This window comes from Solea senegalensis, linkage group LG14, assembly GCF_019176455.1.
Source record: "Solea senegalensis isolate Sse05_10M linkage group LG14, IFAPA_SoseM_1, whole genome shotgun sequence".
Classification (NCBI taxonomy): Eukaryota; Metazoa; Chordata; class Actinopteri; order Pleuronectiformes; family Soleidae; genus Solea; species Solea senegalensis.
This window is the reverse complement of record NC_058034.1, coordinates 22,616,873-22,688,961: the sequence shown is the minus strand read 5'-3', so window position 1 is coordinate 22,688,961 and position 72,089 is coordinate 22,616,873. Positions and strand designations below refer to the sequence as shown.

The window sequence follows — 72,089 nt, the reverse complement described above, 5'->3', positions numbered from 1 at the left end:
TCACTACCCCACTTTTCCATAAGCAGGGTCAAAAAGGACACCAAGCATTTCCTGTAGAATCTCCTAGGACTGTCAGTATAAAGGGTTTTCCTAAGTAGAAATCACTCTTTTGTTAACCAAAGTTAAAGAAATTTCTTAAGTTTATTGCAAAAACGCATTGATTCTATTGGGGTCATTTTTGACCCCACTCATGGAAGAGTGTAGGTATTGGGAGGTCATGCATCCAAGGGTTACAATGTTGTGTTGCATTAATCCATTTGTCTTTCTTGCTTATCAGGTTGTCGACATTTAATTCACACTTCCACACGTCACATTTTACAGTTAAGTTAGGAAGAAATAAAAAAAGGATTTCACTTACCCATCATGGGTCCGATGCTCTTTGGCCGGGCCCGTTTTTCTGCACCACAGTGCCTGAAACAAGAGACAAGCATCAGCTCACTGCCCTCAGTCTCAACACTGTCCTGCAGCTCATCCTCAGCAGACAGACACACTGACTGGTCCTCCACTGAAACCTGTACCTCCAGCTTCCAATTCTCCACCCACTGTATCCTATACCTGTCGGTCTGTCCTGTGTGCGTTATATGCAACTGAAGCTGTGGTTAATCCAGCATGAGCAGAGCTGACAGAGGAGCAGGAGAAGAGAGTATATTCCCACTGACATGTCAGAAACAGCAGGCACACTCACACACTGGTGGTGGAAACTGAGTCAGCGCATGCTTTAAGTCACACAGTCATCACTCACCACTGCAGAAACAGTAAACAAAGACAGAGACAGAGAGTGGAGGAATCCCTGAGGTCTGTCCACCAACTGCCTTTAGTAAGAAAAGAATATAACAAAGAGCCTTTCTCAGAGAATTGATCAACTACTAGTATATAATTACTACTTTTTTATTTATACCATTATGATATATACATTCATATCATTCGATATATATCACAATAGAAATCAAATCAATATTTCTGTAAGGCTGGATGATATGGCTTATAAATAATATCTGGATGTCCCGACATACGAGACATATGTGGATATAAAGCTGCACACGGGTTGTTTCTCTGGACTCATGAAATGTTTGTGCTTCTCAATGAGAGAGTGAAAATATCTAGTGTTTATGATCTGTATTACACACACTTACCATTCATTTCAGATCATATACCTGCTTTATTTTATTTCTTTGTCTTTTTAATGTTAAATGAAGGATATTTACGTGTGCTAGAAACAATGACATTGACTATAAATATGGTCAAACTCTGCTATAACACAAATAATTAGACTTAAATGTCATTAAGTGACATTTTTAAATGTAATTTAAATATAAAATTGTGGATTTCATGTATTTTAATCAATATATACATATATATAATATTATGTTTATAAAATTCTGTGTATTTTGCTAATTCAGTCGACATCGATGCAACGCAGTCATCACATAATAGTCCTTAAAAAAAACCTAAGACAATCCCTTGCCTCCTGTCATGATATGAAAAAAAAACCCTCATTATTTCCATTATCCTCATGATTTTCTCCTTATTAGTAAAACCTCTGAATCTTTCATGAATGATCAATAGAGGAGCGTAAGCTACTAACGATATGCTATAAAGGTCGTACAAGTGACGGTCAAGCAGATGAAGGCACTTGTCATGTTGGTGAGAATGTAATGAGCCAGGAATCAAAGGCTTTCACTACAATCAGTGTATTTGCCTTTATTTAAAGCATCCTGACCACCAAGGTGTGAGTGTTTCACAGAGACCTCCATGCATGAGTCTCGGTGAGGACAGCTGGTGACGGTGTGTGACAGTGGAGGCTGAGCAGACAACAGGACAGTAAAGGTCTCTTCAGCAGCTGTGGACATCAGCAGACCACCCGAGCACTCAGCGACAAATTCACAACATTTGTGCGTCTTCATGTGCTGGCAGTCGTCATCAGTTCACTGCTAAGTGAAGGCCCTTTTAGGCAGACTGTGACAACAGCACTGGTTCCAGGTTTGTTATGACAGTCTTGTAGCTTGTTCTACTGAAGTAGGTTAATTAGCAAGGACATATAGTCCTTAATGACAGTTAAAATATCCCTCACCAAAAAAGGTCATGGATTGGGAAAACACAATATTAACAACAGATAAAATATATAACATTTATGGTACATAACACATAAGGCAATCCTATTTTTAAATTTCAAGATATTGTGTATCTATCTGTTGTTTTGGTTTATATTTAGGGTTCGAGCAACTCTGTTGCAAGAACCCTATTGTAATCGTAAAGATTATTCTTCTTCCGGTTCTTCTTCCTCCTCTTCACCAAAGTAAATTGCGTTTTTTTGAGGCCCTGAACATGCAACCAAAACTCACCAATTTTTGCAACCGCATCAGACCTGGTGTAAAATTACATTGGGTGTTTTTGTGGAAGTGTTTCTGATATTGTGGATTATTCGATTCATTGAACAGGTTATAAATCAAAATAAGCCCTGACCTTCAGCCTGTTTCATTTTCAGTCACGGATTTTGAGAAATGTTTTAACCCTTTTTTTTTCTTTTTTTTTTAAGAACAAAACAAACAAAACAATTTGAAAAAAAATGTATTGATTCATTATATACTGTATGTTCTCTTTGATCAATGGAAGGCACAGTCTGTCTAGTTGCTTTCTCTGTATGTTGGTTCTGTGATGGACTGGTGACCTGTCCAGAGTGACTGCAGATTCCCTGTGTATATAGTGAATGTAATACAGGTATCACATGATCTTCTATAGTAATAATCATTATATCTAGATTATATTTGATAAGGATAAAAAAAGAAAACACCATTTGACAAAACAACTTAAAAAGCATAGTCTTTTTGAGGTCCTGGCCTCAATGTTTTGTTTTTATTTATTTTTATTTTTATGATGAATAGTTTGTTTTTAATGTTAAAAAGTAAGTCCAATTGATAAAACTGATATTTAAATGATTCAAGGAATGTGATTAATGACTAGAAACAAAAGTAGGTTTGTGGGTGATTGGAGTCTGACCTCAACAATAAAGACTCCCTGAATGCGGTGTGTCTGCATTACAACGAGTCAGCGGATTTTACAACAACACGCCAACAAACACAGGTATGCAGTAGCTATTCAAAACTATGTAAAACATGATGTGCAACAAACTGTCACTTGGAATAGCCCAGCCTACTTTGGACAGTCTTTAAGACGTTGAATAAACAAACGACAATTCCGAACCAAACCAACAATTACTAAAAACACACACAAAAACAGATTTTGCACTGCACCAGTTAACTTACAATACGAGAACTTGACAAGACCTTTATAAACACTTGATGTTTTTTAGTGTTTCATTTAAATGTTTATTACAGTTTGCTCAAACCCACACAGTTGTTTTACTCCGCACTAACACAATATGTCACCGTGTGCTGCAGGAAAAGGCCTATAAATTACAATTGGAGCATTTCATAACAAAGCATTCATCATGACCACACTGTTGTGTCTGAGAAAGGTTAAAATGACTACAGCTAACAGCTAATTTAGACTTTTGCTTTGAAATGAGCTCAGCCAATCACTGCCTGTCATGCAGGCTCTCTTCTTGTGGGAGTCGAGGCTGCATCATGAGTTCTTATGTAACACTGGCACAAAGGTCTACTTCTCTACTACCACTTTTAAATATTGTCTATTTGCAAAGGAGAAGCTTGTACACACATAGACACACACACACACTTCATCTTGTACAGCGTTTTTAGTGAGGACACTCATAGACATAATCAACTGTGTAAAATGAGGGATTATCTCATCTTATCTTATCTGTCTTACCTTAACCATCTCAACTAGTAAAAAAACTTACTAATCTGAACTTAAACCTAATTCAAATCCTAACTTAACCCTAAAACCAAGTCTTAACCCCTAAACAGCCTTTTTAAGGTGTGACAAAACACGAGGACCATCCAAATTGTCCTCACACAACTTACACATTATTTGATCACAATGTCCATTCATTTGGACAGCCTACCCAAGGCCTAATCCCTAACCTTAACCAAACCCAGTGAATGCGTAACCCTAATGTCAACCTAACCACAATTCAAATGTTAGCCCTAAACTTAACCAGTGCTTGTTCTGCCTTGTTAAGACCAGGTCTCCATGAGAACCACTGGTCAGTGTTTATGACACACACTCTCTCACACACACACACACACACACACACACACACACACACACAGAGAACAGCAGCTCACAAACCACACACATTCACCAAATGTCTCATCACAACAGCTGCTATCATTAACAAAAGCCTTACCTTCCCCTGTAGAGAAATCCACTCATTTTTCAGCTGCAAGCATCATCACAAAAAATCAAGAAGCTACAACAGCTGTTCCATTCTCCCAGAATGTGCTCCAGGGTCAGGTGAGTCCTCAGTCTGACTGCCTCCACAGACCTGGACACATCGTGCCAGTGCAGCTCCCTTACTAAAGAGTTGGTATGAAGCTTTTTAAGCCTGTAGTTTCTCTGCGCTCTGACCCAGAGAGAAGTGACCACAGTCAGGGCTCTCTAGCTGCGAGGCTCCCAGTGGAGCAAGCCAAGCACCCAGGCATTCATTTGACGTGGCAGAGAGAGCAGCAGAGAGAGGAGGTAAACACAAGCGGGGAGCAAAGGTACACACTCGCACTGCCTGGTTCAGCATGAAAGAGTGATCTGTCTCAGCATGCTCCAAAACAGACACTCCACAAGGTGTGTGCGTGCGTGTGTGTGTGTGTGAGCATGTGTATAAACCACACCAATGTCTTCCTGCCATTGCTTGTAAAAGAGTCACAGAACTGTCAATTGCCTCAGGTATTTTTTGGATGCAGGGTGGAGCACAAAGGGGGCCGTGTGTGTGTGTGTGTGTGTGTGTGTGTGTGTGTGTGTGTGTGTGTGTGTGTGTGGAGTGTGTGTGTGTGTGTGTGTGTGTGTGTGTGTGTGTGTGTGTGTGTGTGTGTGTGTGTGTGTGCGTGCCCCCCCTCCACTCCCTCCCCCTGCAGGTGTTTGTGTGTGTATATGACATGTTGGAGCAGGTAAAACGAGGTATGAATGGAGACTCTGATATGCTACTGCATCAAGCATCGCGTGTGTGTGTGTACCTGTATGAATTTTCGGGGGGGAATTCCTGATATGAGTGATACAAGTTGGTTTTACAGTTTCACAGTTTAAATTAAGTTAAAACTATAGTTTAAATGTCCAATGACATAAGTTGGAATAGTATCCAAATAGGCTATTTCAGACTGCAGTAGCTAGCATTTTTGCATAATTTTCGTATCCCAGTTTGACCGAGGGCCATTCTGTGTGGAGTTTGCATGAGTTCTCTCCAGGTACTTTGGCTTCCTCCCACAGTCCAACATCATGCAGAAACTGGGGATTATGTTAACTGGACATGCTACATTGGCTACAGGTGTGAATGATTGTTCGTGTCAGTATGTTTGCCCTGTGATAGACTGTTGACCTGTCCACGGTGTACCCCGTGTTTGCCCCTCTGTCAGCTTGGTTGTGGAGGATAACATGGTAGAGAATGAATGGATGAACGGCAATAGCAATTAAGTATGAGAACTTTGTTAGTTTTACTCACAGTTTTGTTTTTTCAACACCATATCTCCAACAGCCATTCATTTCTCAGTTCATAGCTCTCTGACATAAGATTACAAAGTTACACTGAATGCAGGGACCTGGTCTGGTCCCAGTGTGGTGACATGACATACTATAATTACATGACTTGGCTTAAAAACAGCCAAAAAGGATGAAATGTTCATGTAATTTAACTTCATTATATTCTCATGGACCTCAGCTGATCACAGTGTTCACACATCTTCCCTTAAGGGGCACATCCACACACCCACATATGCTGTAGTTCGACAATGACCAGCCAAGCATTTTTGTACCTTCTGTCTCTACCTCATCTCCCTCCTTTCTGTCCCCCACCTCTCCTCTGTCTCCCATTTTTCCTTTCACCACAACCGGTCTAGGCAGATGCTGCACATCTTTGAGTCTGGTTCTGTCAGAGATTTCTTCTTCTGTTAAAGAGGAAATAACTGATGCTTGTGTTTGCTCATTGTGTGAATTGTTGGGTTTCTTTGCTCTCCATGATGTTGTCTATTTACAGTGCCTCGAGATAATGTATGTTATGATTTGGTGCTATACAAATAAATTGAATTGAATGACTATAGTAATGGAAAATTAATCAAACCTTGTAGTAAAGCTGTGCTGTGCCATGTCGTGCCTGGACTGTACAGTGGAAAAGCGCCATTAGTGGAGAAATAACTCTACAGAATCCGTTCCAGATTGAGGACTTTGTGTAACCCTATGGAGTCTCCCTCTCTCTCCCTCCCCATTCTATCTTCAATCCATCTCCACCAGAGCTTCCTCACATACCTGCCTCACATTCCACTCATGCAACTGCTGCACTAAGGATTGCAGAAGGGCCATGGGACTGGAGGCATGCAGCCCTGCAGGTCTGGACAGAGAAGGAGGTCAGACCGACAGGCTTCCCTTCTGCCGAAGTTATGCAATCAGCCAAAACAACAGCGTGTCGCTCTGTCATTTATTGCTTATTTCACATGGACTCATTCCTTGTTATAATCTGGGTAGCGGATTGTCCTACCAACAAAGATAGTGATAAGGTATAACAGATAAGTGACAGCATGCCAGGTTGTGATTATTCTCTCACTTATTCTTTAAGTTGATTTAACAGTTTGACCTCTTCAAGACTCTTTCAAAAGATAAGAATATAGGAAATGTCAGATTTGGTTGCAGCTCATGGATTAGTGCAGTTTGTGCCAGGGCATCATGAGTAGAAATTGTTTCTTTAAAGCAGTTTTTTTTCCAAACCTTCTCTTTAGGGATCACTTTTGAAAGATGGCAAACTATCGTGAGCCAAATCACAATATACTAACTGTGACAAAAGGAAATGTGTTCATAATTGTGCGACTAATTTACAACCATATCTGTAACATCTGACATCATTTAGAATTACTCGATTCCAGGAGGTCTTTGTTCCAACCAGGTCGCGAACCCGGGAGTGCTAACCTCTACAGCGGGGGTGTCAAACGTACGGCCCGAGGGCCAGAACCGGCCCACCAGAGGATCCAATCCGGCCCGCAGGTTGAATTTGTGAAAATGTCATACTATATACAATACATACAATACTATATTTTCAAGTTGCAGACACATGTGACTAAATGTCGTGTGCCTTTATGAATCCAATGTGATCTGTGACATGTGGAAATGGTAAATTTAGGCATAATATTGTTGAAATAGCAATTGTTTCTGTCAAGAAATGTCAGGTTGTTCATAATATGTTTTGTAAAACAAAGGAAATCGGCCACGTGAGCTATGTGAAAACATTTGACGACAAGCAAGAAAAAAAAAGTTAATCACACAAGTTTAATCTTGTAAAAAGACTGCATTTGATTGAGTATCAGTAAATACTCAAGACAGAGCAGTGATACTGGTATCAGACATGAAATAGTCACTTTTTATCATCACTTTTCTATGACCGACACCAACATCACCACCTTGGGTATCTACTGATATCAATATCAGTCCAATACAGTCATTTTACACCTTTTACACTACGACAGTGCTGACAATACATTTGTGTTGATGCATTTACCACCTACAGCCATTTCAATTCATTTCAAAGATATAATTCTCCAATTGCCAATAAACATTATGCTCCCATTAAGAAGCAATAAACAACCCACAACAGGACTCAGTTAAAATGCTATTGCACATTGTTACAGTATTGTGCACAGTGATTGATTGGGATAGGATTTTTGGATTGTATTGGTTGATACATTATTTCTCTTTTCAATATCAGACCCAGTGATTGGCTCATCCCTAGCATCAGCGGTCTTTAATTCCAGTTCCATGATCTAGCTTACAGGTTTTGTTTTTTTTAAAAAAATGACATGTTACATGAGTAGTATATAGAAAATATTAGGGTTGGACAAAATAATCTGCATGATATTGGTATATTAATATCCTATATTTATCGGTATTAGTAGCAGTTATAGGTCTAACGTCTTTTCAGGCTGACTTTAGTTACTTTCTATTGACAATAGTAACGTCTATTTCTACTGCTAGCCTGGGTGAACTCAGCAGAGTTCACTTTGCAGACATGTGTGGCAAGGCCGCTACTTCAGAATGTCCAAAAAAAAATTCACTTCTGGCGTTAGAGGTGGGCTTCATGTGATGACACAGAAGCAACAGAGAAGTGATGTGTCATTTTTGGCCCATTTGGTGCAGTGTTTTTATGGCCCAAGCAACAACTGGTATGGAGGCAGGAATTACAGGAATTCTAGTTAAAAAACACATTTTCACATTTTGTGTTCACACTAGCCACAGGAAGTGCACTTTCAGTAACAACTTTCATGGTGCGGTCTACATTTGCTACTCTGACATGACAAATTATTGGTGGCCTCTCTCTTGGACCACGCAGTGACTGTTGGGTTTGCTGCCCGAGTTCAGGACCGAGCACTTACACTTATGACGATTAAATTCAAACTGTAGAACATTGCTGTAAATTGCCAGGTCTGCGTCACACTTCACACCTGAGATAAGTGTGCCACCCTGGACACATCTACAAACATAACCCCGATCCAACAAGAAGTGGCCGATTTCAAAATGAACTGCCATGACATGTTTAAACAAAATGAACTTGAAATCCTTTGTTTGGATTTTACCTCACTGACACAACGTTACCAAACGTGGCAGCAGTCAACCAGCAGCTCCTGTGTCCTCATGAATTCAAATTTTAGAGATTTAAAGATTTTCTTCTTTGGCCTTTGATACAGTCTGGTGGTGACATAAAGTGGTAAACATAGACTAGAGAGATCATAGACTTGATCATAGAAGTGTCTCTTTTGTTCTGTAAAATACCTTTCAACCAGGTTACCGACACAGAAGGAGAACGCAGCACAGTCAGTGCTCCAAACTGTAATTGGATCTTGGTGGTTTTCGACTTGTGACTGTGTTGCTGGTGTGTGAATGTGTTAGTTCTCACACAGCCACTGTGGTTGTGTGGTTAGAGGATTAAACTCAGGAACCCGAGCTCATACTCAGCTGAATGAGTTAGCATAACAATTTTTTAGCCGAGTGGTTGTAATTAGAAACAGACTGAGACAGACTGTAATTCTCTGAGCCAGGTTACAGGTAAACAGTGAGACTGCGTGAGTTTATTCAGACGACTTGACGGCCCGATGATTTTCTGACACACTGAATTCATCGCGGAGTCCATCAAGATGAGTGATGTCGGAGGAGGTTGTTATTTCAGTCAGCGAGGTGGTGACAGGGAGGGAGTTACAGTAAGAGAAGAAGAAAAAAAAAACAGACACATGGAGAGGAGAAGGAGCTGCGGACAGTAAAAGCTACACCCTTTAATTATCCTGATCACACCTTTCCTCCACCCGTCCTTCCTTCTTTCATCAACTATTTCTCCCTCGCTGACTGATCAAACAGTAGCCACTGTGTCACTCATGCTGCTCAAACTGTCAGACAAAATACTTCATTGCTTTAATGTGTAGCCTACTCTGCTACCTAAAACTGCAAGAGATAACAATGATATACTATCATACAGGTGACAACCTTGCCAGATAAAAACACAAAAAAGTATCAACAAAGCAGCAAGTACAGACATTCACCTGCCTGCTGAGCTAGTAGCAAAGTTCAGGTTACACATGAATAAACCACATCAGAAGAAAATATTAACTTTAGCTGACAAAAGTAAGGTGTTTCATGTCCACAAGAGCCCATTTGCATTTTCACATGGCCCCGCTTTCATTCCAGGAATTTGCCCTCATTTGTGTGTCCAAATATAATTTCAGATTTGCACCTGGATCAGTAAATAACATTACACATATACACATTCACACCTGGAAATAAGTGCTTTGGGGGTTTGGTTACACTTAAAACTGTCAGACAAAAAACTCATGACTAAAAAGTGTGTTATTTCTTTGAAGTACAGCACCACACTCAACCAGACCTGTGGTAACCATGCTTATTACATCTCCTTCAATTTGAGGCATAAATGGTGTAGGAGGCATATTTCTTCTGCATCTGAACCTGGTAAAAAAAATTAAAAAATGTAGTAGCCTAGAGTACTAGTAATGTTTGTAATTTGTATCTCCAGGACAACACAGTAACAAGGATTACTCCCTTATTTTAATGATATTTCAGATCAATCAGAGCCAGGCACGAGCGATGCTCAGTGGTTATTCAGTTCAGACCTTTACAAAACACACCTATTTCTAAGTGAAGCATATTTGCCTGGACATTTCAGAATACATATGATTCTGCAGTCAGATTTACTGCAGCACCACAGCTCCACGCTGACTCAACCATGTTCAAACACAAGTTCAGACTTGATGTGAGATTTAATCGTTGTGTCTGCTCTGGAGTAGCCTGGCGAACACTTTCTGACACTTTCAAGAGACACGACCAATGGACGTGGATGAAAATGCCTCTGTGTGCAATTAGATAGACCTTTAAGCAATTAGACTGATGATCGGGATGACGTATGCAGAGTGATGGAAAACGTGTCAACAAATAAACTTGTTGTAGTTTCCTATCTCGGAGAGATGGCCATCTAGTAATCGTGTCTTTAGCCCGAGGCGGCTCAAAATAAAAACTTGCCAAATCAAAAGACAGCTGCTCTTTGGCTGCCATGTTGGATGTACAGTAATGCGAGACATCACTGCTCTGTTACTTCTCTGTTGTCATCATGTGAAGCTCACCTTTAATGCATTTGTTTGGACATTCTGAAGTAGCGTCCTTGCCAGACGTGTCTGCAAAGTGAAATCAAACTGCTGGGAGGCGCGGCTGAGTTCACCCAGGCTAGCAGTAGGGCTAGATGACATGGCCAAAAACATTATCACAATGAAATATTTTCTAATCAGTTGATATCAATAATCACAGTAAACGTCTCCAATACACGTTAAAAAAGGTCTCGTACTTTCACCTTTTGGCAGTTTCAATTTTCACTGTGTCAAAAGCCTCAGATTTTCCCCGCGATGCGTGATTTACGAAAATACCTTCTCTGCTGCAGCAACATTTGAAAGGATCATGCTGATAAAGTTTTGTTTTTGAAACATAACCTCACCTGGAGCAGCTTCATGTTCCTGCTTCAGATTTGAAACTATTTTCTGACTCTTTCGCCACCACCAGCTGTGGAGAAAGAGGAACAGGCCTTCTCATGCTCTGTGCTCTGATTAGATCCAGGTTTAGTGTATACCTTCCTCCTCTCTGTGGAGAGGGATGTAACTTGTCTAATTAACTCGGTTGTTTCTTGTCAATGAGGATCCATGAGACTGCGCAGAGTTTTTGGGTCCAAGAGTCTGTCAGAGGATGCTGGAAGGATGACTGCGTTCAACAATGTGGCCAAAAACACCCGGCTAATCTACCGCTTATCTAACAAAAACATGATGATGTCACTGCAAAAGATCGGCAGCAAAAATCAGCAGAAACACATGTAAAATGTGATTTGTAGAGCTTTGCTTGTTGAAGTGAAAGCATGTTGCCATTGTTATTGACCTGCATGTGTTTTCACTGTCATCTAGTGACAGTGAAATACATTTATTATGAAGCATCAGCTGGCAGCTATGTCATAGGGCGAAAGGCGGAGTCAAAACCTGGACAAATAGCCTGTCCATCAACAGGGACACAGAGACAAACAACCATTCACTCTCACACCTATGGTCGATTTAGAGTGTCCAACTGACCTAATCACCATATTGCATGTTTTTGGACTGTGGGAGGAAACGGGAGAAAACCCGCACACACACGGGGAGGACATGCAAACTCCATGCAGAAAGACCCTTGTTCTGATGGGGTCGTGAACCTCCGTCTTCCTGCTGCTAACCACAGTTAAGAGTGCTAACCACTACACCAACCGTGTGGCTCATGCAGAACAATATAAGAGACAAATAAACCCCTTTTTAAAAAGAATAATCTTCAGCTGCTTTTTAAAACACACTGTGGGTGCTACTGCGTGGATTCATCAGTCCCCGCCTTAGTTTGGGGGACGATTAGCCTTTGATCTGAAGACTGCGACTGGGCTCTAAATGTCTTGCACTGCTTCTCAATTATTTATTTTCTTTTAAATTTTAGATTCTTTAATTCTTTAATTGTACACTCACAAAACAATACTTATGATTCTTATATCTAACTGTTGCCCACCCCTGGTCTAATGAGAGGAGTGGAAGAAGGGAGAGAAAGTCAAACTGCCAAAAAACGTCTACTGCCAACTAGTGTTCAGAGGCTTAAATGCAACACAAAACCACTGCCAAGAATGTTCCACTTCTTTTGGCTTCTCCCCTTAGGGGTCACTAAAGCAGATCATCTTGTCCTCTCCCTTGTGTCCTCTCCTGTTACACCAACTGTCCTCATGTCGTCCTTCACAACATCCATGAACCTTCTCTGTGGTCTTCCTCTTTTGCTCCTGCCCTGCAGCTCCAGCTTCAACATCCAATGTGTCCACTATAATCACCATCTCTCCTCTGCACGTGAGCGAACCATCGCAACTTTGACTCTCACTTACTTACTATCTCCAAAACAGCAAATATTCAGAAAATAATCAAACCCACTGTCAAGAACATTTCCAACGTATCAGTGAGAAACTTCAAACCAATACAGTGTTACACCTCTAGTCACCATACAACTCAGGAATCAATACATTCAGATCCAAAGTGAACCTTGTGCAGACGTTGTGAATGTTAAGTGTAAAATAGTGCATTGGACAAACTGCTATTTTTGTAAGAGGCTGTCAAACATGGAATTCACTACCAAACAAAATCAAATGAATGTCATTTGACTTTAAAGGTTAAATGTTGGACTCATTTTAAATAAACGTATATTTTCTAATTGTTGTATGGTGTGTGTATGTCTGCATCTTTATGTATTGCAGTCAACTAGGGTTGCTAATTAGCAATTGCACATCAGCTTCATTCTGTCTTGGAGCTACAGTATGTCAAACTGTATTGTCCCCTATCAAATATATAAATAAATGAATAAATGACAGTGACTCATGGTATATAATTAACAACAGTGCCACACACACACACACACACACTTCCTGCTGCTGGGCCACTGAACAGTCCATATTTAAAAACTCTGTGGATCAGTCATATCTTGTTTTGAAACTTGTTCCAAATTTAGCAAATCCATAGGCACTTTAAGGACGAATGTATACAGTATTTATCATAATGTCATGCAGCTTCTACGTCGCAGCTCTCTGTGAATCACTGGCTGCTTGGAGCTAATAACTTACCTCTCACTTGCAGAAGCAGCAGCAGCAGCAGCCTCAGCGTCTCCATCCTCCTCTGATTCTCACCGACGCATCCTTCACCTCCTCAGCCGTCCATCATCCAGCAGCGTCCCCGCTGATTATCACCTCAGCAGTCTGGAGTCAGAGTCAGAGTCAGAGAGACGCTAATGCTCAGCCAATGATGACGATGCTCCCGTTTCAGCTCATTGGACGACAGCGCGACACAATAAAGGCAGACGCGAGAGAGATAAGAGACCCCTCCCATACCCAAACATCAAAGAAAAACCCTTGTGATTCGGGTGGAGAGGGGGATGAGTGATAGATGAGTGCTTTGCCCTGAGGGGGGAGACATTTATAAGGTGAACAGATGGGGAGTATCACAGTGTCATTATTACCAGCGACCAGACCAAACATTAATCGATTATGGAAATAATCTAGTTGCAGCCCTGCAGTATTGATTGTTAATGGTGGTTCTGAAATAGGGCTCAGTGAAAAGTTTCCAGAATCATCCATTAAAATAATCATAGTAATATAAATGTATATTCCATTTATTTATTTTCGTTTACATTTATTTTATTTTTCAAAAGGCTTCAGAGCACAAAAAATAATTTTCCCCTTTTGTAATGTACTCTAATTCCCCAGTTTGGGGAGTATTCTATTTACTTATATATTTATATACACTCTTTTATAATTATATACATTATTTCATACGAAGGTCTCAGAAAAGGAAACATAACTGAGAGAATTGTGTAATATAATGAAATAGAACCCACATGAAAAAACAACTTCGACAATATATCAGAATAAGAAAGGTTATCAAACTTACCGAACCAAATGTAAGCGAATAACTCAGTACATTTTAATTCAGACAACACATTCAAAATCTTATATTATTTTAGTTTTCCTTCCAAACGACATTATCTAACAAAATGTGTTGTCACTGTGATCATTTGCTGCATCTCTGGCTGTTGATTTCTAGTGATTATTTTCTTTTTCATATAATTAGTCCAATGTCAGCTCACACTGTTTAAGCCTCTTTCCTCTTTGTCTCATCTGTATTTTTTCTGTCTCCTTTCTGGTCTCTTCTACAGAGCATCTCCCTGCCTCTGAGTGTGTGCCAAACATTGCTGCTGTGTCACCTAGTGGCCAAAGGTTGAACTACAGCGGGTTTTTGTCTTCTGCTTTCATAATTCACTCATGCAAAGTCGTCATAGTAGTCATGCAAAGGAAACCTCAGTGTGTATGTGTGTGTGTGTGTGTGTGAGTTCAGGTCTATATAAATGTGCATGTCTTTGTATGAAGTACATGTGTGAGTTTTATGGGTGTGTGCAAGTGTTAATGAGCAGTGTGTTTCTTACTTGTCTGCACCTGTCCTCAGTTTGCTGCTGTTTTTGAACGGATCATAATTATTGTGCATGAGGCTCCAACATCAGCTGACTATCAAAACCATAGTCCAGTCAGGCCACAGGTGGTGGGTCCATTATCATGAATACATGTTCCACAGCTGGTGAGAACAGCTGACCTAAACGCTTTTACCATTACCATTGTAATCATCATCCAAATCATCCTTCAAATGTATTGCCCAACTAAAGTATTATTATTATTATTATTATTATTATTATTAATTTGGATTACTTACATTTTAATATTTTCCAATACTGAGTACTGTGCATTTACAGTCTCCTCCAAAAGTATTGGTAGAGTGAGGACATTTGCTTTATTTTTGCTGTTGGCGTCAAACATTTGGGTTTGACATGAAAAGATGAATAGCTTTTATTTCATGTCTACATCCAGATATGTTAAACAACTGAGAAGAAGTCCTCATGGGTAATTTTAAGGTGAGTCACTGTATAGGAACAGATAATTAGACATGAAAAATAGTTAATATTTAGTGTCAAATACTTTGCTGTGTGTCAAATGACTTGTGTTGCAGGAGCTGCTCTTGACTGTAGAGCAGAGCACAGGTTACAGTCTGCTCTAATTTTTACTTAAAAGTAAGTATTTACAAACTGCGACACATCTGCTTACTGACGCTGACCTGCTCAGCTCACTTATGGATAAAGTTGTATCAGGTGCAGCAGTATGAGAGTGTAGCATTGGACCCAATACCCGATCCTGGTCTCAGTGTACAATGTGTGTAACTGTGTCATTCTGAGGGTATTGATAGTTGTCTTCGTTTTAAGGGAGAATTTAAGGCAGCTTCACATTCATACACAAGGGCAACTGAATTAGAAACTTTAAAACACACATCTGGAAAAAAAAACATCATAATTACGATATAAGTACAGTACAGAAAGTTCTATCATAAGCCCTTCAGAATAGAAATGTTTTAACCTGGATTTAAGAATATTCACGTGTCGCTGATTTCAGTTCCACTGGTAGTTTGTTTCACTTGTGTGCAGCACAACAGCTCAATGCTGCTTTTTAAGGTTAGGTTCATGCACTTCTGTCATGTTTGTCTCACAGTAAATCAGTTGTACACATAGTACTGTTCCATTGTCAACTGGTATTGCCTGGCATCCATGTTGTTTTTTTTCCAACTTCTCTCTGGAACTCGGTGACCTCTGTGATAATGTCACTCCCCAGCTCCAACTTCCAAATTGTGATGTTACTGGAATGCAACACTACTCTCCTAGAAAGTATTTCCCCAATTTTGAGCACATGTATCATATCATATGTTTCACTCGGCACTCTGAAGTCTGCCGAGGCAAATGCTATATGTGTGAATGTGATATTAAGGTAAATTCTTTCATTACATCAACATTTCCTAAGAGATGTAACCGACAAGTATTTGAGGTAAAATTCTCACCTGGACAAAGTGCGATTCTTTGGTCACAAAGATGTTTTGCTTCTGAAACGTGAGCTCACATGTTTGTGGGCTTTGCAGAAATGTGCAATCGCAACATCTGATCCTAGTTTGCTCTGCCAGATGGTAAACGTGTGAAGAGGTGGTCCAGTTATAGTTGCTGATGTGTTGTTTGGCTTCACTTTTGTTGGAGCCTGTTGTTCCCATGCCTCCATCCAGGCTGGGTTAAATCTGATCAGAGTAGACTCTCAGACATCTACAGAAGAGGATTAGAGCCACATGTGAACATTTGTACGGAAACAAAGTAAAATACACACACACACACACACACATATATGCATTATATATATATATATATATATATATATATATATATATATATATATATATGTGTGTGTGTGTGTGTGTGTTGGGGCAAAAAAAGTATTTAGTCAGCCACCGATTGTGCAAGTTCTCCCACTTAAAATGATAAAAGGTCTGTAATTTTCATCATAGGTACAATAAGTATTTGGTCACCTACAAACAAGCAAGATCTCTGGCTCTCACAGACCTGTAACTTCTTCTTTAAGAAGCTCTTCTGTTCTCCACTCGTTACCTGTATAAAAGATACCTGTCCACAACCTCAAACAGTCAGACTCCAAACTCCACCATGGCAATGACCAAATCAGGGTTTATACAGAGATTCTTAAGTTGAACTTACTACCTTTTTACTACCATCACAATAGTTTTTACTACCAGCACGACTTCAAGCTTCAACTGTAGCAGCTTAAAGTAAATATATATATATGTATATGTGTATATATATATATATATATATATATATATATATACACACACACATACATACATATATACAGAGAACCAGAGAGAAAGAGAAAGGGGGAGAGAGAGAGGCTTTGAAGGTGTATGTGAGTGTTTGTGTTAGGGCCAGCGAGAGAGCTACATTGAAGTAAGAGGGAACTCTAACATAGGAGTTGGATTAATCAAGATGTCCCAACCAGCCTTGGTCCATAGGTTTTACTTAATGTCAAAAAGTAACAGTTCCATGTGTTGAGGGCGTAGAGCTAGCAGTCGTGCTAGCGCAAAACAGCGACAGCGGTAGCTGCGCGCTATGTCCCCGCATCCTGGCTCGGTGACTGTCAGACTCCATATGCGATTTGATCGCCTTCACCCCCATCCAGGTAATATTAATGGTCTTTTTGCAGGCACTGCAATACGCCTCTCGGCTGTTGCCAGTTACTGGCCTAAGCCAGTCTTTAAAGGCTGATTCCTCCAGCCAGAGGTCTGAAAATTTACATTTACCCATTTTGATGCGAACTCACGGAGAGGTTTGGTAGCAAGCCAGCCGGGTACCCAAACTGACTTTAACGCGCGCGCGGGGTACACGTGATCCTAGGACCTAGGATCACGTGTACCCCCGCGCGCAGGTCCTACTCGCAACATAAAAATAAATTTACGCAAGTTTAGTAATTGAAGAAGCTCGGCCTTCACGTAAGTAAAATTAATTGGAAAACGCAGTTGAAACGCAAATCCAGTTGGATTGGGGTTCGAAAATTTACTACCTCGTCAGATGACGTTTACTACTTTTTACTACTTTATACTGGCTTTAATTTGGCCTAATTTAATTTACTGCCTTTTACTACCTTTTAAAACCCCGCGGCAGCCGTGGAGCTGTCGAAGGACACCAGGAACAAAATTGTAGACCTGCACCAGGCTGGGAAGAGTGAATCTACAATAGGCAAGCAGCTTGGTGTGAATAAATCAACTGTGGGAGCAATTATTAGAAAATGTAAGATATACAAGACCACTGATAATCTCCCTCAATCTGGGGCTCCACACAAGATCTCATCCCATGGGTTCAAAATGATCATGAGAACGGTGAGCAAAAATCCCAGAACTACACAGGGGGACCTGGTGAATGACCTGCCGAGAGCTGGGACCAAAGTAACAAAGGTTACCATCAGTAACACACTATGCTGACAGGGACTCAAATCCTGCAGTGCCAGACTTAAGCCAGTACATGTCCAGGCCCTTCTGAAGTTTGCCAGAGAGCATATGGATGATCCAGAAGAGGATTGGGAGAAGGTCATGTGGTCAGATGAAACCAAAATAGAACTTTTTGGTACAAACTCAACTCGTCGTGTTTGGAGGAAGAAAAATGCTGAGTTGCATCCCAAGAACACCATACCTACTATGAAGCATGGGGGTGGAAACATCATGCTTTGGGGCTGTTTTTCTGCAAAGGGGACAGGACGACTGATCCGTGCAAAGGAAAGAATGAATGGGGCCATGTATTGTGAGATTTTGAGCCAAAACCTCCTTCCATCAGTGAGAGTATTGAAGATGAAACATGGCTGGGTCTTCCAGCATGACAATGACCCCAAACACACAGCCAGGGCAACGAAGGAGTGGCTCCGTAAGAAGCATTTCAAAGTCCTGGAGTGGCCTAGCCAGTCTCCAGACCTCAAACCCATAGAAAGTCTGTGGAGGGAGTTGAAAGTCTGTGTTGCCCGGCGAAAGCCCCAAAACATCAGTGCTCTAGAGGAGATCTGCATGGAGGAATGGGCCAAAATACCAGCTACAGTGTGTGCAAAACTGGTGAAGACCTACATTAAACGTTTGACCTCTGTCATTGCCAACAAAGGTTATATTACAAAGTATTGAGTTGAACTTTTGTTACTGACCAAATACTTCCACCATAATTTACAAATAAATTCTTTAAAAATCCTACAATGTGATTTCTAGGATTTTTTTTCACATTCTGTCTCTCACAGTTGAAATGTACCTATGATGAAAATTACAGATCTCTGTCATCATTTTAAGTGGGAGAACTTGCACAATCGGTTACTGACTAAATACCTTTTTGCCCCACAGTATGTGTGTGTGTATGTATGTGTACATATACATACACACACACATACATATACACACATATATGTATGTATATATAATATTTACAGTTGCAGTAACAGATGAAGTCATAGTGTATCCAAGTTGTGTTTTCTTGAACCGTTGTGTCTTTCTCTCGTTCTTTCTCCCCCTTCCGTCCCTGCCTCTTTCACCCCCACTCCCATCATTTCTGCTGTCTCTGTAGACAGACTGGAGAAAAAGATCCCGTACAGCACAACAGTCCAGCAACATGCCCAATGAGTGGAGCAGGGAATTATTAGGAAGGAGAAGAGTTCTCGTTTCAGTGAGATTTGACAAGGCCTGTTCTGTCTGACTTCGTCTCAAGAGGAAAAGACAGTGTAGAGCTGAGGAGTGAGGCATCTAACTAAGAGAGCTCTATCATAATGCTGATGGTCAAAATGCAAGTTGGTCTGTGTCTAGAACAGTCAGACTGTAGTTATTAGAGCAGACAGAATTTGGAAACTGTGGTGTCAGAGCTTATTATGGATGCTTGGATGAACTTGAAGCTTGGTTTAGTTTAGCATGCTCTATGTGGACTGAACTCATCTGTGCTTTCCTGTACTTGTGCAGTAAAGCATGAGCACAGGCTGGATCCACAGAAGTTCTGATAGTCAGTCTGGGGAGACAAGGGCCTGGTGAAGTGTTTTATTTATTATTATTTATTCTATTACAAATATTTATATTGATTTAATACAGTGTTTGGCTATAGTGCAGTGGAAAGCATGTAGCACCACCTTGCCACTTTGGGTATAAGTAGAGGTGACTACCTTGGGTTCTTTAAAGAAAGTGTTATCTCTAACTATAAATATTAGTTTAGTTTAGTCTTTTCACTGTGAGCAATAGCAATAGAATAGTAAAACCACTTTAGATTATGATCAATAAACCTCCACACACGTTCTCAAAATCAACAGACGTAACCACCATGAGGAAAATGAATATTCACACTCAACTTAGAAAAATAACGATTTACTAATATTAATTTTTAAATCAATCAAATAATCAAATCAATAGTCTTCAGCTGTAAATGGTCAAATAAAAAGAAAACAGTGTGGTCCACTTGGGTTACAAAACTCTTATTGGATTAACCAAACAAAAACACACTCAAATACTCAAATAACAGTTCCTTTAAACCTCATTAAATTAGAATAAAACCTAAACCATATAGCCGCCAAGATAGTTAGAATAACCAATTTTAGTTTGTTGCAGGCCTGATGTGCAGCTTTCTTACGTAGTAGCTAACCCAAAAGGCAGTTGCTTCACTCTCCCGAGTTAGAAAAATGCAAAAACCTGATGACAACTCACAGTTTCCGGAGCAGAAAGTGTCCACAAAGCTCCTCTCTCCCGAATCCCGTGCAGTGCCCCTCACAGCAGATCTCGATGGTGCTCCAGCTTCATCTACGTTACTTGGTTAGCATCCCAGAGTGGTAGCTTCTTGCTCACCGTAGAGCTAGGCTAACGCAGGTGGCTAACTGTCCGAACATAAAACTCCTCGTTGGATGACATTGTTCACAACAGTTGCTCCACTGAAAATACAGAGTTCACGTTTTGTGTACTCCGGTAATACAGGAACCACCTTCAGGAAATATGTGGGTTACGTATTTCCACTGATAACTGTTATTATCTAGCACCGCAGCACCTGTAAACTGTGTCACGTCAACTCCTCCTCGCGCGCTCGCTCGCGCTCTGTTTGACACATGACCTACAACTCGCTACTCATTGGTTAAGAAAATAAACAAATAGAAATGTGAATTTCTTTCTCACAACAACTTCCATACATAAATACGTATATGTATATGTATATATATATATATATATATATATATATATATATATATATATATATATATATATATATATATATATATATATATATATATATGTACAAGAAATTGAACATGAAATTCCAAAATTTTATTTATCTATAAATATATATATATATATATATGTGTACATATCATAGGGACCGTCCACACGAAAACAAGGCTAGGTTAATCTGCATTAGTTTGTTTTGGGTTTTTTTATCATATCTGTAATATTTTTTGAAAACGTGTTAGATAGTGAGAAAACCTCAAAATGGCACCCTTGCATTTTCCTGTAGACAACCAATACACTACTTTGTATTGGTCATAATTCCACCTCTCTCTTGCACTTACTTTCTCTGTTGCTTATCTTTGTTGTTTTCGTCTTCCTCTTCTTGTGTCTTGGACATTTTGGTTTGGTCTGCTCTCTTTAAGATGACTTGTATTTTCTTTCCTCAGTCATCCTGGCTTTCTTCATTCTGTCTGTGCATGGCGCATGCAAACTTTTCACATTTCATTGCAATCTGCACCTTTATTGACCTATTTCTGGTGATTGGGTCAAAGTTTGCTCCCTTTGGATTGAAACCTGACCAGTCACAGCACAGAGTTTGCTTTAAAACCAAATTCAGACCGTTTTTTTTTTTTGTCCTTTGGCAAAGCGAGACAGGCTTCATTGGGGTGACTCACATCCTGGCTCGAGGAACTCTTCATCAATTCCCCGATATGAGTCTGTAACAGTGAACATGTCCACAGAACATGTCCACATGTGCTTTTATTATATTCCAACCGGACTCTTGATAGATGGTACAAGCAGAAAACCCAGACTCGTTGCTCAGAATTTATGAGTATGGATTCAGAAGTTGTATCTCTGTGAAAGTACTTCAGTGGCAGATGAAAGCAAGAACACTGTGTGTGTGTGTGTGTGTGTGTGTGCAGTGATTGTGATGGTGGGGCCATTACTGCAATTACAGTAGAAAAACAAAGAAACAGAATAAAGTCAGAGCTTCTCTCTCTAAAGTCCATCTCTCTGGTGACTCCCTCTCTAATCAGGCATTAGCTTAAACACCATCTCTGAATAAGAGCAATACAAACATCTCCTCTCAGCATGGAGCATATCAGCCACCTGCCACTTACACTAAATGGATAATTGAGAAAAAAAAAATAAGCTGTGGGGTCCGTCTGCTGCAGGCCACACTGAAAAAAAGGATTTGGCCATCTCTTAGATTAATGTAAGCATCTTGGTTGTGTTTAACACAACTGCCTCATGTCTTAAAGTTAAATGTAACTGTATAGTGTAGAAACAACATGATATGCAGAGAGACTACATGAATGTTTTCAGATCATGTTGGGATGAAGCAAATCAATAATTTTGCGATGGTAATTATCGTGATATCGCACGTGATCTCGTCATGCGCGCTTTGCATTGTTGGTAGATGAAGCCAACCGTCACATCCAAGGGCTCCCCCTGCGCGTCACGAGCATCTTTGTGTACCATACGCCATCTCTTCGGTTGGTAAGTCTTGAATTTTTATTGAATATTGTCAGAATGTCAACTTTATCTAGTTTGATGTCTTGAGTCACCGCGTAACGTAAAGGTTTAATAAGTGCCGGGAGCTTATGTGCGCTGTTTTATCACCGTGTTTCATTAGTTTTTTTTTTTTTGAGCGGGAGCTGTTAACTGCTTAGCTACTCCACTTTACGCCTTACTCTCTTTACGTAAATCACGGAAACTCTTATCGCGTCTGGGGTTGCCAACGTCCTCAACACCAAATGAGGGACTCTGGTCCCGGTGTCGGGAGCCTTCACTTTCCGTCGTCGGGGTGCGGGAGGAGGGGGTGCGTTACCTTCGTCATGTTAGCGCATCCTCATATTTCGCGGGGGCGGGTGAGCGAGCTACGCCACGTAAGAGCACCCTTGTGTCCCGTAGCTACGGTGGGGGGGATTGGAGCGGTCCCAGACGGGTCAATTCCGGGATATTTGGCAACCCTCGTCGGTGTTGGAACATGGTTAGACTGCAGTAAGTTTTCTGTTTCAATCAGAGAAGCTAATAAACACATTAATGATTAGATACTTGTATATGTATGCCTGTTTATACAGTGTACCTAAATACACTTTTGTATTCCTTTTTTGATTTTTGATGCAGATTGACAGACAAATGAAAAAAGAGTCCTTATCTGGAGTCAGCTGATTTATCCTGGGCTCAAGTTTTTGTGGTGAGAACGGGACTTTGTATCTTATAGTTATCGTAATTATAATGCCTTTTACCTGTTCATATTGTAAGTGGACTATTTTGTGTTTCATAATGTTTTTTCTCCAGGCATGGATGGGAACAGATTGGACATAATTAGAAAAATGTTCAATACATTACACTCCAGCACTACTAAATAAACTAACCTTAAGTATAGATATCATTTATCTAACCATTTGCAATCAGTAAGTGTTAACCACTTACCTGCCCCACATCTAGTTAGCCATGTCACACCATGTGAATTACTGTTCATGAGTTGTTGAGAGAATCCTCAATTGACTTAAAAGTTCACCCTCTTACTGTTGTGTATACCGTCTCCAAGTTCTCTATTTTCAATTTCAATAATGCATTGATCCTTTGTTTCCACTTTTACAGTGAATGGTGCGAGAAGTGTTCCAGTGACGCAGAGTGAATGTGGCAATGCAAGGCCTGCCCTTCAGTATTTCCAAGTAGGTCACATATTCTGAAGCATTATCGAGTGAGACATAGACATTTTGGAAATAACAATCGTATTACATGTGTGCATGCATGCTGCCCATGCACTTTTAGAACATGGAATGCACTGTTAATTCATTTGAATAGATGTCATGTCACTAAAACACGTCATCATCGGTTAGAGAGTTGTACATTTAGTTGCCATTTGTGTCCTTGTAAGGATCTTGCGTCTGAGAGGGATTACTGGACTCATGTTAATGCACACTTGAAGAAAAATGAGGTCATAACTTGTATGTTCTTGGATTGTGAATTTCAAACAAATGTATCAGGATCTTTTAAATCCCACAAGAGCAGGAAACACAGGTCTTTTTCACTAAATGATTTAAAACCAGGAATTGTAGTATCAGCTACCCTTGCTACCCCAGAATCTGCTTCAAATACTTCTGATGATGACATTGGTGAGGATGTTCAACCAGGTAGCAGTGATGGTGCTCTAAATGACCTCCCAGATGTAATCAAGCACAGTTTGGCAGGAGCTTTGTTAAAATTAGAACATTTTTCCCATGTACCAAGCAGAGCAATCAATGATTTTTTGGTAGAACTTCACCACATAACTGACTGTCTCTCAAAATCTCATGCTCACAGTGTTCTAGTTGACATTTTTCAGAAGCACAACCTCCAGGTTGACAGAGCCGTCATAGAGGAAATAAGCTCCTCTCTATGCTCAACAAATCCTCTAAATAAGGCTATAGAGAAGGATGGACCTTTGAGTTGTGCATATCAACGTAAGCAATATTACAAGGCGAAATTTAATGTTGTAGAACCAGTTGAATATGTTTTGGATGTGAAAAATAACAAGACATTCCAGTATGTCCCCATCCTAGAATCCCTGCAAGTGCTGCTGAGTAGGAAGGATTTTGTAGATAAGATAGTTAGTAATCACGAAACACAAAGGGCAAAAGACACTGGAAAAGAAATTGTGTACAGGTCCTACAAGGATGGTCTGTATTGTAAGAAAAATAGTTTGTTGTCAGGGGAAGACCTAAGTTTATCCATAACTGTGTATGCTGATGACTTTGAGGTCTGTAACCCTTTGGGCACCTCCCGCAAAACCCACAAACTCTGTGCTGTGTATTGGGTAGTGAGTAACCTCCCCCCAGGCTCTCATTCCAGTTTGTCCTCGATTTTCCTGGCCATTTTGTGTAAAACGGACAATGTAAAGTCATTTGGTTATGACAAGGTTTTAGAGCCCCTAGTAAGGGACCTTAAGTCTTTGGAAGTTGATGGCATTTTTGTACCACAACTGAACAAATCACTGAAGGGTACAGTGCAGAGTGTTATTGCTGACAATTTAGGAGCACATGGAATAGCAGGCTTTGTGGAGAACTTTACGGGCCCCTTTTTTTGTCGTTTTTGTACAGCACCAGCTTTGGACATTCAATCACATGAGGTGAGGTCAGGAACTTTCAACCTCAGAACAAAAGAAACCCATGAAACCCATGTCAGAGCAGCCCTAGATAGCGGCAGTAGCTTTTTTGGAGTTAAAAGAGCCTGTCCTTTTACTGGAGGACTGTCTCATTTTCATGTTGTCAGTGGCTACCCCCCTGACATTGCTCATGACCTTTTTGAAGGCATTGTGCCTGTTGAAATAGCACTTTGCCTCACATTGCTAATATCAAAAAGGTATTTAAGCTTGGATGATATTAACAGGTCCATTCTGCAATTCCCATACAAGTGGACAGACAAAACCAATAAGCCTCATACTTTGCCACAACATTTGTCAAGCAGGAAAACCATAGGGGGCAATGCCCATGAAAATTGGAGCTTGATAAGATTGCTCCCATTTCTAATTGGCCCCAAGATTCCTGAACATGAGCCCGTATGGCAGGTTTTGTTGGATCTAAAACAGATTGTTGAGCTAGTGGTTTCCCCAGTTCACAGTGATGAGTCTATTGCCTACCTTGACAGCAAAATTTCAGATCATCGACAAAGGTTTCAAGAGCTGTTTCCAAACAAAAAATTGCTGCCCAAACACCACTACATAGAACATTACCCACAACTAATACAGTTTTTTGGTCCTCTCGTGGGACTTTGGACCATCAGGTTTGAGGCAAAGCACAGTTTCTTTAAAAAAATTATTAAACACACCAGTTGCTTTAAAAATGTGCCTCTGTCTCTGGCTGTGAAACATCAGTTAATGATTGGTTATCACTTGTCATCTCCAAATATTGACAAACCAGTGCTGGATGTGTCAGATGTATCCACTGTCCCATTAGATGTTTTGAAGGAAGAGCTTGCTCAAGCTTTTAAACAGAAAGCTGCTGATGTTTCTGAAATAAACCTTGCAAAAAATGTTTGGAGCAAGGGAATAAACTACAGGCCAGGTATGATACTGCCATATGGTTCTGAGGGTGGCTTGCCTGAATTTGGGGAGATCCATCAAATGTGCATTTTGCAGCAGAGACTATTTTTTGTGTTGAAACTGCTTTGTGGATGGTATTGTGAGCATTATGGGGCCTTTCAGCTGACTCCATCTCCAGCACGAGAATCTGCTCTTGTGGAAATATCTGAACTGGTTGATGAGTATCCACTGGCTTTCTATGTTGTTGGGGGTGTGCGGATGGTGACCTTAAAGAGATCAATCTGTGTGTTCAGGTAAGAGGAGGTAAAAATGAGTGTACCTACAGGTGCTTACAGTCTAAAAAACATTTAAAAGGAAGCCCAGGGTTTTTATGGAAACACAATTCCAGAAAAAGCTGATCATGAAATTATTATATATATATTGTTTGACATATCACTTCCACTCAACTCAGGTTAGTGTTAATTAGTGTTTAAACAGTAAAAAATAAGAATTGGTGAATAATGATACCCCTTGTTATAAAACTGATTCTAATAGAATTTCTTCTTTCCTAACAGAGAGTGAAGTGAGACCATGACAACTCAAGCTATTCTCAGAGTTATCCTTGGACCAGACAATAGTCAGAGGGTCACATTTTCTGCTGGTCTGCCGTCAACTGTGGCTGAACTGGAGACTAACATAAAAACTCAGTGTCAAATAATGGAACCCTTCCGACTGCAGTTCATGGACGCAGTTTTTGGCAACGAGTTTATGAACCTAATTTCAATTGAAGAAATACAAGACAAAGCAACACTCAAAGTTGTGTACACATCCTGCCAACCTCAAGACCAAGGTGAACACAGTTTCTCCTTTCCATCAACCAGTGCTCCTGATGACACCTCATTCTCTTCTGGTGACAGCACCCTGATTATTTCATCTCCAGAATCTACATCGTCACGGGCTTCATGGCCAGATTTGTTCTGTGTTCCCCGTTTCACATATGATGCGGAAATTAAGCTTGAGAAGGCCAACAAGGCTTTCAGGGAAAATGGGATGCTGCTGATCCCTGATCCTAAGTTAAAGTCAGACATATTAGAGGGGTTGATCCAGGAGGTAGTCAAGCACTCAGTCTATCTTACAGACAGTAAGTTTGACCAAGTTGCCGAGGCACTCATCCTGAAGCATCCATGTCTACAATCAAAAGGCTCACCCACTGGCTACGAAGGATGGAAGATGAGCCTCAAATACAAGTTGTCAAACTACCGCACACATCTACGGAAAGTAGGATGTCCTGAAGTATGTGTGAATTCATTGAAAAATAAACCAGCTGCGAAACGTTGCCCTGCTTTTAATGTTAAGAGACCAAAAAGGGGTGAAGTAGAATACTGTCCCTCTTTTCCACTCGGAGAAAGTGCCCAGTCCCTAGAGAAGATGAGGATCGAACTCCTTTCAGATGTCAAGAAGCGCAACAACAAAGAGACCATTAGGGCTAAAATGGCCAGAACATTTGCATTAAGAAGACAGGAAGTCATTTGTGATGCTCCCATGATTAGCGAGGTACAAGAGAGATGGCCAGCTCTTTTTGATGCAGGGGAGGTAATTAAAAATAATTATGAGTTGTGTCATAGCTCATAGCTGTAAAGGTAACGGTCTGTACCATTCTTTAAAAATAATTTCATGTTTCAGATAAACGCGGAGTTCAAGCGCCTCACAACCATACCTCTACAGTCAAGGTTTCTGTCGCAGCTTGACCTTCTCTCTCAAAGTCTGCTGAGAATGTTTGAAAATCGATCGGGGGAGCAGGGAAAAAAGCTGAAGGACATAGCTGCCACGATGACAGTAAGAACTTTGAAATTGTTTACCTGTAAAGTGTATATGCATTGCATTACGTCAATAAAAGATTAATATGCAATCCATTATGCTGGTACCACATGCTGACTGGTTAAAAAAGGCAGATCAGTCTTTCATCACTAAGTAGTTAAGTTCCAGTAGGACAAATTTAAGTTTAAGTAGTGTTTCCACTATTATAGTACTGGTACCAGGTGCTATAATAGTGGAAACGTGACTTAAACCGTGTCGAGGTGAGGCAAGTAGAGCCGGTGGAAATACGCCAATAGAGACAAACAACCATTCACTCACACATTCACACCTATGGTCAATTTACAGTGACCAATTTACCTAGTCCACATATTGCATGTTTTTGGACTGTGGGAGGAAGCCGGAGAAACAAATATCTTTTTTGTTTGTTATAATTCTTAAGGATGACATTGATGCTGGAAGGGAGCACCTCATTAAAGGAATCTGCATCTACCTAAATGAGAATCCCGACGTATTGGTGCAGGAGTACATGGTGAGTGCTGTGTGAGTAGATTGTGCCTTTGGTATATATCAAAACACATTCAATTAGTATAACAACTCAAGGTTAATGATGAATGTTGCCTGTGCTGATGATTCAGGAGCTCGATGTGGTTTTCCCCTGCCTCACCTGCTGCGTTTGTAATCCACTGACAGGTGTAGGCTGGAATGGTGATGTTAGTTAGTTGGTCGTAGAGGATGTCTGGGATAATGGTATTGAATGCTGAACTGATGACAAAAATTGGCCTATCAGAAGCAGATTTGTGCTCTCCAGATGATGATGATGATCAAGATGAAAGAGGCTGCCTGGGGTCACCTGGTGACTCCAGAAGCAGCCTGCTTCTTCCAGTCAGTCATCGGAGTGGCATCAACTGGCTTCTGGTGAGCCAATGTCTTTCAAACAAAACTAAATGTATAGTTTCAAGACTCCTCTTCATTTGATCTGGACTTTTTTTTTTCTCTCTCTGAAATTGACCATGAATGGCAGCATGTATTTATTTGGCTGCAGTAATCTACTATGCTGCTCACATGGGTTTAAAGAAATAATAGCATTGAATTGCCACGCTAAAAGAAAAAAAAGCTTTAAGAAATGCTTTATCTTTTACCAGGACGTGACTGAGACTGCTGCACTGAGTGCCATCGAGAAAACAACAGTGGGAATCTACGTCACCAGAGAGACACCAGGCATTGACATTTCTGATGTTGGCATCATCATCGAGGGTGTGGTAGTTCTACAAGATTTGGATAACGTGGCCCTTGCAACCGCCATGCTGTTTGGACTTTTTTACTCCTTGAACATGAAGTATCCATCACAGCTCCGCTACACTTTCGAGGTGATTCAAAAGGTGGTAATGGAGTTGGATATGACTCAACTCTCAAGAAAAGCCCAAAGCTTCAAGACAAAACTACTCCAGTAAGGAGAGCTCACTGTTGTGCAAATGTAAGGCAGTGCAGGCTGAATTCATGGCCGGTTTGAAGGCAGTGTTAAAACAGTTTTATACATTTCTATTGTTCTAACTGTTTATTTTACATGTTTAATAATTTAAAGGCAGTTGCCTCAAAATGCATACATATATACACACACACACACATATGTGTATTGCTGTACGTACACTTGGTGGTATATGCCATAGTTGGAGAGATTTTATTCAGAAAACCTAAAAGATGGTTTAGTTTAATTCTGTAAAGATTTTTTGAATACTGTTATTACTGTTGAACCAAGATGCCACAATAAGGTCAGTGTTGGAATTTTTGACCCTCGCTGCACTGCTGATTATCTGCTATTATGGCTCTTGAATAAAGCTTTTGATACGAAACTATCCATTTTTATTATTATTTGGGGTAACAATGAGTCATGTAAATGATTAAGAGAGCTAATAGAAAGGATAGACATTAAAATAAGTGATTTCTGGAAATGCAATGGTAACATTTTTTGATCAATCAAATTGTTTACAATTTTTATTTAATTCAATCTTGACAATTGAGGCCTTGAACAGAATGTTTGTATTGTTGTCTTCCAAGATGGTTGTCTAACCTTTTTCAAAAGAAAAGGTACAATTTCTATGTTGTGATTGAGTGGGTAAACCACTGAAAACTGATATTACTTATTCACTGTTGGTTTGTATCACAGTAGAACAGTAATGTCAGTTCAGTTGTTTACTTCCTGTCACTGCAGTGAAATTAGACATTTTGCTTTAAAAGGTTACAGGCAACCATATTGAAAGAGAACAATACAGATATCTGTTTTTGGCCTCCATTGTAAAATTATGTAATACTAACATATAACATGAAAAAATAACATGTAGACTATAAGTGACCAAATAGTGTTGCAGTAAAAGTATTGAATAGTGTTGGAATAAAGTGATCAAATTGTGAAGTATTAAAATGTTCCAAGAGCTCATTTTACTTTATGAAAACATGTTTTAATCATGTTGTATCAACACAAAATACACGGGTTTATTAAATATGAATAAATTGTGTTAATTTAACTCAACTGTTTAAGTTGCTGCCAAAGCAAAACATATGTGTGCAACCAATGTCCACTATCAAATTAAGTAAAACCAATGTGTTCTTTTTTTCAGTGCAATTAGATCTGCAGTGCTAGTGTGTGTGTTTGTGCAAGTGTGTGTGTGTGTGTACGAGTGAGTGAAAGATGTTGGGTGAGTCCATGTACAGCCACCAGCAGGGGAAAATTGGAGGCAGATTTTTCCACGGCAGATGTCGACTCCAAATTGCTCATTTTGGACGGGGAATTTGCTCTGGCACAAGATGTGACAATGATATTCATTTCAGAGTTTGCCCCCATTTATACCAGGCTGAACACACACGTGAGTACACACACACACCCCTAAAACTATATATATATATATATATATATATATATATATATATATATAAAAACTCTTCAAAGGAGAAAAAGAAACATTCGTTATAGTCTCAAGTTTAGGCAGTGATCCAAAAGTAACCTAGTACATAAACTTTATCCCTCACTTACAGTCTCTTTATTTCTCACACACATACACACACATCTACAGTACATACCCAGACCTGTGGCGTGCATGTGTGCACATTCAGCCAATATGACCCAAGCCCAGTGTCACGTTTCCCCCAAATAATCATCTCCAACTGCTTCGTATGGAGCCTACAACACAGAACTCCACTGCTGTGCATGACAGAGCAGGTCTTTTTTCTCTCCTCAGAGCTGAGGACTGAGGCTGTGGTGTGAAGAGAGACAGATAATATAATAAAATATCAAACTCACACATAGCAAGTCTGTGTGTGTGTGTGTGGGGGACTACTTTCAGGACCAGTAGTCCTCACAGAGACCAAGTTTAGGACACCATTTGTTTTGTGGTTAGGTTAAGGTTAGTGATAAGGCTACAGCATAGTGCTATATAAATATAATATATAACATAATAACTATAATATATATATATATATATATATATATATATATATTTATCCTCTGGTTATATAAAGATTTAAGTTTAAAAGACATAAAACTTACCCATAGTAATATTTGTATTTATAAACATGTACTGTATGTTGCTTACTGTACATGTATGTGTTAGTATGTCCTCATATATACATACACATATGTATCTCAGATATTTACACCATGACTATTGCAGTTATTGCAGTTATTGACACCTTTGTAACTCTGGTGCGGCCTGCACGGACAGCTGGTGTCCACCAGAGGGTGTAACGGTCTCTGTAAATGTGGTGCATGGACGTGGTTCACAGTCAGAGTCATCACCTGGAGGAGCTGTAATCTGTTTGTTTCAACACTGACGAATGGAACTGGACCCGCTGCAGCTCTGGCCCTCAGCTGACCCTGTCTTTAGAGTGAGCCGGAGGTTTGGAGAGTGTTTCACACACACGCCACGAGCTGACAGCTACACCAGATAAAGAGCACTCACCGGGCTCTGCCTCTAATCTGACATCGGCCTGATAATGGCAAGTTTTAAAGCATGTTACTGTAGTTTTATAGGAAGAAAGAGTTTGAAGCACAAATACACTTTGAGGCCTGTTGGATGAACACTGTCATATTCCCTGTGGTTAGACATTTCTGTGCTATTGACTCGTCCTCCATGTTTTCCCAGATCATAACAAGTGCTCTCTGGTGCAGGAGGCTGAACTTCCTGTAAGTGATCGAAAGATTCCGCCCCCAAAACACTTAAAATAGTTCATGTGCCATCGGGGAGTATGAACCCTGCGGATGATTATATAGTGATGATGTCTCTGAGCTCACGTCATGTCATTCACCATAATTGTTGTTTTGGTCGTTGCCCTTCTGGACCTCAGCAGCGCTTAGAGAATTAAAAGCCTAATCCATGCAGGACCAGAGCGGTCGCGAAACAAGCATTTAAGTTGCGCCATAGGCTTTTATCACGCAGTAATTAAGTTACCTCCATGACAACACAAAAAACTATCTTTGTCACTGTGTTACACGCAGCATGGGAAAATCTACGACATGTGGCATTTAGGTTTGTTCTTGTTGACATCCTATACTTTTTTTTGCTCTCCACAGAAGAGCTGTCATTTTGAAATAAAAAGCACAATGAGCTAAAAAGGAGAAAGAAATAACAGAGCGTCTGGAAAAACTTTTCATTAAGAGTACCAAAACGCTCCCGATCACATGGGAACATGTCAGCGAAGAAGAAGTCATGCACTTTCATCCTTTCCTCTTAATGTTGGAATGTTTTTTTTATCCTGTTTCTTGACAAATAGTGTTGATCCTGTGATTCTGGTTTATATATATGAATATAAATAACATTTTAACACTGTTTTGCTTATGACTACCACATGACACTTAAAGTAAGTTTGTGGAATCTGCAGGGAACTCATGGTTCCAGTTTAAACCATGACTTTATACAGTTGTGCTTCCAGCTTTGTGAGGTCATTTAAAAAATAATGACCTGAATGAAAAAATAGAAATATAAGTACAAAGGCCTGTGACGGTGTGCCTCCCATTAAAGCAGGATTATAGCGCTTATTCACCTCAGTTTACTTGATGCATGTTTCACGTTTAAAGGTAGATAACACAGTATTGCTGTTTCATATAAAGTCAGACTGATAATGGGGAAAAGTACAAATCTTTCAAAATAAACTGTAGATGTCATGTGCTCAACCACAGTACACACACACACACACACACACACACAAAACAAATAGTGGATTTATTCTAACAATTATTTGCATTACTATAATTAATCTGTCTAATTGTTTTATTCCCTAACCTCGAAGCGATGATGTTTTTCACTTTCTTTGTTATTTCTTTGCACATTTATGAAGCTTCAATATCAGAGAGCTTTTTCTAACTGTTTAAAAAACCACTCAAATCTCTTCCGTACGATTTCGTACGTAGCTAATAATCAGTGAATCGTTTATTCACATCCGTTCTTTAAGACTCTTAAAAAGCATCCTTGTCATAGATGGCAACTAATTCCACAGCAATCCAACTTGTATTTCTGCCATTTCATTCAACAAAGTTCATCGTGATGAGACTACAGGAGAGTTGAGAGGTCAGCAAAGGTAGGAATCATGCATGTTCACTGCAATCCATCCCATATTTGTGTAGAGATGAAGACCCTTGAAGACAGTGGCCAATCCCAGCTCAGCTGACCTACTGTAAGGGATTCAAACAGATGACCTTCTTGCTTTGAGGCAACAATGCTAGCCACTGTGTGCCCGTGTGACCCAGGTGAAACACATTGTTGCATACGTGACCAAAAACACCCTGAAAACCTGAATAATATCAGAACATACAAGTGAAAACGATGCTTTTTAGGGAGAATTAACTTCTGGTTTCTTGGATCAGATCTTATATGGAGTTAAATAAACTGTCAAACAGCCAGCACTGAAATCTGAAAGAGAGGAATTTTGACGAGCAGACAAGCGCTCCGTTTGAAGCACTCTGAGGCTTTGCCACATGAAGCTCGTGCTATTTCTGTTATTTCTTGGCCCCGCGCACTGACGCTGCACAAACATCCAACGTGAGAGTCATTCTTAGAGATTCTGGGTTTCTTTCTCGGCCCGTCTGTCATCGCGGCTGCTACGGAAATATGAGCCATCATGTTGTGATATCATGAGGTTGACACGGCAGATTTAATGACTTCTCAGGGCCATTAAACCATTGTGCAATAACATGTAAACTCCCCAAACTAATCATAAAAGGCAAACATCATTTATTTTCCCATGATTGTCTCAGTTTCTGAAGAATGGAGAAGGAGAGGAAATAAATAAAAAAACACGCACATGTTGGCGACGGCGAACTTGGAGTTCATTATGTTTCATTTACAATCCGACGCAGAGCGTGCTGGAGCCTTGCATCTGTGTTTATGAGAAGTGTGTAATAATAGTGACTTAATCACACAAACAGTGCAACCTCTCAGTCAACTTGACTTTGCGTGGAAACTCCACATCTCGGGACATTCTTTTGGTTGTTCACCCAAACCACACACTGTTAACAGCTGTGCAGTATTTCACTCAGACTGCTCGGAGATTTTCTCCTTCTTCTCCGTCTTTTTTCTTTTTCTTTTTCTTTCTCCCACTGCGCTCTTTTCCAAAACCACTCATTAATAAAGTATTTGTGATCATGTGGCACTGACAGCAGGACAATGATGACTGCAGACGGGGGGGGAGGCAGGGAGGAGCGAGCAATCAAAAGGAGGGGAGTGTCGAAAGCAAATGTTGAGAAAGAAAGAAAGAAAAAAGGGGATAAAAGAGGGGGAAAATGTGGATGTTTTAAGGGGAGAAGGGTTAAGAAATGCTCTTTCCCGCTCTCGCTATATACTCTGCTCTCAGACTCCCCGCCCCTCCCTCGCTCTCACTGTCTCCTCTGTAATGAGCTCCAGATGTGCAGCTGCATGAGGATGGGGGTGAGTGGGTGAGGGCGAGGAGGAGGGGGTGTGGGGCGGGGGGTGTGGTGAGTGGTGGCGGGGGAGTTGCCTTGTGTGTCCTGTGCTCTGGTGTGGGAGGCGCCGCTGTCAGCACTGATGGAGTGGCTGGCCAGGGCCTGGGGGTGAACAGTGGAGGAGGAGGAGGAGGGAGGGAGGAGGAGGAGGAGGAGGGGGGGGGGTTCTCCACATCTGGAATCACTTCAGGTCAGCCCAGGCCCCGGCCTTGAAAGGTGAGAGCGGGCGCCTGGCAGGGGGTTCAGGGCTCTGACACTGGACATACCACAGTCAGGTATCAGTAGCAGGAAATACACCGACTGAAAAACACAAATATCACTTTTTTAAAATGTGAGCGAGTGAGAAAAGTGTGTGATTTAAAGAAGTGCTCGTAAAAGGACAAACTTCCAACTGAACATAATGAAGATTTTTCTCAGAATCACAGACAAATCTAAACTCTGAACATGCAAAGTCAAAGTTTCAGCAAGAAACAATTAAAAATGTAAACTTTATACTAAACAAGTGGCTAAAACAGAAAACGTGAGGGTTAAAGAAAACATGTGAGTAGAGAGGTTTACTGAATAATGGTCATTTTTAATGCCAACAAAATAAATGCAAATATGATCAACATCAGTTAGTTTCCTAATCGTGGTTATGTTAACTCAAAATAAAAAAAAAACTGTGATAACCTTTGTCTGGTGTTTGTGAGTTGTGACTGACAACAGTTCCTCAGGTCATGAGCTCATGTCACTTTCTGAGCACTTTGCCCTTAAAGTCTCCCAAAAAAGCAGAACAACACAAAAATCAGCAGCAATTTCCTACCGGCCCGCTTTTATTGCCGCGGTGCGCCGCGCGAGGACAACTGTCGACATGTGTTTGCTGACGGTTAAGGTTATGAGGGGCCGAGGAGAAGAAACACCTTGTTTGACAGCCGCAGAGTTAAATGAGGCCCGGGGGGCCCCTCCATATTAAGGAGAGGATTTCCCTGCTCATAAATATCCTGTTTTTAAGATGGAAATTTCAAGTTGCGGTAATCAAGAAAAAGAGAAAGCACACAAAGCAAGAACAGCTTGAGGTTTCTTTGAAGGAGAATCTGTTCTCGAGCTGTAAATCTCTCTTTTTATGGGCCGTGCACGAGGTCCAAGATCATTTTGCTTTCCAAGTGGTCTGAACTATAAACACACTTATGTCTTTGTGTTTTCTCAAGCCGACTTCAGGCCTGACTTCATTGCAGCGATCTAAATTTCAAACATTCGGATTCAAAGTTCTTTTGAGGACGTAGATGAGAAACTGGAAAAGTCAAAGATTTGTTCACGGAAATCTGGTGAATCGGACACTTGCGTGTTGCATGTTTTTTTGTTTTATTTATTATTATTAATATACAAGTTTTTATTCTGGTACAGATTAAGGTTATCATATAATAAGGAGAATCTACTGGTTTTGGTTTCAGAAATACATTAGCCTCTCCTTTATACTGGACTATTATATGAAAAATGCATCGAAAAATGTTTGCATGTCAGTGGTATAACATGGAAAGAAGTGTGAAAAAACGACTTTAAAAAAATTGCATAAATGTCAGAGAAAGGTCCTTGTTGAAAAAAAACAAAACAAAAAAAGAAAAAGAAATAAAAAGTGTTGATCCCAGTTTCGGTGTGTCATTTCATCCACCACAGCCAAAGGGACAAAGAAGCTCCATGCGGTCCACGAGTCTCCGTCGAGACAAAGATCTCTGATTAAAAACTTCCATTTCAGTCACAATCACAAATGTAACACAATGCAGATATTCGGCTACAACATCCAAACTAGATGGAGAAAATAAGGCAGCTCAGGGAAAATCCCAGCACCACTTGGTGTCCTTCATTTTTGCATATAAGTGGAGTCGTGCGCCATCAAGGCTGCTCTGGGAGGGAGAGGAGACGCGTGGTCCAGGGATGCCGTCTGACTGTGCTGACCTGTCCGACCCCAGCCTATAGCGCTCCCCTCAGTTGACCGTGGGCACTTGGTTCAAGCTGTATTCCTTGGCTTTGAGCCGCAGGTTGGCGATGCTGTTGGCCATGTTCATTCCCTGTGATGTGTTTGTGTTGGAGCAGGTGGGCGGGTAAGTGGCCATGGCGCTGAGAGACAAGACCACAACAGAGAACACAGGTCACATCACCTGCAGCACAAGTGATCACATGACTTTCAGGAAACTCCCCACAAAAGGAACTTCACCAGTGTTTTTGCAGACAAAGAAGAACATTCTGAGCCAAGTGCCTTATTTTGAAAGTCCAATATCTGGAGTTGCCGTCAAGGCAGGAAATCTGCGGAGCTTAAAATAAAAACATCCCATGAGGCTTGTCTTTGTTTACAAATCTACATATTCAGCCTGCAAAGACGGCAGATATTTAATTCTGATGTGTCTTATCACTGAAGGCTGCACTTACTTCAGTCATAAAATAATACAGACACGAGGGTCACAATAGAAACAAGGAACATTCTCCACACATAATAACAGATTCATTTCTTTTTCTCCCCTGAAATGTCTTATTATTTTTACTTCTGTCAAATTAAATTAGAATGTATTTTTTTATACTCAAAGCTATTATTGAATTAATGTTTTATTATTTGCATTTTAACCCAAACATAAATATGTGTGTGTATATATATATATATATATATATATGTATATATATATATGCATACATATATATACATATATATATGTGTATGTATATATATACATACATAAATGGTTTTATTGTAATTTGGAGGACACTCATGAACAAAAACCAGTGTGGTTTTATGAAAGCATTTCTGTCAAACACTGAAATATGTAAAGGTATAAAAATAGCAACAACAATAAGAGTAAATATAATCTCAGTGGATCAGGTCATGGTTCTAAAAGCGAGGGGCTTAAAGGCTTCTTCACTCAAAGAACTCAAATGAAAAGTCCAGTAGTCAACTACAAAAACACTGTTTCAGTCCTAAAAACACAAGAACCCAAAAGAATTGCAAGGTATTTTAATAAATGTCATGAAATAAAAAATGACAAACATCAGCTGAGGCTTTTTAGAACACATACTTGCTTATGAAACACTCACACAAGAACTAGACATAGTAAAGTGAAAGCGTACTTGTTCTCTGAGGGCAGCATTTTCTGTGGCACTCGCACTGGCCCCCCCTCCGGCATTGGATACCAGCTTTAGGATAATATATACAGTGAAGCGTTAGCAGCACATAGCATGATTCTTGCTACACAAAAAAGAAAAGTTCCAGTCGCTGCTTCGCATCCGGCCAAAAAGCTTGTGGGTGAGTTTGAGCAGTGGCTGTCTCATAACAGAGGATTACTGTAAATCACGACCAGTGTAACCAGAGTCACAAAAAATGTTGCCCAGTAGAGCGCTGTCCCTCTGTGTAGCCTTCATTATCTGGTGTAGTATAGCAGAGCGGGGTCACGGGGGTCAGTGGTGGATTTAATACGGTTTGTTTTCACATTATCACCTCGTCAGCGGGGTCACGAGATCTGTCCACGTCCCCGTCACGCTGACTGAGGGGAGCGGTGGGAATGTTTGGATTCCGTGCAATCAGTGAGAAGATCGAGTGATGTGTGGTGAAGGAGAAAAGGTGCGGAAAACAGCCACAGGAAAGGAAAGAAATGAGATTCTGTGGCATCAGTGGAGAGACCGGCTTCTGTCGTTCGCCTCATGACTTGAGTATTTGACTGTAGCTTCAGCTCCACTGGCTAAACTTAAGCTGAATTCAGTGTCTCTGGAAAAATAGAACTCCCTCTGAACTCGGATTTCCAACTCGGCAACCTCACCAACCCCGACATGGGATTCCGAGATGACTGCTGCTTTTACTGTTAATAGCACTCCCGTCGTATTTGTTTCACAGTAAATCAGTCGCACACATAGTGCTGTGTAATTGTTGTCGTGGACATGTTGCTAAGCGGGTTATTACCTTGTATTTCTACCAATGGCTAAACCGAGATACGACTTCTTAACTGGAACGCAGAGAAGTCGGAGGCAAATTCAAATTACAATGTGCAGCAACGTGTCTCACACACATCGTAGCTGCACATTATGTACAATGTTTGTTTTTTTGGCACTCAGTTCAACCCTCTATTTTTTATTTTGTTTTAATCTGCAACTAATGATTATTTTCATAATCGATTCATCTGTCGATTAGTTTCTTGATTAATCATTTGGTCCATAAAATATCAGAAAACCTTAAAAAATGTTGATCGGGATTCGTCAAACCTGGAACTAAAATGATTGACTTTAAATGATTTCTTTGTTATCCAGAGCAAAGAAATGAAGAAAATATTCACATTTAAGAAGCTTAAACTATCGGAAATCTTATTTTAATCATGAAAACAGCTTCAAACCGATTAATCGATCGTCAAAATAGTTGTCGATTCATTTAGTAATTGATTAATAATCGATTAATTGTTTCAATTCAATTAGTAACAAATAAAATGCTCATTATCAAGCTGTCGGTCAAAACTACAAATTAAGTATATACTTTCTTATATACTTAGTATATACTTTCTAAAACCTCTGCATGGCGTTTGTATGTTCTCCCCGTGTGTCTCCGGGTTCTCCAGTTTCCTCCCACAGTCTAAAAACATGCAGGTTGATTGTCGGTGTGAGCGTGTGCAGCGACCTGTCCAGGGTGTACCTGGGATTGACCCTCATGTGGAGGATGAAGCGCTGGAAGATGGATGGATGGATGGAACCACATAATGAGCCCACATAAAAGTCCCTGCTAGCTGTAATAACTTGTTTAGTCATTATTTATACAGAAAAAACAAATCCTTCACAATAATGTATTATTGGATATTGACATAATGCACTAATAACAAACACAGTCGGCTGAATTATTGGCTACCTTCTTAACGTCTGTGCTTCTGCCCTCTACAACTATTTTTGTTTATTATATTTAATTTCTTTACTGTGCAGATTAAATGACCTCTGCAGTTGGACAGTGTCAGTGAACGACACCTTTGATACGTCGGCATGCTGCAAAAAGTCCAATATTGTGCATCTCTGTATCAAACACAGGCGATTTTGATGACTTCATTCAGACGTTCATAGAATCATTAGTCAACAGTTGACTGAGGACTGAGCTCGAGCTATAAATTAGAGCATCAACGTGAGCAAAGGCATTTTTTTCTATTCTATTGACTTCACAAGTTGGTAAGAAACTCAACAACAACAACAACAACAACAACAATGATGAAGCTGCTTTTGACTCTTTTTTTAACAGGAACATTTTCATTTCCTCCTTCATTGTCATCCACGCTTGTTGTTTTCAGTTTTCGGAAGTGTTAACTCAACCAACTTAACCGTGCTTAACCAACTTAACCGTGCTTAACCAACTTAACCGTGCTTAACCGGCTCAACCATGCACCAGGCAATCAAATCACAGAGACTACATCGTCTCTACAGCTGGAGCTCTCAGACACGTCTCATTGTTGTCAGCCTCTAGCATCTAAAGCGACAAATACTTGAGGCTGCAGCATGAAACAGCAGTTGCTGTTAACTTTACTGTTAATGTGTTCATGTAACGATGTGTCCATGATGAGGGGAAACGTCTGAAGTCGCGTCGACTGAAAAAATAAGCACAGCAGTGCAGCCAGGTGGATCAGAGGAGATAAAGTATGAGCAGCATGTGCAGGTAGAAGCAGGAGAGGAAATGAAACAATAAGAGAGGGAGCGGTGTGTAGTGCAGGGAACATTTAACATGAGCAAATGCCACTGATATCACTCATTTATACATGTATATGTCTATTTCTCTGTGTTCTACCTCTACCTCATTTCTTTACTCCCTCTTTGCTTATTTTACCTTTTCTTTTCCCTTCTTTCTGTCCTTCTCTTTGCCCTTTGTTATCTCCTTCCCTCTTTCCTCAGTGCTTCATCTTCCTTAATCTGCTCCTTCATCTGAAAACCTATAATTAAATTATTATTATTATTATTATTATTCCAGACCTTGTGAATGAATATATTGGTGTATGAAGCTCGCTCTCTCTCTCTCTCTCTCTGAATATATTATATTGATAAGTTTGTGCAGTGTTTGTGTAAATGAAATGACAATGTCATAGGTGGACTGTACCTGTAGGGGGCAGCACTGCCCCAGGACAAATAGTCATTGGGGCGTGGCGCGGGGCGTGGTACGATGGGTTGCTCCACAGCCGTCACGTCCCCGGAGTAGGACTTGAGAAGTGAGGCGTTTTTGCTGGCCAGCATGGCGCGCTCGTTCCTGCGGAACTTAGCTCTTCGGTTCTGAAACCAGACCTGGAAGCAAAGAGGGAGACGACAACAACACGGAGAACGTCAGGAGAACGTCAAGAGAACGTCAAGAGAACGTCAAGAGAACGTCAAGAGAACGTGTGAAACCTATGGCACTCAATCAGGGCTTTTAGAACTCTCCTTTACAGATACAGGAGAACTTATTGTCTGAAATATCATCCGACTCACAAGTGCCATACAGGTGAGTGTGTGACATGTGTGTGAGATGCGTGTTCATGGGGCTTCCTCCTGAGTGTTTGCTGTAACCATAACAACCGCCTGGTGGCGTAAACAGAGAGGTCATGTTCACTTACGTCATTTAATAGTGACCAAATCCGCTAAACGGAACATTAACTTATACGTGCTGGTATCACACCACGTTCACACACACACACACACACACACACACACACACACACACACACACACACACACACACACACACACACACACACACACACACACACACATACACACACACACACGGCCTCTCTACTTCATTTCCTCATCTGTAGGAATTAGAAACAAAGTGGCAGAGAATTCTGTGTGTTTTTGCATTGAGGAAAGACAAAGTCACCTCAGCCAGCTCGTGCAGGAGCCGTCACTCACCAGTGATATTGTCACACGAGCAACGGTATGGCGACTTTAAAGGTTGTCGGTTCGATTCCCGTCTCCGCTAGTCTACGTGCCGATGTGTCCTTGGGCAAGACACGAAGGCGTGAGTATGAAAGATGTGTGAGTGAATGGTTGAATGGCGTGGTGTAAAGCAGCTCTATAAATACAGACCATTTAACATGTATGCTCACGACTGCTCCAGTGGTAAAGAAGACGAGAGACAAACTGCTTACACTTTTTATTTTACTCCACAGAGTGTCTGCCACTATTCTCTAACATTTGCTCTACACACACTTTAACCACTCACAGCATCACAGCACAGCTCGTCACTGGCTGTGCCACTAGAACTACTCTGCATACAGGTCTCTTCAGTGAAAGCTACGACCAGGACCAGAAAACCACTCCAGAAAAGCCCGGTCGTATCGAATGTTTCAGATGCGTGGAGCTTGTAAGTCCATAAAAAAACAGTCTTAAAGGTCTATTGTGTTCCATTTTGGCTCACGTCCTCTCTATTGCTCTTCCCTCAGTTCTTTGTCATCTCATGAAAGTGTTTGGTGAGGGGGGCGGGGCCTTTATTCACTGACAAACAACCACGTCTTTGTGGATTTTCCCGCTCCTGACTGGATGAAGTGCCGTGGGATACTGGAAAAGTTGATCCCGGGTTTACTGTCAGAGCCTGAGACGGAGATTTTTGACGACAATCACCGACCGCAGCTTTCTGTCGCAATATCAAACGTTTCAAGGTGTGTTTCTGTTTGTCGTCCTTGATTCATCATGACTCTGTTTCTCTGTAAGTCAAGAGTGGAATACACACGCCTCGAAAACGACTGAAAAAGAAAGCCAACATACCAGAAGCTTTTTTTCCTCTACCCCTCATCAGTCGCCCCCTTCTTAACAACACACCCCTCCCTCTCCTTCCTCTGGGGGGGGTGCTAATGTTGTTCCTTATTGTGGTGAAATCAAATCCATTATTAGAAGCTGTGAGCGCTCAAAGGGGCTTGCTGTCCGCTGACGCACAGCCTCAGGAATGGGCCCGCAGTCTCTTTTATCAAAGGATTTCTGCATCGCTCTCTGCTTCACATTAATCACAGATGTGCTGCTTCTCTCCCTCCATCATCACTATTTCCTCTTTCCCCTCTCACGATGCCCACAGAGCAAATACTTTCACTGTGTTGACTAAAGAGACGGGAGGGGAAATATACAAATAAATGCACTGAAGGTTCATATTTATATACAGAAAATGCAGCAGGGACTGAGCTCAGTTAAACGCTCTGTCGTTGTTTACACGTTGACAAAATGTTTTCTGTTGTCTTTAACAACAGCAACTGAATGTGCTTGCTTCCACCTTCACAGTTCAAAGGTCATGTACGTAAGATGATCACTTTTTCACGTTTGTGTGTCACTCAGTCATTTTAGGTCTTTTAAACTATGACACTGTTCACAACACATTTGCCATTTCAGGCCATTTTAAAGATATAGTTTAGATAAGCTGCTCCCCATAAAAATAAATAAAATAAAACATTGGAACATGACTCAGTTAAAATGCTGCAGGACATTTGATCAAGTGACCATGACCAGTATTGATCTCAACAGCCACCAGGTGTCTCACTAGCAAACGCATCAGAGACCAAAACAAATCCTTGGTCAGAATGTGATTTCTCTGCAGTGTCGGGGTACGGTGAGGAAACACCTGCTATTCTTCATCTACTCCACAGCTACTACTGCTTAAGATACTTCCTCCATTCTAACGGACAAATGGCTGCAGTTTCCAAATTAAAAGGAGCAAAAAGAAAGACAGCTGTCAGGTAATCATCTCGTCAGGTGCACGAGGTTCTCGCCTGAGGAAACTCAAGTCAGTAATGACTGTTCTGTGATCGTGGCGAGGGACAACGTGCCGTATGCATCAGTGTATATCAAACATCTGCTTTTATTGTCTTTACTACAGCATATGTGTGTGTGTGTGTGTGTGTTCTTGTATTTAGGGCCTTCTCTGTCATAAACTCTGAGCTTGTCAGGACTATTAGTCCTCATGGAGACCACAGCCTGGTTCTCATGAGGGAGAGCCTCATTTCTGAGGTTTGGTTAAGGTTAGGGGAAGGAATGAACTAATTATGGTGACAGTTAGCGATAACACTGAGTTTAGGTTGTCCATGTGAATGGACATCAACGCAGTGTCCCACGAAATGCAACCTATCCATCCCATACATTACTTCAATGTTCAATCATTTCAAATAGAACCTCCATCATTACAACTGTGATTCATGGAGCCGCAAAAACGTTAAGAGACTTTAGATTTGGAGTTTGAGTGACATGTCTCCAGCAAATGCAGCTGATATAATTCAGATGATATAATCCAGATAAGAGAAATGCTGGGTATGAAATATAATTTCTTCCATACGCTGGGTTGTGTCTGTCAGCCTGCAATAAAGTCACCCACGAGCCTCATGGTGGAGCTTGATGAGGTTCTATGCAGCTTGCTGCGGTTGCAAAACTCACAGCTAACAAAAAAAAGAAAGAAAGAAAAACACTCCCTCACACATCGCTTCATGTTTCTGAAAACAAAAATTAGCCCTTTTTAAATGAGCATTTTCATTTGGAGGAGACAAAATGTGGTTGGGATTATGATGTGTCTCCATCACTGTGCCTCCAGACGCCATGAGAACGTTTAATATTCCGTAAACAGACACTTCAAATGAAATATTACACACGGTTCGAGCAGCAAAGGGGGCAATAATCCCGTTTTTTTATTTCTTATGGTTTCAGATGCAGATATAACATATCCTGTTTCCATCAGCTCTTAGTTTTCGAGGCTCAACACAATGTTTCAAATTCAAATTCTTTATTGGACTAAAGGACATGATCAGTCACATGTGTTATGTCATTTCATGGTTAACGTGACATTTCCTCTCTCTGTGTGTGTGTGTGTGTTTGTTACCACTTTTCTGGCACAAACACTGACCTTGTCAGGACCAGTGGTCCTCGTAGAGACCTGGTCCTAATGAGGCGGAACCTCATAAACAGATTAAGATTGTGTTTAAGTTAAGGTGTGTGTGTGTGTTGTTTGACTGAAAACAGTGACATCATCCTCTTCACATCTAGCTGCTGCTGCTGCCGCTTATGCCGCTTCTGCCGCGGCTGCCGCTGCCGCTGCTGCCGCTGCCGCCTCGCTCATGTGCCGCATGTTTGCTTGTTTATCACTGATCTGTAAACCGCTGAGGAAATTGCGCGTCATTACGTCCACTTTACTGATCAAATCCAATTCAGCCGCCTGGGGACTGCTCACGAGCTGCTCACGAGCTGCTCGCAGGCTCCTGAACTATCGCTAATTATTTAAGCGCTCGTGGAAGAATGACAGCGCGAGTCTGTCATGCGGTCGAGTTCTTATCAGTCGCTGCATTAATATGAAAATCAAACACAGCACATAATAGCCCCCTGATAACTGAAAGTGTTTGTTTCTGCAGGTACTTCCACCATTAACACCACGTGTCTGTTGCCTATGATTTATTAAACACGTCCCTTGTTGTGTCCACTTCACTACAACACAGACAATTGTGCAGCATTTAAGTGCTAACAAACCATTAGGACAACAGTCTTTATTATATTTTTATTTCTGTAACTCTGTTCACTAACACTGAGGGAGCGTTCGTGTGTGTGCACCAGCGCTGCAGGGGTGGACGGGGACAAGAAGCGCCTATCCTGACAAACTGGAATTCACTGTCTGCAGTCGTCTCACTTTACCAGCGCAATGTTGCAGTTGCCTCAGTCCGTCTCGCCATGAAACAAACCACTTCCGGTGTGCAGCGCGGCGATGTCGCAGGGCGACACGCGATCTAAACACACCTATACTAAGCTGATAAGACTTAATCATCATTAACAATAGTTGGAATGTAACAGCCATATATTTTTTTTAAAGTTAATGAAAGAATAGTTCCATTTAGCTGCAGTAAGAAAAATCATTTCAGTCCTATTCGTCTTTGTTGATTAAAGATGAACCTGTTTGATCAATTATTATTATTATTATTATTATTATTATTATTATTATTTAAAAACGTGGTTCATAGTATTATGAGCTTCAAGGTCAAGGTATATCATAGCATCCAAGTCCAGCAACTGTGATCGTGTCCCTGTTTCCTACCTGGACTCTGGCCTCGGTGAGGTTGACCCGGCGGGCGAGGTCCTCTCGGACGAAGGCGTCGGGATAGTGTGTCCTCTCGAACACTCTCTCCAGAGCCTGGAGCTGGCTGCTGTTAAAGGTGGTCCTGTTCCTGCGCTGCTTCCTCTTCTTCTTCTCCTCCGTGTTCATCTGTTCATCTGCAGGGAGGAAGAAAAGCAGAAGATACTGTAAAGTGATGTTTGACAGACTTAAAAACGTGACTTCAGTCGCTTACACTGAACTGAGTTTCAAGTTCATCTAGCGAATTGTCTTCATATAACTTAGTTTGTTGAGGTGTTACCAACCCGAGTCATAAGTTTGTCAAATTTTCTTTTTACAGCGTTAAAAAGCATAATGTTGAAATAAAAAAATAGAGCGGCCCACTTCAACACTTCAATCAGAAACAAACAAAATATTATATATAGTATATATAATATTCCAAATATAGGATGAGGATCACATGAACTGAACTTTGACCTCTCGTTGTTGTTATAGTGTCCCAATTTGAAAATGCGCACAGGTTTTGTCGTTTCATTTTAGTGCATGTGGGATGCATTCTGACAACCTGTAATTAAATAAAAACACAATGTCAGGTCATAATAGTTACAACTAAGGAATTCAACAAAAATCAAACCCTTTGTTGTTGCCCCTTGTGTGAACAGAGATCAGCTGAGGAGCGGACAACTCACTGTCATACACAACCTACCTACTGCTACTTTAGGAGGCGCTTTTAAACGAGACACATGAAGTAACGTAAGCAGTTACTTTGGAGCACATGCATTCATCCAGTCAAAAACAACAGGAAGTGCACTTTCAAAAGCACAAAAAAGTCACAAATAAAGTGCATTAATAAGCCAGTTTGTTTTTTTTGTGATAAATGACACCACATTTGTACTAATGTGAGCTCAGTCACAAATGTCTCCACATGACCAAAAGTAAATAAAAAAAAGCCTAAAAAAAACAATCCAAAGCTCTTTGGCCCGCAGCCTCGTTAACAAACAAACATATGAGTGAGAAAATCCAGGTTACTGTGTGTGTGTGTGTGTGTCAGGACCAGTAGTCCTCATGGAGACTAAAACCTGGTCCTGATGAGACAAAACCTAGGTTATAGTTTAAGTCTGGAGCCTCTCCACACAAATAAAAATAATCTGCCACAAAAACCAATTCAGTGGATAAAAGGAAGATAACGTCATGTCCGCTGTTTGTGGAAAATTCATAAAATAATAAAAGAGAAGTAACTCACTTTGAAATAAATAAAACAATGTTTGAATTTGACGTCGTTCATGCTTGAGAAAAGCTGCTGGCATAAATTAAGTATGTGGATCCAAAGATTCATGGACGCATGAGTTCATTTAAGTGCTGGGAAAGGCTTTCCATATTTCAAACACAACTTTATTGACATAAACACGGGACATGACGCATATTTTAACTGACAAAATACAGATTAAAACACTTTTATGTATCACCTAATCATCTCTAACGAAGTGGTGTTGCTTTTCAAGAACATAAACAAAGAGGGTTTTTTTTTTTCACATGCAGAGGAGCTGAAGAGCCACAGGTTACAGAGCCCTGAGTTCTGCTTAAATGCAGCCAGTGACTGGTGAATGCAGTGTCCCAGGGAGAATAGCTGCACACAACCGTACGTGAGTGAGTGTGTGTCTGTGTGTGTGTCACTGTTGGTGCCTTGTGGCAACAACCAGACCACAAAAAAAAACACTTTCACAAGGGAGGAGAAAAACAGACTGTGCTCGTCCGTGTTCATTCCTTATTCCACGTGAGGACGAGTGGTCCTGACAGTGTTTATGACAGAAAAGGTCCTAAAGAGGTGACACACACACACACACACACACACTTCACAGACGTACAGATTTTGAGAGAGGAGACGCTCACTTTGAGACATTAAGACAAGGCTTTTTTTGTTCCTTATTTATAGCAACAACTTTGTCGTTCTTATTTGTATTCAGTGACATTCATTTAAAAGTCTATAATATTACTATTATTCAAATTTTGTAAAAATGTCAAATCAAATGATTTTGAAACATTAGTAGACCAGTGTGTATGTGTGTATGTGTGTGTGCTCATTTTTAACGGATGCATAACACATGAATAACGTGTATAAAATATAACTGAAGGAATAATGACAGTTTCACATGACAACTTCACACTGATTCCCTCTGTATGTTCAAACTCTGTCACTTTTCTTAGTGAAGTATTATTATTATTTTAGTTTTTTTATTTTAACTTTGCTGGACTTAAACAGCGTGTTACGATGAAATCTAAAAAATAAAACATTATAAAGGAATATTCAAACACTAGGAGTCAGAAGAACTATCCATCCTTTTCACAGTTCCTTACAATCTCACTGTGTGTAGTCTGTTTTAAAAAACAAAAAAACAAAATATAATAATAAATAATAACAATATATAATTTTGGTTAATTATGGTTTGTACTGATATTTTTACGGTTCATTTGTAAGAAATGCACACCTCGTTCAGTGTCATACACCTGACTGTAAATCCCAAAAAATTAAGAGACAGCTTAAGAGACAGTCTCCTACGCGTTATTTGTATTCTTATTTGTCACTAAAGTGTGTTTAGTGTTTCCTCTGGAAAACCCCCCCACAAATTGGAGAAAAGCCTGAAGAAACCATTTAAAGGCACTTAAAAAAAATATTTACTTGATAATAAACCAACGTATATGTGCATCATTTTGTTTTTGTTTTTTTGACACTTTTCATTAAAATACATCATTCCTTTGTTGTTTTTATGCACTCTCACTGCTGACATTAGTTTTTGTTTCTTTTTTTCATTTATTGTTTTCTGCCATTCTTGTTTTTTGCTATTAAAATAACTTATTTCATGTAATCATTAATGGTGTAAATGCCCTTTTTTAATCTCTTTTATTGTATTTAACCTTATCGTAATGTTTTGAATTGATACACAAAATCAGTTTACATTTTGTGTACATCTATATCTATCTATCTATCTAAGAAATGTATAAATACTTATGTATTCATTTCTTTTGGCCTTTGACCTCTGAATTCAAATCTGCAATATGAGAAAATTTGACTGAAAAGTAAATCTCTTTTTTTCTAAAACCCCCAAAATAGATTATTTCGATAATTTTCCTCTTATATTTTCTAAAATATCTCTTGTTTTTAAAATAAATACACACAGGCATAATAAATGAATTCATAATACGTATTTTTTTTGATTGAAAAATAAATCGACGTGAATCAGTGAGACATCATTTTAATAACATGCAGAGTAATGAACTCAGCGGCTGACTGTCAGTGAAGTGTGTAACTTCACATCATTTGGACTATTTCTTGCACCTTATCTATTTATCATTCAGCTCAGTGTCTGCTGTGTTTATGACAATTAAATAGTCTACGTATATATGTATATGTTTACATGCAATAAAATATGAAATCCTACGACATAATTTCACCCCAACATATTTGAGGAAACATCAGAATATTTTAACAGTGCATCACAATCTTTAATCAACAAAGTGACATCAAAGCTCAAACTACTACTAAAAAAACAGTGTTTTTTTTAAATATATAATTATTCTGTTATGTTGCCTTTAAGTCATTTTTGTTGCAATATAACATTAACAATGTGTTACTGCCATTATTATGACCGTTTGTCACGTAACAAAATGGTTTTACTTTTTTACAGTGTAAAATGAACCTTATATAAATGGCCATCATTGTTATTTGTATTGATAGTACTAATGAAATTACTTCTACTAATAATAAAGGGCTTATTCAGTGTGTGTTTTTTTTTGGATTGAATTACTTTTAGGAAAGGTTAAATTGCACATCGTTTTGTAGTAAATGAACATAAAAGATCTCATTTAAAATTAAATAAATAAAATATATGTAATTCAAAATGTTAAAAAAAAGCATTGTACGCTGGTGCATTCAGGTTTAGTTTTTTTTTTTTGCAATTTATTAAAGAGAGCCACAATTGATTTAAATAAAATCCATGTATATTTGACCTAAAATAAGAATATCATTTTACTTTTATAAAACAGTATTCATTTATGAGTGCAGCGCCTGAGCGGTGGTTTGGCCTTGGGAAGCTTTACAGGCTGAGTATTAAATCAGCAAATCGAAGCCATCACCATCACCTTCGTCATCATCATCATCAAACCTGCAGTCAGTGTGGCCAGCACGTGCGCATTGACTGATCTCATTAGCAGCAATCAGTGAAAGTCAATTAGCAGTTAAGGCTTCCTGCGCTCACATCCTTTTCATTTGTGTTATTTCACATTAAAATCACATGTTTTTGTTTGTTTTTGACAGAGCCTAAAATAACGGGCATTTTGTAAAATATCTTTTTGTTTTTTGTTTGTTTGTTTTTTACATTTCTCTGCAAACGAGAACAAACGTCATTGCGTGATTTCTGTGTGTGTGTGTGTGTGTGTTGCTGTGGTAATGAAAGTCTGATGTTAACAAAAAAAAAAGTTTCCACTAATCAAAGCAGTTCCAAATCTGTCTGATTCATTCGCCTCTGCTGTGTTTTTTTGTTATTTGATTCCTTAATTGTTGGCTCGAGGACACGCGCGGTAATTATGACAAATGATTAGGCTCCGGTTTTCTGAAAGTGTTTGACAGGTCGAAAATAAGCGTGGATTAACGACGTGACCTGGCCACTTCCTCCCGCATATTTCTCACACCAGAAAGCCTTTCAAAAAAAATAAAAAAAAATAACAATAACACTCATTAAAGCCTTTAACGTTTCTGTCAAGCTCAGCAAATGGCCCTGAGAGGAGAGGAGGAGGAGGAGGTGGAGGAGGAGGAGGAGGGGGCATTTATTTAGTCTCTCAACGGCGCGAGCGGCGACTTTCTGCGCTTTCAGTGAGTTTTATAAAGCATGAATCCACGCGCGCGCGTTATTGGCACATTTCGATATAATACTCGTGAATATCATGAGCGTGATTTTCGGCGGCCTCTCTGAGAGAAGCATCCGCCTCTCGAGTCATCAAACTCGGCTTACACTGGTCTCATTTTTCCGCACGTGCTGTGTTTGAAATTAAAGACACATGATCAGTGCAGATTTCATCAAACAAACATTTGTCTATTTTTCCCTCTTTCACATACATTTGAAATCTATTTTTCTTCGATTTGTGTTACTGTTTTTTTCTTTAATTATATAAACTTTTGTGCCTCAAATAAAATATTTATGGCCCCCGTGTTTGACTGACAGGAGGATTCTACTGACCACGTCCTCCACCACCATCATACCTCACTGACATCAAAGTGTTCACGCTAGATTAACGGCCGTGTGGAGGCCGTCGCGGATGATGCATGGCCAAAACCACGCGCGCTGCTTTCGCGCACATCTCCATCCATGCGCTCTGGAGCAGAGGACACGGTGTAAATACTAAGTTTGGTGATATGTGTGAGTGGAAATCAGTGGATTCAGTGACGATGAATCACTTGTGTGAAGCAGCTGGAGCCTCAGACTCTTTTTTTTTTTTTTTTTTTTTCTTGAATAACTCACTCTCCTGCTGGGTGGTGTCGCTCCCGCTGGTCAGCCCCGGGGACTCCAGCATATTCCTCCCCGCCTCCCCAACGCTGTCGTCGGCCTGGTTGCCCACCATTTCCCCGGCCTCCTCCAGATCCAACAGGTGGCTCACAGAGAAGTTCTTTTTGGCTTGCAGGCTGTCCAGGTTAGATGTGATCGGGCTCTCCAGACGGTTTGATATCGTCGCTTGCCTGCTGTCCATTACATGTGCATAGCTAGAAGTCATGACGCAAGTACAGCGGGGAGGGGGGAAAACGGAGAAAGGAGAAGAGGAAGAGGAAAAGAACCAACTAGATCCTCGCGTGCAGGAGCGCACAGTCCACGGAGCAGCCGGCTGACACGAACACAAAGTGGATCTGTTCTAATCCAGATGAGCGCTGCTGTGGAGTGGAGGTGTGGGGCAGGAGCGGGGAGGAGCGGGTGGAGGCTCAGACAAACTCCAGCTAAAGTTTTCTTCTCCTCTCCTCAGCTGCTGCTGCTGCTGCTGCTGCTGCTGCTTCTTCTTCTCCCGAAACAAACTCCTGCTACAGCCAACCCATGCAGCTGAGCGCGTGAATTTCAAACACGACTGTTGCTGCTGCTGCAAAACAAAAACGGCTTTTCTTCCTCCTGCGCTGCGTCACTGCGACTTTACCGCACGGAGAGGAGGAGGAGGATGGTGTCCTGAGAGGAGAGGGACACTAAGAAGGTATTGAACAAGGAGGAATGGAAGAAGAGCACTTCTCTCTCCTGCTGCTGCTGCTGCTGCTGCTGCTGGTGTTGATGATGATGACGACCAGATGCGCACAACTCCGTGTGTGCTCAAAGGTTGCTCAGCGGCAGCTAGACGCAAGGAGGCAGGGCTGCCGCACCTCCAAAATGTGGACTCTCTCTCTCTCTCTCTCTCTCCCCCTGCGTGTGTGTGTGTATAGAGGGCGAACACACACACACACACACCTCTCTCTCTCTTCTTAATGGGAGGCCCGCAATTACGTGGCAATGCCTTTATGCTGTGTGTGTGTGTGAGAGAGAGAGAGAGACGCTCCACAGGCCAAACTCGGAACTTTAAAGTGATGTCTCAGGGTTTTTCAGGCAAGTGTGCGTGTGTGTGATGTTGACACAGTCAGCACTGACTGCACTGCGCGCGCGGCCCCTGCGCCAGGAACCAGCTTGAGACACAGACTGTGGCTGTCACTGAAACCCAGTGTGAAGTGGGAGAAAAGAAGTGCTACAACGGGACTTGTTATTATGTTTAGATTATCCATAGCATTTCTGACAGGTGTTTGAACTTCAAGCACACATTAGTTTGTAAACTGCTCACTCTCCCACACCAAATCCCAGAGGAAAAACACCCCAAAACCTTTTTAGCTCATCATCATCATCATCATCATCGACAACAACAATGAATTTGGTGGGGGAAGTGAGCAGTTTATGAAGTGACACGCACTTTTGGAAAAGATTGTCTAACGATGTGATAAAGAAAAGACAGTGATAGATAAAGATAGTGAAAAAAGCATGTTATTATTTAAATCTCCTGAATTAAATCTCTTCTCCTGACACTCTTGGTCTAAATTGTACATTTTGAAATAGAATTAGTTTTATTTACAAACACACCAGTTGGTGATTTGACCTCTGCGTTTAACTTCCTTTTTACACTCCAGTAGTGGACACACATGAACCAGGTGCAGGAGTGTGGGCAGTATTAACTGTGCCCAGAGAGCAATGGGGGCCGGGTGCCTTGCTCTTGACCTGTCCCAGGATATGAACTGGCAACTCTTAGGTTACAAGCCCACTATCATGGTCTGCCCTAAACTTTAAAATCCATTAAAAAAGCTAAATTGTTGTAAAATGTCTCATTATGCAGCTCTACATGTCCTATGTGTGGATTTATGAACACATAGCCCTGCCTCTGTCTCTGCTCAGTCACTTGCTTGCAGCTCCAATTCTGCTCATCAAAATCACAACATCTGCTTGTTTCCTGACTATATACATAGTATACACACATACAGTGCTCACTGAAATAAGTTAATAGGTTAATATGTACAAATGTCAAGAACTAGTAAGGTAAAAGAGTGTAAAAGCACCATACATACTCTTGAACAAGGTTAACGTTTGATTTTCATTGGATGGGAGCTGTTATGTCAAACCTACTTAAAGGCCACTTGAAGTTAATTACAAACAAATTACAAAATTGATTACAGAAGTTGATTACAAGGCCATTTCACACAGATTACTGAAAACAAAAACAGTATGAGATCTGGTTGTAGCGGACTCTTGGCCTGCAGGTCATTTCTTAATTTGTCCAGTTTTTATGTCTCACATTTCTCACTCCAAGACACATGAGGACGTGAATGATCACTGTATATATAAAGTCATATGAAATAATAGAGATATGTCACAGCTTTCCATAACTCCCCTCCCCCCTTTCTAAGTGTCTGGTTTTGTTTTTGTGGCACATTTCCTGTCTGGTTCAGTCTTAGTGTAACAGCTGTTTCCATCAAACTAACCTGTTGTAGACAAGCTGCTCAGCAGTGTTGACATGTTTATAATCATCAAATTGGCTGACTTGGTCAATATTATGTTGCTTGTCCTTTCATGGAGACAGTCCCTCATCACAGGTGAGTAATTCTCAGGTGCTTCAGAAGAGCAGGAGCATCTGGACACTAATGGAGAAATTAAGGTGGAGAAATGTTTTTTTTTAGACAAACGATGCCAAATAGGCCTCCACATGACTTTCTCTGTGTTTTTTACACTGCACACAGGAAGTGATTTGTTCTATTTAAAGACAGATGGAGGCAGCAGCAGCAGCAGCATTGTGCTAGTAAAGCGAGACAGCTGTGGAACCCTAACAAAGTTTCAGGAGTGAATTGCACTGCTCAAAAACTCCGGCCTTTCAGCAGTTTGACGGGATAAATGAGTTTTGTACCCACTTGGCTCTGCAACAATCGCTCAGACAGGTCCGATATTATCGGTGGCAGTGCACCTTTTCAGGTGAACGACACAGCAGGACAATAAAGACCAGGCACAAGCAGAATCACCAACATCAACAACTAAGAAATAATATATTATAGCAATCTTAATACATTATAAGATATATTAAATTAGTTATATTGGATATAAAGTCATGGTCTTGGATCCAGAAAGAACATACCATTCAAATTAGGTCAGGAACGGCCTCAACATTCAGATTTTCTGAAATATTGTTTTATTCAATCTCTTCATCTCATTAAAGTGATTCAGATGAGAAGGAAAAATGAAAATCCATATGGGATGACTGCAAAAAGTCATAACTTACACTGATGGGTCACAAGTAGACTTTGCTTTCCTTTATTGGACCACAAAGTCAAAACATTTGGAGCCTCTGTCATAGCAGGGCGGGCGTGCTGAGTCATATCTGAGCGGACAAAAGCAACACAAAGTGCAACATTTGCCTCTGAACTCATGAGCACATGCAGGGGAATGAGAAACTTTTGGTACTGAGCTGTTGGGTTGGGGGGGGTGAAGGGAGTTGGATGGTGGAGGAGAAGGGGTGGAGGGTTTGTTCAGATGGCAGGAGTCGACTCAAGGCTCTGAGCTGCCATAGTAGACATCCCGTAGCTTCCAGCCCCCTGATCTGGGAAAAGAACACTTGATGCCATCAAAGGGACGCAGATTGAATCCAGATGTGCCTCTCTCGTTCTTTCCATGTATTTAATGAAGGCACAGGGATAGAGTAGACTTTTTCATCATTAGTTTTCCCCCCAGATTCTCTTTTCCTGCCTACAAGTCCAATCTGGTGCCAGCTAGGGCAAAAAAGAAAAGGAGAAAAAAAACAACACAAAAAAGGCCTCCTCATGTCTCAGACTCACAGTCTTCTCCTTCAGGGCCTCTATTCTTTGTTCAGAGCCCGATGTGAGAGTGACCCATTTTCCTCGGCTGCTGCAGTTTGTCTGTGGAGAATGAAAATGAATGCCATCCTGCAGAGGTGGAGCAGAGGTGCCGCTAATTTCCACATCAGCGCGAGGCGTATTTATGCTCAGGTTCATTTACAGAGAGATGCATGTGGGATGTGCCGGGATTTACTTTGGGTCGAGTAAAAGGAGGAGGAGGAGGAACGAATAAGCAGCGTATGAAACTTCACAGCACAGAGCTGATGTTAACGAAATCAAGTCAAGGTTTCATTCCTGTAACCGCTATCAAGTCAAATTCAGTAAAGAGCTGGCTGAGAGATAACAGATGTCGAATATGAATATGATTTACAGAGAGAGGGAGGATGATTGCAAAAAGATTAAAAACAAACAAATAATGTGATTATATATATATATATATACATAAACATATAACAATACCTAATGATCAATCATGGGTCCAACAATGACAGCATAGGATGTTTAACACAGCATGAACATTATCAGGTCACTGCAGCAGAGCATCACAGTTCAAAGAGAAAATGTAAAGTAAAAACAGGAACACGAGAGAGTTGAACATGTGGTTACACACACACGCGCACACACACACGCACGCACACACAGCAATAGGTGTAATCTCTTACATACACCTCTTCCACATTTTCCACAAAGTCATAATGTGACTTTGAATGATGATGAGAAACAATGATGAATGTCAGTGTGTAAGTGTAGGATTGAATTCTGGCTCAAACAACAAAGTAACATTTTTTGATTTAATATACAGATAATATATTAAACATTACATTGATGATGATACTACTACTACAGTAATATGTGATTTCAAGTAAGTAAGTAATTTTTGTGCAATATCCATGGATCATCTAACCCTGTTACTATTTAGTTCCATGGCACTAACCCATTAAATTAAAAATAAATAAAAACACATAACATTTAATGGTGTCAGAACAATATAGTCAGTCTGTGTTTCACATATAAGACACAAATTGAAAACATATGGTCGTGTGATGCATACATTTTTGGAATGAAGATATAATGAATAAATGAACAAACTGAGAAAATGTTGTATAAATAAACTACAGTACATGTTGATAAGTGAGAAGTAAACATCAGCATACTGTAATATTTAGTATGATGTACGATGTCCACAGTTTGAAGCTCACTTCTTGTGTATTTTCATGTGTAACACAAAGCGTTTGACTGTATTTGATACTTTAATCCAAACCAAAAGTTTATGAACACTTCCAAGTGTTTAGTCAGTGTTACAGTTGCCTCACAAGCAGCTTCTGGGCTCGGCATTAACTTTGATAAAGTGCATCACATAAATCACATCAAGGCTGATGTTTTCCCCACTGACTCAGCATTAAACTGTGCAATGTCCAAAAGAGGAACGCTCGTAAACTAATGCGGAGCTTCACAAAACTCAGTCTTATGAGACTAAAATGGAACCTGATCACCAGAGAGCTGTAGCTGCTCATCTGAACTCGCATCAGGAGTGAGCATGTGAGCCTGTGTGGTTGGGAGGGAAACAATGGGTACAGGGGAAAATTTCCATTTATTTATAGCAGGATATTATTAGCAAATGATCACATACACATCATTTTTAAAAACCTTTTCATAACCTATGAACAGGAAAAATGCTTTGTGCTCTGTCCCATACATGAGTAAAAACTAAGATTTTTTTCCACTTTTAATCATTGCTGGCAGTAGTGTGGCATATTTCCAATTTTGACTAAAGTATTGATTCTAAAGTACAGAATGAAAGGAAGCCATCATTCATTGTCTTCCTCTTTATCCTCCACATTTACAGGGGCCAAGAGTCTAGAGACAATCCCAGCTGACGTAGGGTGAAAGGTGGGGTCACACTCTGGACATTGTAGAGCAAACACACATAGAAAAACAACCATTCACTCTCACATCCACAACTATGGGCAATTTAGGGTCCAATTATGGCGTATTTCCACTGGCTCACCTCGCCTCACCACGGCACGGTTTAAGTAGCGTTTCCAGTACCTGGTACCAGGTACTATTTTTAGTACCTGCTCAGGCGAGGTTCCAAAAGCGTTCTGAGTAGGTACAGATATTTGGAGTGACATGTTCTTGTAACCTTTACTCAGTAATATTTACTTACTAGAACCACTTATTTTTTTGAAAAATACACAAGTAAATTGCACTGGCAATACTCCCCTATAGCTGGTGACTCTCACTCTGATTACCACTGCATCAAATTAAAGACTCAAGTAAACTTTGCTGATGTTTCTATGTGTTTCTCACTCAACTTTTCTTTGTTATATTCTATTAATTTAGTAATATTTATTATGAATGTTTTAGTTAATATTCATTGAATTAAGTAAATATTTTTACTATTCTATTAAATAATTAATTATTTTCCAAAAACAAATATTTGCAGCTTAAGGGATGTTTGAAAGACACTTTTATTTCACATTTGAAATGGCATAGATATATTTTAAATATCTACATAACCACAAACACATGGCCATAGTGCTTCTTAAATTTCAAACCAGTTTATGATATATATATATATATATATATATATATATATATATTTATTTATATACATATAATTTATTATAAAGCTCAAACGTAAAGAAACAAATACAGTCTTACAGTTGACTTTTCCCTTCTAATTCTATAATTCCATCAATTGGGCTCTATTACAAACTTCAAAAGATTGAAGCTTTCATTTCGTCATGGATTTTATAGGCAGAAGTTCATTGAGGAGGAAAAAAAATCCTCAAAGTTTCAACCAATCAGATAGCTGGCCTTAGAAGGGGAAAAACATGCTTTTCAAAAACTCAGCATGCACTGTCCACTTTCTTCTAATCAACTTTCAGAACAGTAAAGAATACATACATCAACTCTGTCCATTAACAGTTGCAATCACTACCGTTGTGGACATTCTCAGGATGTTCAAGACAGAAAGGACTTATGTAAAACTGAGCAACACTTGAAATCACTGTCAAAATACGTACTCAAAATAAAAATAACACTGGTGCTTTAATTTTCTTGTGGAGAGACTGGACATTTGCTGACATTCTCAGGGTGTCAGCCGTGGAGTCCAAATTAGAATCAGTAGGTCCTATGTTTTGTATAAAAAAAGAAAAAGTTATCTATATGCTTTTCATCTCATTTCTACTGACTCAAGGATGCACATTGATATTACATTTTTTTTTTTTTTAAATGGACATATATGTCCCTGTGATGGACTGGTGAACTCTCCAGGGTGTACCCCGCCTATCGCCCTATGTCAGCTGAGATTGGCACAGCACTCCCCGCGACCCTCATCGAGGATAACGCGGTAGAAAATGGATGGATGGATATTACAAAAAATGTGATGTGTACATTATTTTGTAATATTACCTGTATTACCAGGTGTCTTGCTTTTGTAGTCCAAAGTAGTTGCTATTGTGCATACAAAGGCTGATGCTCCTCATGTTCTTAAAGATTGTTGTGATTACCTGTTCAAGTCTACAAGGAAAACAGAAATGTAATGACAAGAAGCAGTCACTCACTTTACATAGTGCTGTGGTGGCAATTTCAAACACCAGAAAGTTATACAGTAGTTATAAGTTATAGGTACATAACTAATAACATAACCTGCTGGTTAGACTGGGGTAACTGCTGGTGTATGTGATGTGACATTATTGTTATAATACAGTTTACAAAGGGAAAGTCATTGAAAGTTCATAATACATTTAAGAATAAGAAAAAACAGTTGCTAGTATAGACAGCAGAAATCAATAGATATGCAACATTATGTTTCTGACTCTACCATGCATAGAATGTACCTTTTGAATAGATTAGATAGATGCTTGCAGACGGTCCCTGAACACCTGACTCACAGACCAATGCGTTCCTCCAGCAGAGTCCGGCCTACTGTACCCATACTGTGAGCGACGCTGGCCCGCGCGCACTGTCCACGAACGTCTGATGTTTCATGGCCCAGTCGTGTCAGCTCGGTGTCGCATTTAAAACACGTCGATGTGAAGACTTGAGTGAAACCGCGCGGTCGTCCGCATTGAGTACGCACGCTGTTGTTTTTGTTGTCTTTTGTTTTTATTCAAAATGCACCTCATGGCAGCTGTGCGGAAACTTCTATGACAGCAATTATTTCAAACTACACCGTGGTCGTTTTAATGTGTTCACAAATACAATCATAAATTAACTCAAGTCCATTGTATCAGTATCAACAATTGAACGTTTCAAAGGACTTCAACTTCAGGGACTTACCGTAACGGTCGCGCGCGCGTGTGTGTGTGTGTGTGTGTGGGGGCAACAGTGATGGCAGCACAACTTTTCCTTATTTCTGTAAAACGCGTAACATATAACAATGAAATTCACTCGTTCCAGTAAGCAGCCACACATATTTACCACACCCAGCTTTCGTGTAATGGAGCGAAAAGGACAAACCTCTGCCAGCAAAACTTAGTTAGCTCGTTAGTTAGCTACCAGGAAAACACGCTATTTGTTAGAGTGCGGAGAAAGTCATTTACGTAGGTAAGAAAACAGGAACGTAAAAAGTTTGTTTCGCTTGAAACTTACCTTCATGGTTCCATATTCACGTTCGATCTCAGTCAAACTCCGCCAAACTCGTCGAGATGTGGACCATGGACGTGTAGTTCGTGTCTGACGAAAGACCGCTGAAATGCGGGGCGGGGCTTTGACGTCATGCTCCAAATGCAGAGAAGGTTGCCAGATTCACTGATGTCACGCAATTACGTTTCACTTAGAAATAGTGAAAATGACGTGGATGGAAGGATTCAGTTTACATACAAAACTGAGGACACATAATTACAAACAATCACCAAGTAATGCACTACATGAAAAACTGCTATTTTTAAGTAAAACCACCACATTTATATCGATAATTGAAAATAAAAAAAATAATAATTTTTCCAGTGTATTATGCGATGATTGGTCAGACTGCCCTGACCAGAGGGCCGTCACAGGAAGAGACGTCCCACACACAAATCAAGCCCAACAGCACCAAACTGTAGATCACTTAAAAATACTTAACTATCCTAAATTGGACTGTGGGCGGAAATCAGAGAACCCTGCGAACTTGATTGGTAACAGTGCTAACCACTAGGCCTCCGTATGGTCAGCCATATAAATGAAAATCACATCATCATTTACAAAATCTGCTGTTGGAACATCAACGGTGCCTCATACTTACAGGCCCATTGTGTAAAATGAATCTATTCTAATGTGTAGATTTGAACAAATAAAAACTCATTCCCAAGCACATCAAGGATCTATGGTGGGTGCCATTCAACTTTGTTTGTGGTGCTTCCCCTTCAAACTCAAAACACACACTCAGGCGACTGTAGAAACATGGCAGCACAAGATGGTGACCTTCGTAAAGCAAGGCCCTTGCCTTAAGTATATATTAAAGGCATTTATCTGGGGCTCCTTATATTTTCAGAACTTTTCTTGACAGCACGCTATATTCAAATTACTACATTTTGGATATTCTGCTGCTGTTATGAACGTCTTCATCACATGTGAATGGAAAATGTTTTAGAATCATATTTACAGACATTTACATTTAGTTCATGTATAGTATGTACATTTAGTATGTATGTATGTACATATATATATTCATATACACACATACATAAATATGTCTAAGTTCATATTAGAGTAAATGCATGGGCTACTGCATTTAATGATGGGGAGGCATATGGATTTAGTCTCTTGATTGATTGATTAGCAACTGCCTTTTTAAAGATTTTAGAAATGAAGGGAATATTTGATATATGTATATGAGAGCTGCAGTAACTATTTAATAACATAAATGAAACACTACAGAGTCCCTAACGCAAGTATGCAAAGATCTTTTTTAACCTTAAAAATTGTTAAAATGATATTAATGAGAGGGAAAATGGAATCTCTTTTATTCAAACTCTTTCCTTCATCTGTGTATGTTTGCTCAGTATATGAACAGTGTGTGCATGTTGTATGTTATATTCCACATAGTTCAGTCCAGAGCTTTATTGTCCTACATTGGCAGTACAGTACAAAAAGAATACAAAAGAAATGATAATAACACAATGGCCATAGTTACATAGGACAACAAAGACACACACAGCACAACCAAAGTTGACTTAAAGCAGCTCCAGTCAAATTCCAGGATTATGACACAATAATAGTGCAATAATACAACATGCAGCATTAGCTTGTGTAGCCATGTGTTTTTGTTGTGCGTCCACTTCCAGGATCTGAGAGACAGATGTGTTTCAATGAAAACTTCCTCTCTGCTCTGAGTGTGATTTCTTTCTTTTCTGATGCGACTTTGTGCAGGCCTGTCCCCAAGCAACCGACGACGATGATGATGATGATGATGACGGTCCAAGGCTGCCGTCGTCACCACTGACCAGTGACCCCTGTTGCTGATTGGAGTGGTGCTTTGGCCTCTGTCCTGTTTTATTTCCCTAATTTGAGGTAAATGGCCTCCTTGTTGACTCTTTACATCCTGTGCAGGGAACCATGTGTTGGGACACACTCCCCCCTGCACGCCGCCTCATGACTCAGGCTACGCCACGATTTCCCAGCACATAGAGACTGAGTGCAGAGCTGAGCAGATAAGCATTAATATTTTATATTATTAAAACAATGCATTCTGATGCTTTAATCCAAACCAAAGTGTCGACAATATCATTTAAACTAAATTAGATTTAAACACATAGATATTCAGGCATCTTAACATTTGATTTATTTATATGTGATGTAACTGTTCATGTGTTACTTCTTAATCAGTTCCATTTTTACCCTGGTTTCATACCCTGTTTTTATATCTAAAAAATATTTATGAACGTGATTTTTATCCCTCTATTTATTTTAATGTAAAGTGCATTATAAATAAAATTTACTATTATTATTATAATAATAATTATAACACACACAGTACTTATTTAACATATTAATACAAGTCCACAAATAAAAAATACATTTTACAGCAGAATTTATTTCCATTAAATGTTGTGTTTTCATTTGTGTTTCTTTAACTTTTGGTAAAAAGGAACCTTAAGCATTCCATGATTAAGTGGTAATGTTTGCCTGGTTTTCATATAGATAGTGTAGATATTGACGACTTCATATAAGTGAGTTGGATGAGCTTGACAGCAGTACAGTCATGATTGTGTGTGTGTGTGTGTGTGTGTGTGTGCAGCTGGCAGACAGAGGTGCTGTAACACTGTAAATAAATAGCAGCGCTGAACACAGGTCATATGAAGCATCCTTACGTTTTACGACAGGTTGTGTTGTTGTTGTTGTTGTTGTTGTTGTTGTTGTTGTTGTTTGTAGTCATGAGTGTAAGTGGTCTGTGGTGGTGTTCTGACAATCTGCTGCTCATTAGAGAAACACAGCTCCACAAACCAGGCAGGTCCCTGCTTCAATTAAAACCTCCATCACTGTAGCACAGCACGGCACACTGCACTCTACACTTCATTCCATTTAAAAGCAACATTCAATAGACCTTTTCTTATTTGTTATTTATTTTATGACTGTGTTAAAATAAACATTTTATTATATCTTTTTCAGAATGGTTATTTTCTCAGTCAAGGACCTCGTACTAGAAAAAAAACATATGTCATATGATATATTATAACATTAATATTTTAGATTTTTATGAAAATAGTGCAAATATAATTTATTTTATTATAATTTATTTATTATTCATTGTTTAAAATAGTAATAAAAATACAGGCCTAAAAAGTCTCTTTACACTTTTCATCTCGAATTTTACGTTTTAAACCGACCGAGGTGGAACAAATGCTGTCGGGAACCACATCAGTAAAACAGCACAGTGCATAATAGCAGATAACAATAGGAATACTACTATACTGTATATGATATGACGTTGCAACTCTTGCTATACACAACACAAGAAACACACAAAACAGGCTCTAAGTAATAATCAATCAACCAGATTCAAATGAGGAAGGAAATTAGCAAATTGATTGATTGATTGATAGTTTTACTAGTTTATTACTAATAACAGTAAAGTAAGTAAATAAAATATATATTACTTATATATATATATATATATATATATATATATCGACTGTTGAGACAGTCGCTCTCTCATGCATAGGGACATTTACTCTAAAATGTATTGACACCTTCAGCAGTCATAGTAAGGTTTAATCATTTCTCTTACAGGTTAATTAATCTGGGATAATAACTGCTGCAGCAGATTGGGCCTAAATAAGAAGAAGAGGAGGAGGAGGAGGAGGAGGAGGCCTCACAACTGCATATCTGTGAGATTCTTCTGTGAGAAGAGTTGTGTTTTGATCGTGTTGTGTGAATGCAGAGTGAATGCAGAGTTGCGCTGATGTGGAGGTGAAATCTTACACGTCCAGATGGAGGAAACTCTCAGCTAAACTTTTTTTCTCTCTCTTTTTCTTTGGATCTCGGACGTCTCAGGTTTCAAGGGTCTTTGTCGACCCGTCGAGGGCTGACAGCGCCACATAAATCACACTTTACTTTATAAACCCTGCACTCTCTGAAGTCCGGCCCAGCACACACACACACACACACACACACACACACACACACACTCGCAGAGGTCGGATGCCTTAATCTCCGCAGTCTGCATCTTGTCATTTTTCCTTCTGTCACAATCTACAGTGTGTTTCTTTTTGTTATAGAAGCATATATGAGCAACCGCCCTCTTTCAAGACGATGACAATTGTTATCTTATTCCTCCTTTTCAAAGTGACATGGAATCATGAGGAAATCATGAGGAAAAAGAGAAGAAACACTCTTTCATTCAGTTTGCAGATGAGTTTATTTCAAATAAAATACGACAATGATATTCTCATCTTTCATGTGGTTCTCTATTCCTCGTGTATTATTACTATGATGTAGACAACAGAGAAACAACTGAATCATACTCTAAGTAATAAAGTATTTCTTAAAGCAAAAGGAAACAAATAAAAGTAACTTTTTTTAATCTTAATCCTCTCTTGGTTGAATATTTGCATTTGTGCAACGTTTGAATTTATTGACATGTAAATACTGTGAATCCATCTGAGCTGAGTTACAGTGAAAACAAAATGCTTTTCATGAGAGTTTTAATAAAACACACTCGTCATGTTGGTGTGTTTCTGTTCATGCATCACTGTATAAAGAATATTACTTTAACAATGTGAGCATAACTAATGACTGAACTAACGTGTTAAAGTGCAATATTTATATAACGTGAATTAATCTACGAAACAGTGGACTTCAAACATTGACCTTGAGCGTGTGCAGGGCCAGACTACAGGTCGGTGGCCACTCTCCCTCTCACAGCTTCTGCCTCCCAACTAATTAAAAGAGCCGTTTTTTACGGCCTCTCCTTCAGCTGGCCAGATGTGACTGAAGTGCCGTAAAATCTCACTTTACAGAAACACTTAAAATAAAAAAAATAAGACTTGAAACATTGACGGGAAGCCCAGGGTGCTACTACCACTGTCTTAATTCTTTCCAGGAGCACAAGCTTCAGTCTTGCAGGTAGTGGGGACGAAACACAAGAAGAAAGAATGAATGTTCCTTAAAAAGGTTTATTTTAGTGATACACATTCTTAACATTCACCTCATTTAAATACATTGTTCTCTGCAGCATTTACTTTAAAACATTCAAAGTCTGCAGAGAGCATCCACATTAACTGATATCATCTTACCAGAGAGGAGGCCCACTGCTCCTCTGCTGCACTGACAACCACCAGAACCCGCTCACTTAAACGCTCACACACACACACACACACACACACACACGAGGACACAGGCCAATTCCTGCTCGCGTTCAAATAAAGGACCCGTGTTTCACTTTCCCCAAAGAGACATCGATCGAAAATCAACACGTTCTGTAAAATCAACATTTTCTCCTGATTTTTATGGCAACTGAACATTATAGAGGAACCTGGGAAAGATTAACATAATATAGGACAGACAACAAAAGTATGCTCTTATGCACACACACACACACATATATATAGTGTCTACAAAACTCGGTTCTTTTAGTTTAGATTGAGTAAAAAAAGTTGAAGGAAATCTACAGTCACAGTCTCTGGGTCCGTGTATCGTCTTTCTCTTGCCATCTTGTTTTCTGGTTGTGAGTTTAGTGTTATTCCAGACGACTGCAGTGGAAACACATCGTTGAGCTTCACTGTATTTTTATTCTAGGATTTCTTCTTTTTTTACAGTTTCACTGACTGCAATGGAGTGTTGTGTTGTATTCATGCTGCAAAAGCCAATTCAATTTAAACTGGCCATAATTATATATATATATGTATATACACATATACATAAAGTTATCATTATTATTTTTTAATCTGCAATAAAATATTAAAGCTGTTGATATAAAAGCAGCTTGATATGACAGAAACAAAAACTGCTTATCTTGGCTTCTAAGTGAATAAAAATGTCCTGCCATTTCAGTCCAGACACTTATTAAACCACAATCTGTGACCAAACGTAAACAATGTTCTCGATTGCAACTGAAAGCATTAAAAAAAACGAGAGAAATCACACTTGAGTAAAGTCAGGGAAAAAGTGTTCAGATGGATCAGATGAGCAGACACAACAGATGACCTGTGATGATCTCTCCATCTCTGAAACCCCCTTTTATTATTCTTTCACAATTATTTTTTTTGACATTTTCCTTTTTAAAGTGCAACTAAAGCCCTAAACCACATTCTCTTTTAGGTATAAATCAGTGCATATGCACATCTAGTAATGCTATTTGCTGATCCAGGTGTAAATCACCACAGTAGTGAAATTATAAACGTGACAAAAATGACAATATGATCTGCCAAACACCAAGTTTAATGACCCTCTGATCTAATCACAGCGAGGCTCGTTGACCCAGACTCCTCCCTGTTTTATAAACACCGACGGTGTCACGTCGTCATCACTTCACACACCTGCAACTGCTGTCAAATTCACTGCCAGACCACGCCCCCTGCACTGCCCCACAGTGCCTCACTCCACTCTAAGCCCACTTCTTAGTTAGTGAAATGAGTTAGTGTCAGAAGAGGGGGTTAAGTTAAGCTTAAAAGGTTTCGTTTCAGTATTGAAGTTAGCTGAAAGAAAGTGTATGCAGCATGGGCGATGGTGTGAAGGCTGTAAACCGAGCTCAGAGGTGGGAGTGCTGTGTCATTCTCCCTCTCAGATTGCTTTATTTACATAATGTGGAAAGACAATTATTAACTGGGAGTGACATCACCCGCCCTCTGGTTTGTGGTCATAATGACTGACACCTTTCCATTGTACAGTTCTAGCTCTACTCAGTTTCATAGCACTTCATAGCAAGGTGTAACTTTAAACGTGACACAAACAAGTGAAGAGCAAAGCAAACATAACATTTCCTTGCTAAATGTTGGAGACAAACTCATGTTTTCAGGATTTTTGAGTCTTTTTAACTGATTTATATTTCGACACTGTCGCGCTCATGACTCTTCCAGTGACCAATCAGTGGCTGGCAGTGTGTTGACGTCACATTTTAGTATCGTAGTAGCGGCTCAGCTCGCTTGTGACCTCGTCAGAGAAGGTACCAAAAAAGTACTATGTCTAACTGAAACGAGTCGTTCTAGAACTGCATAATGGAAAAGCGTCACATGTGTATATTGTGAAGCAAATGTGACAGAAGTGATACGAATGGTAAAAGTTGCAATGTTTGCGTTAGAGCTGAATCAATTACTAAATGAGTTGATTATTAATCGATTACTAAATTAACCGCCACCTATTTTGATAATCAATGAATGGGTTTGAAGCTTTTTTCATTATTAAAACAAGATTTCTGATGTGAATATTCTCTGGTTCTGGAAAGCACCATATTATGGGACATACATTCAAAAGAGGACAAGATCAAAGATGGTACAGTGTCATCACGTCCACGTGTTTTACAGATCAGGTGAAAACAATGTCTCTGCTCAGTGAAGATCAGGACGCCGCACTCTCACAGCCGGCACCGTTTCCAGCGGTTTTACAGTTTTCCTCACTCTTTGGTGGTTCAGTCATCGCTTTGTGCTCCTCACCTCCTCTCTCCTCCTCCTCCACACTCTCCCCCTCTGAAGGTTTACCGTCTTTGGTTGATTGCACTGCTCCCTCCTGGTCCGCCACTGAACCGGTTCCCTCCTCCCCGTCTCGCTGCCCTTCCGCACAGCTTCTCCTCTTCTTCCTGTCCTCTTCCTCGTCCTCCTCCTCCCGTTTCTGCCTCTCCAGCTCCTCCTCTGTGGCCTGAAGTTGCAGCTGCTGCATCAGCTCCTCCAGTTTGCGGGCTTTGCGCAGCTCATTCTGCTGGATGATGGCGCAGAGGTGCTCGGTCAGCTGCTCCTTCACCTCCGTCTTCTTGTGCAGGTCAAGTTTGGCCATCACATACTCGGCCTCCGCCTTCTCATAGCGCTTCCTGAGAAACGTGAGAGATGCATTTTAATTTAAAATGTAAATGTAGACCAGTTTCTACAACTAATATTTACTTTGATGTCAGTATCAATATTTCTCTTGATTTCACAATTTGAATCAAATCTAAGTAGCACTGATTTGGTTTTCCCAATAAGCACTGTGGACGTAAAAGAGCACAGTGAACATTGTGAAACATGCGTTCATATCTGCTTTGTGTCAACATATGAGCACAAATGATGCCAGACATTGTATTTACAGGAACACCCAACTAAGTTATCGTACGATGACAAGGAACGATGTTTTATTTAAGCCAAAACACTGACGAATGGGACTGGGTATGGAGGCAAAAAGGATCACATAACTGATAAGCATCCTGGAAAATCAGCAAAATAATAATTATGACTACAATCACACGGTTTAAAATTTAGAATATTATATATATATATACATACACACACACATATGTGTATACTTACATATATTAACTTGTTTTCATGATTAAAAACCTCCTAATCGCTGCAAACGAGCCGATCGAAATATCTCCTCACTGACGCTCTCGTCAGCCGCGCAGCAGAAGAACTACTAATGTACGCAACCTACGGTGGTGAGAGGAGTGGTGAGGTTAACTGATGACATCATCAGCAAACGGAAGTGCCTTCCCGCTTTGCAGAGCCCAGGAAAACAATAACACCCTATTTTCTCAGCAGTGGCTGAACTGTTTGTTCTGAAACTTTAGGGTTTCGAGGTAATGACGCAGATACACGCACAAAAGCAGCGTTAATTGGAGCTTACGGTCTATGTCGCCTTTAATAGAAATGACGACCAGATAAAGAGACAATTACTATTTTCATAACCGATTAATAATCTGTGATTATTTTCTCGATTCATTGGTCGATAAAATGACAATGTTCCCAAAAATGTCACACAAACCACACGACTTTGAATAAATATCTAATTGTGACTATTTTGACAAGAATTGCGATAATATTCACAATATCAGAGTGAATTGTCATTTTTACGTCATTATTCTCATTTTCATTTGAAAATGTAAAATAATTACTGTGCGATATTTGTGCAGATCTGTGAGAAACAAATATGTTCTCTTCAGTGTGTAGAATAAGATGTGTATAGATCAGGACAATAATTCATCTAAAATTATACTTTGACACACATTTTGGCTTTAACAGATATTGCGATTTGAAAATTGCAGTACACCGTATTGCGACTTCAATAAAATTTGGATCAATTGTTCAGCCCTAACCAAAAGTATAGTGTTTTAATGGTTTCTTTGTTATATGAAAAAAAAGTTGGTTTATTAAAAAAACAACTTTACAACAGATTATCAAAATTTGACTTGAAGATTAATTTAGTAAACGATTCATAATCAATTAATCAGTGCTGCTTTATTGCAGTCACAGCTGTGTGTTTTTAACACATACACTTAATACATTTTTATTTTATAAATAGCTTTAATAACTTAGGGTTAGTTATATTGAACATTATATTAAACCTTATATTAAATAAAAAACACACTTTTTTATATTTCCCAAAAATTAAACTACATTGGCATGAGAAGTAAATGTTTTCAAAGCCAGCCCTTGTGAGAAGAGAAACATGTCTGACTACAGGACCACTGTGTGCTAATTGGTAGGAACAGAACACAGAGCAGCACATGCTGCTGTGGTAACACACCAGATGATGTCAGTCATTTCCAAAAACTGAATTTCCCCCATCAGGGTCTCATGTTTTACCTCTGCGCCATCACCACAACTGATTCAATCAACACAAGCATAGCACAGCCCAGTGTAACGAGCGTGTGAAGGTCAGGTCCACTTCCCTTTACACAAACATCTGTGATGAGGAGAGTGCAGGAGGTGGAGCCAAACAACAGGCGGCACAAGGTCAACTGCACACGTGCTGGATTCTCTATGAGCAAAGCATGCTTCATTACAGGCCCGTTTACAGTCTCTATAAACAACACTCTTATTTTGCTTTGGTAAAATCGTTCATGATCCTTGTCTCGTTAGTATGGTGTTGTCTCTGAGTGGGACAGAAAAAAGAGGTCTTATTTACTTACTGGAAAGCAGCTGCAGGGGGCAGTGTTTGGGGGTTTAAAAAGGAGAGCATCTACAGTAAATGTACTGTACATTAACTGAATATAAAATAACAGCTCCTCTGGGAGGACGCAGCAGGAAAACTGTATTTGACTGACTGTATTGACTAATTTGACAGAATTTGACAAAACCCTAGAACTTAATTTATATTATATGATTAAATGAGTTCACAACTGAGCCACAGCATGTTGATACATGGTGGCTATAACAAACTATTATTATATATTATTATTATCAATTTAATTATTAGCTCTATAGGCCTGTCCTTCACACGCTCTGACCTTTGTTTAAATAATGACTAAAGGCAGTGTTGATCAAAAATCATTTACCACTCATTTTATATGGGGAGCAACTTTGTATGTGTGTGTGTGTAAGTACGTATAAATAGACAGATTTCTTTTTTTTTTTCTTAAATTAAAAGACGTTCTAAGACTTCCTTTCAGCTTTTACTGGTTTCTTCATTAAAACAGAATAACTTTGGTTTGTAGACAAATCATTTGAGAACATCATCTTTTTAAGGTTTCTCTATGGGACCTTCCTGGCTAAATAAAGAATAAATAAATAAATAACATAATAATATAAACACTAGCCGTATTACTAAGACCCACCCTGCTGTACTTCTGATTGGCTACTAATGAATATTAGGTTGAGAGCGAGAGTGTGTTTCTCTCAGATCATTGGTCAGTGAACAAGTTGACATGATGAACTGCATCCACAAGTTCTAAAATGTATATATACATATACATATACATATATATGTATATACATATATACGCATACATATATACACACATACATATATATACATACAATTTCAAGCACTTTATACACATTCTAGCATTTTTCAAACCTTGAAAACACAACATTACACAACATTTTTTTTTTTTTTTTTTAAATCAGCTGGGGAGGCACAGAGCAAAGAGCTCAACCCCCAACATGACACTGACTAGATAAAGTCTGTGGAAAACACTAAAATCCTCATACTACAACAAAATAAACCAGTGATGAAAGACTTCATATCTCACAGGTGAAAGAAACATCACCTGCACAGACCTTAGTGACCTTAAATGTACAAGTGAGCCAGTGTGTATGTGGAACCAACCAGCTAAATGGAACGCAGTTCTTTTTTTAAAAGTGATCAGTTACATCTGTGCTTTTCCTGGTGTTACGTGCCAAAATGTCTGCTGGTGGAAAGTCTATTGACCTCACGAAGGCTCAGCCTAGTGAGACACTTAAATTAAACTGAGCCATCGCTACTGTTATTGATAACAGCTGTGACAAGTCAACATGTCTGCTGGGGAAAAGGTCTGTCACATGTGCAGGAGTTCACAGACTGAGGAGCATTTTTTGGCTGGACCGTTCTGAGTCAGTGTGTAATGATGCTTTTCTCTCTCTCTCTCTCTCTCTCCTGCTCACAGTCCACAGAGGTGGAGGCAGAGGCTTCTCACCAAACTGTTTATTACATTTCCTCATGTTGTGTCTCTCTACCTGGCTGCAGTGTAGTCCCAGCTGGCTTGTTCTATCCTTCCTCTCAGGATGCCGATATCGTTGGACACCATGTCATCGAGGGCCTGGAGCTCCTTCTGGATTCTCTTTAGTTTCACCGCTTCTGCCTGCGTCTGTTTGGACCTGTGGATATCAATACATTTTAATTCTAGGTCTTTTTTTTCCACTTCCACAGTTTTTTTCCACCATTCTCATCTGTCAATAAATGATTTTACTCACAAAAGTATCCTGGGTTCATAACCCCTTTAATAATTTCACTCTTTTTTATCAAAATAAATGATGGCATTATGCTATAAACAACCAAAATATAGTTACGCTTACACACAAGGAGAGTTCCAGGCAGAGCAGTTTACATTTAGACTGTCAAACCTACTTTATTCCTTCAGCAAACAAAAGTCATTTAGCTATTTGTTGTGAAAGAACTTGTAACTATTTCAAGCACTTGATCCAGAATTCAAGCACTTTTTCACATCTTGAGAACGTAACATAACAATCAAGCTTTTTCAAGGATTTCAAGCACCAGGACAAACCCAGAGTATCAAACCGCCCTGTACTTACATCTGTGCAATAGTTTTTGCCAGAAGAGCTTTCTTGCGCTTATTATTTTCCTCCATCGTTTTTTGCTCATGCTGCAGTTGCTCCAGACGTGTCTTCTCCCGTCTGTGATCAGAGAATTGAACAAAAAACAAAATAAATTAAAAGAGAAAACAACAACACGCAAAGCTGTGAGATTGGCCATGTTTCCAATGTTGGCCAAATAAGACATGGCAAATTAAAGAGTGTTCGATTAAAGCTCACAATAAATTAAAATTCACTTTGTAAATGAAAAATGTTACAAAAAAATCGAATACATTTCCAGACTACATCCATATTAACTTACTCTGAGAAAAAAAGCGATTTCAGATGAATATTATGTGAGTCCAGATGAGTATTATTTAGTTTCAGAAGTAATCTTGTGACCGCACAAACACGCCTAAAGACATACGTCACGTGACCATCCAGTTTCACTAGTCATAACAAGTTGCGTACACAATCTCTGTATTTAAAGTTAGGCTT

General features: G+C 39.9%; 4 protein-coding genes across 9 annotated transcripts in view; 1 reads left to right on the top strand and 3 right to left on the bottom strand.

The window, feature by feature from the left end:
• Window positions 1–13,387, bottom strand: part of LOC122780640 (phosphodiesterase 4D interacting protein) — a 96,660-nt gene extending 83,273 nt beyond the window's left edge. Inside the window, exons 1-2 of one of the 2 annotated variants that reach the window (XM_044043741.1) lie at window positions 13,262–13,387; window positions 359–411 (exon numbers count right to left, since the gene is read on the bottom strand). In XM_044043741.1, coding sequence (XP_043899676.1) covers window positions 359–365 — 7 coding nt within the window. In that variant the 5' untranslated portion in view covers window positions 366–411; window positions 13,262–13,387. Of the gene's footprint in view, window positions 1–358; window positions 412–4,267; window positions 4,666–13,261 lie in introns of those variants that run through there. The other variant, XM_044043739.1, reaches the window with a different exon arrangement.
• An 8,703-nt stretch (window positions 13,388–22,090) lies between these two features.
• Window positions 22,091–30,034, top strand: LOC122780515. Of its 3 annotated transcripts, none has more exons than XM_044043510.1 (7): window positions 22,091–22,286; window positions 22,917–22,986; window positions 23,397–23,470; window positions 26,373–27,390; window positions 27,481–27,633; window positions 28,055–28,144; window positions 28,758–30,034. In XM_044043510.1, the coding sequence occupies exons 4-7, from the start codon at window positions 26,389–26,391 to the stop codon at window positions 29,064–29,066; spliced, it is 1,554 nt and encodes a 517-aa protein (XP_043899445.1). In that variant the 5' UTR covers window positions 22,091–22,286; window positions 22,917–22,986; window positions 23,397–23,470; window positions 26,373–26,388; the 3' UTR covers window positions 29,067–30,034. The 3 variants fall into 3 exon arrangements, with proteins under 3 accessions (XP_043899445.1, XP_043899446.1, XP_043899447.1); XM_044043511.1 differs by lacking the exon at window positions 22,091–22,286 and adding an exon at window positions 22,707–22,790; XM_044043512.1 differs by lacking the exons at window positions 22,091–22,286; window positions 22,917–22,986; window positions 23,397–23,470 and adding an exon at window positions 25,164–26,111.
• A 5,083-nt stretch (window positions 30,035–35,117) lies between these two features.
• prrx1b (paired related homeobox 1b) lies at window positions 35,118–51,888 on the bottom strand. Of its 3 annotated transcripts, XM_044044859.1 has the most exons (5): window positions 51,095–51,888; window positions 45,564–45,739; window positions 40,638–40,819; window positions 37,658–37,723; window positions 35,118–36,658 (listed from the first exon to the last, which is right to left on the bottom strand). In XM_044044859.1, exons 1-5 carry the CDS (start codon window positions 51,342–51,344, stop codon window positions 36,526–36,528), a joined length of 807 nt encoding a protein of 268 aa, XP_043900794.1. In that variant the 5' UTR covers window positions 51,345–51,888; the 3' UTR covers window positions 35,118–36,525. The 3 variants fall into 3 exon arrangements, with proteins under 3 accessions (XP_043900794.1, XP_043900795.1, XP_043900796.1); XM_044044860.1 differs by lacking the exon at window positions 37,658–37,723; XM_044044861.1 differs by lacking the exons at window positions 35,118–36,658; window positions 37,658–37,723 and adding an exon at window positions 40,387–40,473.
• Window positions 51,889–66,780: 14,892 nt separating this feature from the next.
• The window catches only part of gorab (golgin, rab6-interacting), a 7,650-nt gene continuing 2,341 nt past the window's right edge, over window positions 66,781–72,089 (bottom strand). The window contains exons 3-5 of the mRNA XM_044043376.1: window positions 71,592–71,693; window positions 71,016–71,156; window positions 66,781–67,417 (exon numbers count right to left, since the gene is read on the bottom strand). Coding sequence (XP_043899311.1) covers window positions 66,952–67,417; window positions 71,016–71,156; window positions 71,592–71,693 — 709 coding nt within the window. The 3' untranslated portion in view covers window positions 66,781–66,951. The remainder of the gene's footprint in view (window positions 67,418–71,015; window positions 71,157–71,591; window positions 71,694–72,089) is intronic.

Excerpts from the sequence above, each read along its gene's own strand:
- prrx1b (XM_044044859.1), bottom strand. The coding sequence starts at position 51,344 with ATGACTTCTAGCTATGCACATGTAATGGACAGCAGGCAAGCGACGATA. Across the intron at positions 37,724-40,637 it reads GGCAGTGCTGCCCCCTACAG|CTGGTATCCAATGCCGGAGG; the intron begins GTACAGTCCACC and ends ATTATCCTAAAG. Across the intron at positions 36,659-37,657 it reads ATGCTGCCCTCAGAGAACAA|CGCCATGGCCACTTACCCGC; the intron begins GTACGCTTTCAC and ends CTTGTCTCTCAG.
- LOC122780515 (XM_044043510.1), top strand. The coding sequence starts at position 26,389 with ATGACAACTCAAGCTATTCTCAGAGTTATCCTTGGACCAGACAATAGT. Across the intron at positions 27,391-27,480 it reads CTCTTTTTGATGCAGGGGAG|ATAAACGCGGAGTTCAAGCG; the intron begins GTAATTAAAAAT and ends TTCATGTTTCAG. Across the intron at positions 27,634-28,054 it reads ACATAGCTGCCACGATGACA|GATGACATTGATGCTGGAAG; the intron begins GTAAGAACTTTG and ends ATAATTCTTAAG.